Here is a 70162-nt window from a genome sequence, read left to right as displayed (position 1 = left end):
ATCCCTAGCTCTCTGCTAGCCCAGCCTGGCGGTTCTTTCCTTCCTGTTGCTCTGTGGGAACATCCTGGACTCCTCCCCTTCTCAAACCCACCAATAAGTGTTTAAGGACACCAGCATCTGGCCGCTACCACCACTTTTGACCAAGCCACTATTCTTTCCCCATCTGGACCATCTCAGAGGCTCTACTTTGGTTGGCTACTCCTGCTCCAGCTAGTCTCGGCTTGCTGCCAGTAAGATGCCATGGGGTTCCATCTCTGTCCTGCCTAAATGTCTCCCATGGCTTCCTATTTCTCTCAAGTTAGAAGCCAATGGTTTGACCGCAATGTTCCTGGTGACATCCCTTACTTTTCTTTTTGCCCAGCAACGTGTAAAGGCCTCTCCTTCGTACACAGGGAGGTAGGCATGGCTCTGCTTCAGGACACCCCAGACCAGGGCTTAAAGCAGATTTATTTCTCACTCATGCTCTCATTCACAGAGCCAACGTCATCCTGCCTCCAGGTCATCTGGAGCATCATCACCTGCTATCAAAGTAGAGATACAGACTCACTCATCTGCTCAAAGACGCTTCAGTCCGCAAGGGATACCCACGTTCTCCTCTCCTGTCTCACTGGCTAGAGTGTGCCTAGCCTCAGAGAGGGGTGTGGCCATTCTCTAGGCCGAGAAGTAGAGAAATGGACACTGCTGTTCAGGGAAACATCTACCACACTTCTGCTTCTCGCTCCCCTCCCCCGCCAGACCTCTGCCTTCCCCACCATCTGTAGGGCTCATTTCCTTCCCTTCTCAGCATCATCTTCATTGAAACATTTAGTGTCCCTGACTAGCCCACTTAGCACTTTAGAGTCTCCCTGGTCTAGGCTGTCAGTCATACTGATCTGTCTTTGTTTTCCCATGATTTTAACGGACTATCATTGAATGTAGAATTCTTCTTGAAAAACAGAACAAAACAAAACAACAAAACATTAATTCATTTATTTTTGTGTACATGAATGGGGCATTCCACACTGTATGTGCAGAGGACTACTTCAAGGAGCTGGTTCTTGCCTTCTACCATGTGGATCCCAGGGAATCATATATTCCTGATCATACTTTTTTTTTTTTGAAATTTCATATGTATGGGTGTTTTGCCTGTATGTGTCTGTGCATCGTGTGTACTGTGCCTATGGAGGCCAAACGAGGGTGTTCAGTATTATAGAACTGAAGTTGCAGAATGTTGTTAGCCATTCTATGGGTGCTGGGAGTTGAACCCAGGTCTTCTGAAAGAGCAGCCAGTGCTCCTAACCATTGGGCCATCTCTCCCGTCCCTCCCCACTGCTCCTCTTCAGTGTCTGTCTCTGCCCCTGGGATGGAATTCCTTGAGACAGGCCTACGTCTTTTGTTGTTGTTGTTTTTTGTTTTGTTTTGTTTCGTCTCGAGACAGGGTTTCTCTGTGTAGCCTTGGCTATCCTGGGCTCACTTTGTAGACCAGGCTGGCCTCAAATTCAGTGATTCCCCTGCCTCTGCCTCTTGAGTTCTGGGATTAAAAGGCATGTGCCACCACACCCGGCCGAGACAGGGCTACTTTTATGGTAGCTGAGACAAACTCAGCTCTAGGACCAGCTCCTGTTGCTTGGCCCAATGCTCTGGACCCTGAATAATTAATGAATGGATCCAAGGACCCTGAGCTCCTCCCCTCCCCACAGCATCCCCTCCAGCTCACCACCAAGTCTTGCTCCCATGACTTAAGATCTCTTAGTTCTACCGTAAAGTTTTTTTTTTTTAATTATGTGTAGGTGTGTGTGTACTTGCCTGCCTGTGGATATGTGCGCGTGTGAGTGCAAGTGCCGGAGGAGTCCGAAGACCTTGGATCCCTGGAGCTAGCTGAGTTACTGTGAGCAACTGACATGGATGCTAGGAGCTGAACCCTGGTCCTCTGGGAGAACAGCAAACCACAGATTCCTCTCTCCAGCCCCAAATTATCTCAGTCTACATCTGAATTCCTACCTGAGGCTTCATTGCTTTCCTCAAGACCTCATGGGCTTTTTTTTTTCCCCATGTTGAGTGAGGACCAAGCCCAGAGCTCTGTGCATGCTAGAAAAGCGCTCTAGCACTGGCTATATCACAGCCCTCAATTATTGTAATCTGAATCTCCAGCTTGTAACAGTCTCCTTCCTGGGTCTCTCATAATAGCATCCTCCATCCCTCTCCTCCAGCTCTGCCCCGCCCCCATTCCAGTGTGTAACCACTCTAAAAGGCTAAATAAATGTGATCAACTGGCTGGGTAGTAGCTGCATGGACCTTTAATCCCAGCACTTGGGAAGCAGAGACTGGTGGGTTTCAGGAAGTTCTGGGCCAGCCTGGTCTACACAGTGAGTTCCAAGCCAGCCAGAGCTACATAGTGAAAGCCTGTCTAAAAGGGGGAAGGGGGGGTTGATCAATGCGATTTTGGTGTGGGCTTGGTATCCCGTCCGGCAGGACTCTTTCTCCAGCCCTATTTCTGCTGTGTGACTTTGAGCAGGTTCCCTCACTATCTGTGTTCCACTCCCACATGTGTAAATGGGGCAGAGTGCAGTGCCAGGGTTTAGGTGGTTGAGAGGCTTGACCAAGACAGCGGGTGTGGGCCACAAAAGTTTCCCATGGTCCCTGGCAATTTTCAGTTTCTTCTCTGAGCCCAGGGCCTCCCCCAAGCCGCTCTCCTTCTCCCTTGGCTGCAGGCCCACTGGGCACACTGATCTGCACCCCGGCCAAGTGGCCCATCATTGTCCCTGTTCTAAAATGACTTGTACTTGCTTTTTCACTTAGCAAAAATCCCAGAGTGATTTGACACATTCGTACACAGGAAATGGTCCCATTCCCTTTGTACGGCTGCATCATATTGCAGCACAGGGACACGTCATAATTGCTGCCTGGCCCCCTTTGGTGGAGTATGGAGGGTGTTTCCAGTCTCTTCCCGTCATAGAAATCACCAGGTATTTATGTTGTGTTTGTGCGGGTCCCCTGTGGGACAAACTCCATAGCCCAGAAGTCACAAGAAAGATGTAATGTGCCGCTTTTCATCACCATATCAACTTACTCCACCCCAGCAGAGCTACGATCTGGACCCCAAGCCAAAGGGCTTGGAATCCATGTTCTCCCTCTATGCCACCCTGCCTCCTTCAGAAAGGGGGATCCAAGCCATGGTCCTCCACTTTCTGCCTCAGCCAAGGTCCCCCCTCTGTGAACAAACGTGTATTTGAGGTCAGCAGCTCATCTGCAAAGTTTCAAGCTTAGCTAAGGAAAGCCAACAGAGCCCAGGCCAGTCCAGAACACTGGCAAACTGCTCGAGTTTAGGGGAAAGGTGTGGACTTGTATGCAGTTTCTCGCCACCTGGCTCTCTTCTCCCCTGGCCACAGCCTCCGGTCCCATGCCAATGGCTCACTCAGAGGCTGCAAGATGGATAGAATTCCCCCCAGATGCCAGCACAAGCAGGCCATAGGACAGCCAGACCCTCACAGGAGATGCTCAGGTGCTGACAGAAGGCAGCTCAGATGAGGCAGCCCAGGCTGAGGCTCACAGGAAACACACACAGGCAAGGGCTGAGTCAGCTACCATCTGCTATGGGGGTGGGGGGGGGTTGTAGGAGTCCTGGAGGCCAGTTTTGTGTGAGAAGGGGCCCTGCACAAGAATCGGGGGGTGGGGGCCTTCAGGAAAGTTCCTGCTGTTTGACTGAGCCCTTGGGTCCCCTCCAAAGCTCTCAACTGCTCTCTGCCTCCCTGCCCCACCTACCTCTGCAGCAGTCAGATATGCTGAGCAAAGGTCTTTCCGCTCCCTGTTATGTTGCTGCAGTCCACTTCCCTTAGTGCCTTCCTTGACCAGCTAACAGAATCAAGAACCACCTTGACTAGCTTGGTAGCATCTTGCTACCAACATAGTACCTTTCCTTTATAAATCCGTCCCCTGTTCCTCCAGTGTGCCTGTCAGAGGTCTGAACTCCCAACCCTAACTAAAGAGCTTGACCCAAAGGCACAGAGCTCAGAGCTCACGGGTGCATCCTGATGTCATCATTCTGAGGTCAATCCTTTCCGTCATGAAGGCCTGGCTGGGGCAACATGAAGGTTTATCCTTGAGACCACTAAGTTGTCAGAGTTGAGGGGGTTTTGGCCATGACCTGGCAGTGTCAAAACCCAAACTCCATGGTGTTTAGCACCAGGGCAGGCCCCAGGAAAAGCCAGACCTCAGAGGCCCCTTACTAAGGACCCAGAAACTGTCCCTGAAGCCCCACTGGAGTACATGATGGGGAAGTGAGGCTTCCTGACAAGGGGGGGGGCCTTTCATGACAGCATCTTCAGGACTTTCCCCTACCACTTGCATTTCTGCATGGTGGCCTTCTGGGATCTGCCTGGGGACAGAGCAGGCCTGAGTCAAGGAGAAAAAAAAAAAAAGACAGCAGGTTGAGAAGATGGCCCAGCTAGGATCCAAGTTTGATCCCCAGAACCCACCTTAAAAACAAGGACGAACAGAAAAAAAGAAGACAGCAGTGAACACGAGAGTTAGTGTGGACTTGAGAGCCTCTGGGTCGCCTCTCAGCACCTAAAGTCACTCCTGAGGGTCCTGGGGGAGGGCTTCCCAACACATTACCCCACCCACAGAGAGATCTGTGTAGGCCAGACAGACACCTTCCCCACAAGGTCCTTGACAAGCCCAAAGCTGCCCAAGGCCTTAAAGTGGAGGCATCTTTAGTACAAGTGCCTCAGAGCGTAAAGGAAATGAGCCTCCATGTTTAAGCGAGGCCTGAGCACCCACCCCGTCAGGCTAGATCCACCTTTAATACCTTCTAGGCGCTACCTTTGCCTTCACTAGTACCAAGAGCGTGAAGGGAGAACAGGATGTCACCAAACAAACAAGCAAACAACAAACAAAACCCAACCTATCTACATAAACATTTGACTTCGGATATGGTCAAGTGACTCACCTGGGACACTCTGAGTGAAGACAGGTGTGCAAGGAGAGCCACTGGGCCTTGGCTTGGTTCTATAGATCACGAGTTCACCGATTAACTTTTCCAGCCCTAACCTTAACAGCCACCAGCTGCTCTATGCTAGGAGTTTATGAAAGCAAGAAGACAGACCACGGACATCTGGACATCGTGGGCCAGCCAGGCTTGGCCATGCTCACCGGGCCTCCCACCTCCAGATTAGCCTCCCGCACCCTTGGGAATCAAGATGAGTTGGCTGAGCCTCAGCCCTACCACCATCCCAAACCCAAGGGCCAAGAAAGGCAGAACAGAAAGAGGCAGAAGAGAAACCAGTTAGTGCAGACCCTGGGGGCCTCCGTCACTCAGCCCTCACCCACACACAAAACAAGAGCCTGGGAAAGTCTTCAGAGCTCGGATCTCTCCCAACAAGGAATATCAATCTCTAGCAAAAATGTGCATGTGCACACATACGTGCATACACACATGGGCGCACACATACATACATCTCACAAAAATATATAAATGAGTTTTTGAGATTGTGTAGTGATTGAAAGCCGCATGGGGGGAGTAGGAAAGCAAGTTGGCATCCCCACAAAAGTCAAGCATGGTTACCATCTGATGGTGCAACCCCACTCCAGTTAGAATTAAAAACATGATCACACACATACTTTACCCAGATCTCCAAGCAGTATTAGTCGTAATAGCCCTAAGTGGGAGTTGCTCAAGTGTCTGTTGGCTGATAAACCAAATGTGACAGAGTTGTGAATGGGTGTTATCAGCAGTAAAATGATAGGTCTGTCCTTCAACACAGATGACACTGGAAAGCATTAAGCTAAGTGAAAGACATCAGGCACAAAAGTCTCGTGGTATGTGACCCAGACAAATCCGGGGACAGGAAGTAGAGTAGGAGAGGAGGGGAAGGAAAGTGACTTGTAGGAGCGGGATTTCTTATACCTAAGGGAATGTTCTGGAACTAAATAATGGTAAGGATCACGTGGTACTGTGACTATACGAGAACTTGTGAGGATTTTTTGTTTGATTGGTTTCTTTGCTTTTGTTTTTGCCCTTCCTTCCTTCCTTCCTTCCTTCCTTCCTTCCTCCTTTCCTTCCTTTTTGAGACAGGGCTTCTCTGTGTAGCCTTGACTATCCTGTACTCACTTTGTAGACCAGGCTGGCCTCGATCTCACAGAGATCTGCCTACCTCTACCTCCCCAATTGCTAGGATTACAGGAGTGCACCACTGTGCCTGGCTACTTAGTAAGGCTTTTTATAATATGGATTTTCTCTCAATAAAGAACGTGTGAAGGCCAACAATTTCACCAGGGACAAGTATGGGTGGACAAACCTGGCTATTTGTGTCTGTCGGCAAAGTTGTCACACAGGTCATTTCTTTGTTCTGAGAAGCCGCCATGCCTCACTGATGTCCCTGTGAGAAGGTGGGGAAAGCCAGCCCCAGAGAGGCCTGAGGGCCATCCAGTGGAGTGCTCCCTTTTTGTCAGCTTGACAGCTTCAAGCAAATGTCACACAAGAAAAAGGACTCCAAAATCAGCTTCTGTCCTATCTGTCCAGGTCCTGTTGTGGCCTGCAGTTTCCCCATCAGTCATTATCCCATAAGGCCTTTCTGAGGCAGGATGTGGCCTGACAGAGCCCCAGGATGAGTGTCGCCTCCCAGCAGTGCTTTTTTGGCATGCATGCTGGCCATGTGTGAGCCAGCAGTTGGGTCTGGTCTAACCACAGTATCCCACTGGAGAAAGTAGTGGGCAGAGGGTTCCATTAAGTCAGTTCTGACTCAGCCCTACTCAGCCTCAGGCTCCCTTGTGGGGGCGGGGGTCCTAACCGGTGGATGTTTATGTGACAGTAATAAGACAGGATGTGGGTGCCCTCTGCCCCCTAGAACAGCTGCTCTGTGAAAGAAATCTACCACCTCTCTGCCTTCCTGTGCATATTAGGTAAGGAGTTCACCACTGAGCTACACCTCTGGCCTCCCTGAGGTGGTTCTGATGGGAACCAGCTAAGGACAATGCTGTCATCCCCACCCTGCCCCATGAGACTTCCCAGATAAGCAGAGGGGCCAGATCTCACCGAGTCGTCTCTGGTCCTGCAGAGGTCAGAATGACGTGTGTCTTGGGACAGGTGACCCCAGCCCTTTGCTCTGATGACGAAGCCTTAAGTCCTAACAGACTGTATCTGGGAATCACTGACTCTGGAGTTGGATCCACCTCTGGCCTGATCTTTGTGATCTTGTCAGTGAATGACCCTTCTCCATTCCTGCTGTACACCCTGTCTTAAGTAGGCGCCTAAGCAAAGAGAGGTGCTCAGTGGATAGCTATGCAGCGAGTGAGTAAGAGTGGCCAAGTCAGTCTAAAGCCCTCGGCACGTCCCAGCCATGAAACTCTGCTACACGACTTACCCTTCCTGGGCCTGAGTTCTTTTCACTGAGCATGGAGACAGTAGGCCTGGCTGCAGCCTGTAACCGCAGGAGGCTGAGACAAAGTGAACACAAGCTCCAGGCCAGTATGGGCAGCAGAGCAATATCAGCCTCAGCAATTTAGCAAGACCCTTTCGAAAATTTTAAAAGACGTTGGGTGTGGTGGCACATGCCTTTAATCTGGAGGCAGAGGCAGGTAGACTGCTGTGAGTTTGAGGCCAGCCTGACCTACAAAGTGAGTCCAGGACAGCCAAAGCTAACACAGAGAAACCCTGTCTCTAAAAATCAAAACAAAACAACAAAACAACAACAACAACAACAAAAATTAAAAAGAACAGGAAGAGGAGCCTTGAGGATGCAGTTCAGTAGTGGGGCATATAGCATGTATGAAGCCATAGGTTCGGTCTTTAGCAACACACACACACACACACACACACACACACCCACATGGGGGTGGGAGGGTCAGTGCCAATCTCCAGGAATTTACGAAAAATCTCTAAGATGTCATATTTTCTTTTAAAGTAAGTTTTATAGCCAGGTATGGTTTTAATCTCAGCACTCAGGAGGCAGAGGCAGGTGGATCTCTGTGAGTTCAAGGCCAGCCTACAAAGTTAGTCTAGGACAGCCAGGGATATTATACAATGAAAACTCTGTCTCAAAAAAGAAAAAAACACCTATCAAAAAATAAGTTTTACATATATTGATTGATTGTATGTTTACCTCAGCATGCCTGTGGAAGTCAGAGGGCAATGTTTGGTTTTGTTTTTTTGCTTTTTCGAGACAAGGTTTCTCTGTGTAGCCTTCACTATCCTACACTTGCTTTGTAGACCAGGCTGGCCTCAAATTCACAGTGATCCGCCTGCCTCTGCCTCCCGAGTGCTGAGATTAAAGGCGTGTGCCACCACGCCTGGCTTAGAGGGCAACTTTCGGCAGCCAAGTTCTTTCCTTTAACCATGTGGATCTAGAGGATCGAACTCAGGTCATCAGGTTGGCTGCAAGCACCTTTAACCACTGACTCACCCTTGCCGTGTTTACAGACAGTCCTAGGCAGATAGGTGTGTGCTATTTTTTTTCTTTTTTCTTTTTTCTTTTTTTGGTTTTTTGAGACAGGGTTTCTCTGTGTAGCCTTGGCTGTCCTGGACTCGCTTTGTAGACCAGGCTGGCCTTGAACTCACAGCGATCCACCTGCCTCTGCCTCCCGAGTGCTGGGATTAAAGGCATGCGCCACCAACGCCTGGCTTAGGTGTGTGCTACTTGATATGTGTCACCTCTACTATATTTAACAGCAGTTAACCTGAATACTTTAGAACCAGACTGGTTGACTCATTGGTGTTGCTCTTTGGCAGAGAAGAATGGGTAAGTGACATGTTTCACAATACTCTCTGGACTCTGCCGGACCAGCCCAGCCCCTGAAATAGGCCTGGAGGGTTTTAGCTCCTGTCTGGCAGGGAGAAGTGGCCCTTGCCTGGTGCCAGCCTTACTTAGCTCTACCTGAACCCTCAGGCCTCTTCCAGCAGAGCCCATAAAAACAGGTTCTCTGGGCAAGCAAAGGCTGTGTGCTAGAGAAGAAGGGGAGACAAGCTCTGTGTGCCTCCTGAGGCCAGACACCAGGACAGGACGCGTCTGTCCTTAGTGCCTCTAAGGACTTCCTGTCTGCACTTCCACCCCCACCCATCCCTGTTTCTTTGGAGTCCCTTCACTCCTGGGACATCAGGAAGGCTGGGTATTCCAGGAAAGTCCCAGCCCGCCCAGGAAACCTGAACACCTGGCCAGGCCTCATCCGGCCCATTGTCCTGCAGGGACAGAAACGGAGTCCTAGTCATCATGACCGTTCACCCCAGGGACATCAAGTCCCAAGCTTCCTATGGGTGGAACACTTAGTCAGGCTTCCTTCCTGCAGCCACTTTCATCCGGAGGCAGATTCTAGCCCAGTGATCCCCTGGCCCCAGCCTCAGGTGGGTCACAGCAGGTCTTAGCAAGGCCCGTACTTCTCTGCTTGCCTTCTGGGAGCCCCTGATTCTCTTCGCTGGCAGGTGACACCCCACCCCAGAGCACTAAGTGTTGGTGGTGTTCTCAGCCGGGGTCCTTCAGTTCCCAACGGTGAACACGTGAAGCTTCACACAGCCAGGCGTGGTGGTGCAGCTGTAATCCCAGCACTCTGGGAGGCAGAGGCAGGCGGATCGGATGGCTGTGAGTTCGTGGCCAGCCTAGTCTACAAAGTGAGTCCAGGATAGCCAAGGCTACACAGAGAAACCCTGTCTCGAAAAATGAAAAAAAAAAAGAAAAAAGAAAAAAGGAAAAAGGAAAAAAAAGAAAAAGAAAAGACAAAAAAGAAAGTTTCACACACACACCCTTTCACCAAACACCCTAGGAAGGAAGACCGAAGGGAGCATGTGCACAGATGTCTGCATGTTTACAAAAGTAAGCAGCCTGGGTTTTGTGTGCTCCGCCACCCCCCACCCCACCCCCCTCACCCCCAGCTCGTGTGTGTATGATTGTTTCATGTGAGTGAAACCAAGAAAACAGGCTCAGGACAGACTAGGAGGGACCTACAGAGAGAATGAGACTATAAGACAGAATAGCGCGACGAGCCCCTTACTGCTAGGACAGGAGTCCTCCTCTTCGCCTTTTCTTCACGCTCTGCCTGTGCTTAGGCCTGTGATGGGGAGTAGGTGTCTCCAGAGGAGGTAAAGAGTCAACAGTTGCCGTTCAAGAAGGACTGGATTAGGCATCAGGCCCTATTCCTCCTCACCCCTAGGCCCAGTCTAAAAACTCTCCTAGGGCAACAGTTGACAGCATCCAGACTCATCTGCGAGGCGGGCCTGTAGGCAAGCCTAATGGAGGATAGCGATGTGATTTACTAATGTAGAAAGACCGTGCTAATTATAGGTGGGACCATTCCCCGGGCGTGGGACCCTACATGGTAAGTGGAGAGCAGGAACCAGGACAGGTTCCTCCAGATTCTAGATTCTGCCCTCCTCTCTTTCTTGGGGGTGGGGGGCTGTGTATAAGTGGGAAGTGGCAGTCAGGAGCCCTGGCTTCTAAGCCTGGCTCTAATGGTCAGACCCTTCTGGGCATGAGGCCCGTTCTCCTGAGCATCATCTCCCTGTCTGTTTACTGAGGGACCATAGAATCTACTCTCCCATGTATTCAATGTGCCAAGATCCTGCTACCCTCTGACCTCCTGGTCATAATGGACTTGGCCCTTGAACTTTGAACCGGAATAACTTTTTCTCACTTAAGTTACTTTTGTCAGAATATTTCCCTCACAGCATCAGAAAAAGAACCTAAGATGGGTCTCTCTCCCTAGTCATGCAGAGCGATTCAGGGTTCTTGAGGTAGCTGGGAACACCCAGAGCCAGGGGCAAAGGTAGCTAAAACTCTCTGGCCCATCATGGGTGACCAACGTGTGCAATGAAAAGGTCTCACTTCTGCTCAGAAACAGAGGTGATGTGGAGGTGGGAAAACCTCAAGATTCTGAAACTTTCCCCCACACCTTCTCCTCAACTCCTCATGCTTTCATCTCTGTGAGAAGCCTCTAGATTCTGCCCACCCTGCTCTCTTGGGGGCGGGGGCTGTGTGTAGGTGAGAACCAGCAGTCAGGAGCCCTGGCTTCTCGGCCTGGCTCTAATGGTCAGATCCTTCTGCGCATGAGGCCGGTTTCTCCTGAGCATCACCCCCCTGTCTGTCTACACTTTCACAATGCCTCCAAGGGCTACTGGGAAATGACATGACAAGAAGGGGCTTTGTTAGTAGAATTCCAGCATCAGTCATGGGAAGAACCACGCCAGGAGCTCGGTGTCTTCCTCTTGGCTTCCCCTAAACTCACCCCTGGGGGAGGAAGGTGACTGTGGCTTCTGCTGATCCACTTCCTGCAGCAGAGACCCTACTCAGCTCTGAGCGTGGAAACTCACACTTCTGCTGTGTCACCTGTACACTCATTTCTGCCACAGGAAAGCTCTCTGAACAGTGAGCCTCTAAGCCCTATATGTCAAACGGATGTGCCCCTCACAGTGCCCAGCCTCCATGACCACAGCTGGAGGACTCCGTGCTGGGAATCAGGAGATGGAGAGTCCGGTCCCACATTTGCCACAAAGGGAAGAGTAGCCTTGAGGACTTGCCCTCAATGGGCCTGTGGGAACAGGCTTCCCCGGTCCCTGCAGTGCTCAGAAGGTGGGAAGCCCAGAATTGTCAGGCAGGAAGACATAGGACTTCTTGTAGATAAGTGTGGAAGCCTTTAACAGGGAGATGTTCCTGGTTCTGCCTGAGATATGGATGGCTGGACGGAGATGCCACTTTACCCTGGGGGAAGGTACATAGGATGGAGCCAACAGCCATCACTGGCCTGTCACCTGCCCCCATCCTATTTAACCCCAGTGACTCTCTGCCGCATGCTGCTGCAGTCTCTCAGTCTCTCTCTCTCTCTCTCTCTCTCTCTCTCTCTCTCTCTCTCTCTCTCTCTCTCTCATGCTCTCAGGTTCCGATGGCTGGGACCTGCTCACTGCATCCGAGACTGTCTAAGTCCACACAAGAACCAAATGGCTAGGTCGCCATCATCTGGAAGCCCAGGAACCAGTGGACTCAGTTTGCTTTGGTGTGAGAGCAGGAGGCCGACCTCAGGAGGCCTGAGAGGGGAGTGCTGCTGACTCAGGGTCCCCAGGGTTAGGACAACGGAGGAGCTGGCCAGTGACTTGGGCAGATTGTGCAGACAGTCTGGATTGCGGAGGAGCCGGCGGGCGCAGGGCCCGGCTTGGCGCGGGTGTCTGTGGGGGAGGCTGGAACTGCAGACTATTTTTAGGCTCCTGTTCGATTTGAGAGACAAGGATCCTCCAGGCTACAAGCCTTTGTTCACTGGGGAAACACAGAGGTGGCCCATTCCCCTCCGAGTCGCCATAACCTCATCCGCAGCTCAAGGCCTTCAGAGCTTCCTCTCTTGTCCCCAGAGACCAGGGTTGGAGGCAGAGAGTGGACGGAAAGCATCTTCATCAAGCCCCATATGCAAACATTGTGTGGAGTGATGATTTCCATACTATTTGCAAGCTGTCCTGCCTCCCCGAACAGAAGGAATTGAAAGTCCCTGCTTTGAAAACTCTCAAGGGAAGCAGGGCATTCACCCATCCATCCAAGATCCCCTTGAGCTGCCCTCCTGGGTGGCAGAAGATGACACAAGTCAAAAAAGCACAGATGGGCGTGGTAGCCCAGTGGTGGAAGTGCCGCATAGGCTCAGGGCAATGAATATGTTCCACCGGGTGAACTGGTCTCTCCCTGCAGACCGTGGGCTCACTCTGTGGCCATCTTATTGAACACTTACTATATGTCCCACACTGTAGGGGATGCTGGAGATTCTGTTGTGAACAAGACATCCAGTCACTGGCAGCGTCCAGTAGAAATGTCGTATGGAGCCACACCGATAATTACAACATTTCTAGTAAGCCACATTAAATAAAAGTTTTTTTTTAAATAGTGAAATTAGCTGGGTACAGTGGCACATGTGTGTCTGTAATCCCAGCAGCCTGCAGCAGCAGCAGCAGCAGCAGGAGCCTCCATGAGTTCAAGGCCTATATAGGGCCTTTCAGACCTACCAGAGTTACACAGTGTAACTCTGTCTCAAAAATAAGATAAAACAAATCGACGGGGGCAGAGGGTGGGGAGTGGAGAGGTGGTTCAGAAGTTAAGAGCACTCACTGCTCTTTCATAGGAGCTGGGTCCTCTCTCACTACCCACAGCAGGCAGTTCATTCCAGTTCCTGGGGACCTAACACCCTCTGGCTTCTGAGGGCACCTGCACTCACATGGTACTCATAAAGGCACAAAGGTGTAAACATGTACACATAAACAAAAATAATAAATGAATTTTTTTTAAATAGCCAGGTGCGGTGGCATATGCCTTTAATCTCAGCACTTGGGAGGCAGAGGCAAAGCAATCGCCATTTGAGGCCAGCCTGGTACATATAGTGAGTTCCAGGCCAGAGCTACAGTCAGGCACTACCTCAAATCAAACAAAACAACAACAACAAAACCCCTATCATTGCGATGTTATCCACATAGCAATTTAAGATAAATGCTTTTTCCATATTTAGATATTTTAAAGTCTAACGTTCCCTCCTCCCCGTGCCCCTCTAAGCCCAGTCACTGTGCTTAACCTGGAGCAACTGCCTGTCTAAGTGCAGAACCCTCATCGTGGTCAAGGCCAGCAATCCTGGCACCAAGTGCCTCCAGGATGTGGTCCTGTGTCATTCCCTTTGTGGGACTGGCTCACCGCCACTGGTGACCCTGACAATATGTTTGTTTTTTTTTTCCCCCAAAGTCTCTCCCTCCCCTAGCTAACCAATACCAACATGAAAGAACTTCCTGAGGCTGACTTAGCTGTTTCAATCCCTTTCCACAGCCCACACCCACAGACCTCCTGTCTGGCACTCTCACTGGGATCACCCACCCTAACTGGGATGGATCCATATTCTTCTTCAGCTAGATAATGTCAGACGGAAATGAGGCTTTGGAAGGAGCTCTGAACACCAACGGAGGAGTGTGGAGCTTCGGCTGAAGCAGGTAAGCATCAGGTATGAGAACAAACTAGACCTCAGGCCCCACCCACCTTTCTCATCACCATGTCCCCCCACCCCCACCCCCTGCTCGGTACCCTTCAATGTCTCCTGCAGGCTAAAGATCTGGGACCTTAGCCCCAGGATCTGGCACATGATGGAGTTGTCCAGTCTCACTTCCTGGCATTCCTTCCTTTCATCTTATTTGTTCATCAAAGTGTACGGTGTATGAAGCACCTGCTGGGAGCCAGGCACTTGCCCAGGTGTTGAGGATATAGCTGTGGGCAGCACTGGTAAGGCTTCCTGCCTTTGTAGAGTTCGCTGTACTCTAGCCACGCCCACAAGCCCATTTGCCCCTCCCTTGGCAAATGGTTTCTTCCTCTTCCTTTGCCTTTTTTTTTTTGTTTTGTTTTGTTTTCCTGGAGTAGGGGGTGGAGCTTATACATCCTCTAAGGCCCTAAGGCCCCACCCAAAGCCCTTTCTAAGCATACCAGGCAGACTGAGTGACCCCCCTCCCCCCAGGCTCCTACCTCTGATCTGGGGGTCATCTCACCAATGGTCACCGTCTACCCCTACTATCTCTGCACTACCAGTCTTTGAGGGTCTTCAGGGTCGGTGTCTTTTCTCCTGGGGGCCTTGGAGCCTGCATCTATGCGCATTCTCCCAAACGCTTTCTCTCGCCTTTGCTCACTCCAGAGCAAGCAAGCTGAGGAGAGATGAGCCCAGAACTCCTCTGGGGAATCTTGGGTCATTAGGAAACCTCCATCTGGAAGCATCCTTCTTCTTGCATCCCAAGGAAACAAATCACAGGGGTCAGACATGGAAGTTTCAGGAACCCGGGGTGGTGACTGAAAGGTGGGATCTTAGAGCATAAAGGTAGCTCGGGGCTCATGGGTCTGCAGATAAAGGGAGTGGTTAAAGGGATTTTGGAGACAAACAGGCCTCCATTTCCTGCCAGGGGACCAGGAATGGCAGGTCGTGTGGGCAAAGGACAGGTCTGTGTAAGCCTTCAGATTTATGAAAGGGATCAGGGGGAGCAAGGACATCTCCAGCTGAACTCCCCAATGGCTAGCATTTGGTCCTTCGCAGACTTTGCCCTTTCTTTGCTTCGGAGAGAGAATGCATAAGACAGAGGGAGGAGGAGGAGGCTCACGTCCATCCCCAACCAACCTTGGCACCCAACGTGGTGGCCGTCCTTGCAAGCAAATCTGCTTGCCACTGGGCCTAGCTTAACAGTCCTATTTACCCACCGCCAGACCGAGGCCCCTGATTTTAGGCAAACAGACAAGAGCCTCGTCCGGAGCTGCCGCTCCCTGATGGCTCGTTTACATGGGATCTACATGGGCTCATTTCATGCCCGGATGCCCAAGGCTTCCTGACTGGCTGGGCCTCTCCTCGTGCCTTTGTAGAGACAGAGGAGGGTGCTCAATCCACTCAAAGTCCCTTCTACAGGCCCATCGGAATATCCTGAGCATTTCCACAGGGATGAGGAAGGCTGCTGAGGTACGGAGAAGGAAGACGGTTCTAGTCAAAGATCTGGGTTCCTCAAATGCCTAAAAGCCCAGAGTCCCAACCATTTTCACTACCTTTCCCACCCTGGGAAGATTGAGTTGGACGAGAAGAAAAAAGTGAGATCATCATGAGTTCTAGGTTGGTCCAAGTGGACAGGAAATGCTGTAGGTGAAGGCCATCCCAGTCTTAAGGAGTCTTCCATAGCTTGGCTGACTCATAGAAACTGCCCCAAATTGGCCATGCACCCCTCTCTAGCCGTTACTACTCCAACAGAAACGCTCCTAAGAAACTCCGAAGGTCCCTGCAGAGAGGGCTGGAGAGATGGATCAGTGGTTAAAGCAACGGCTGTTCTTCCAGGACCCAGGTTCAATTCTCAGCACCCACACCGTGGCTCATTACTGTCTGTACCTCTACTTCCAGGGGACCCAATACCCACTTATAGTCTGCATGCACCAGGCATGCACATGGTACATAGACATACATGTAGGCAAAACACTCATGCACATTATATATTTATATATATTTGGTTTTACTTTTTTAAAGATTTATTATTTATACAGTACCCTGCCTGCATGTGCGCCTGCCTGCCACAAGAAGGCACCGGATCTCATTACAGATGGTCATAAGCCACCATGTGGTTGCTGGGAATTGAACTCAGGACCTTTGGAAGAGCATACGGTGCCCTTAACCTCTGATCTATCTCTCCAGCCCTATAATTTGGTTTTTCTTTTTCTTTCTTAAGATTTAATGTATACAATGCTCTGCTTGCATGTACACCTGCTGGCCAGAAGAGGGTATCAGATCATAGTATAGATGGTTATGAGCTACCATGTGGTTGCTGGGAATTGAACTCAGTACCTCTGGAAGAGCAGCCAGCGCTCTTAACCTCTGAGCCATCTCTCCAGCCCTATTATTTGGGTTTTCAAGACACAGTTTCTCCATGTAGCCCTGGCTGTCCTGAAACTTGCTCTGTTGACCAGGCCAGCCTGGAACCCTGTCCTCCGAGTGCTAGGATTAAAGGAGTACACCACCACTGCCCGACAAAATACTAAGTTGTTAACAGGGCAGAGAAAACCAGAAGGAAGGTCATTAGGGGAACATCTCAGCTTCTTTCTGAGCTGTCAGGTATTAGCCCCACATACACCACATAGCCACTGTCCCTTAGTCCTGGCCTCTGTCCACTGTGTAGCCTCCTCATGCCCTCCCATTTCTCACCGGCCTCTGCTCTAGCCCTTTCTCTCTCCAACAGGGGATGTTCAAGACAGAGACAGACTGGCATACAGCCTCCTCTCTCCCAGTCCCCTCTCCTTTCCTAGCAGCCTGGCCAAGAGCAAACAACCATTCCTTGGTCCTATCCAGGCACCACCAGCCTCCTGCACACACCCTCTTATTACCATACCCTAGTGGTCCTCATTGGTCAGTTTTGCCTCTCAGAATGACCCTGGCCAGGCCTCCCAGGGGAAGCAAAGACTCCGAGAAGGTAAGGGGTTCAAATAGGTGTGGGATGGGAGGGGCTGCAGGCTCAAGGTTTGCTGTTTAAAGCCCTTTTTCCTGCCCCTCTCTAGCTGAGGTCCTGCCTGCCAGCAGGATCACTAGGGAAAACTGAGACAGTGATGTTCACATAGGCAGGAGGTACCAAGTGCCAAACGGCAGTCCCGCTCAGCACTGCAGGCATGCAAGACAGGAAACAGGCACAGGTAAATAAATAGCTTGTTTATTAGTAATATGTTACATTATTAAAGTGCATTGAGAAGAGATAAGAGGCGGAAGCTGGAAGGGCCCCCGGCCCCAGGCCCTGCCCCAGACACAGCTGGAGAAGGGTCAGCTCTCAGCTGAAATCCATGGACTGGGGGCAGGGAGGCCCACTTGGAGGGCTCGGCCTGGGCCATCTCCACGGGAATTTTCACAGTTTAGCCTAAGTTAGGACATGTCCTGAGCTGAAGGTGGGAGGCTAGGAGCATGGAAGCACAGCCCCTGGGGAAGGGGGCTGAGGGGAAGGGAGGAGACTCCCCCTGCCCCCCAACCCCCAATGCCAAGGGCAGAGTCCTGGAACCTCCCCCCTGTGGACCCGGCTCCTCCTTCAAAATGACCGCGGCCAATCTACCCTAGGGCTCAGTTTTCTTCTTCGCTCTCCCCTGTCTCCCTCACCCGCCCCTCCCATAATCACCCCACAATGGAGGCTCATGCCCTCAGACTGGGTTCCCAGGGCAGAGCCAGCTCATGCCACTCTCTTCAAACCCATGCCTGCCCCTGGACTCTGATCCCATCCCAGGGAGCCCCAGCCTGGGATCAGTCCCGCCCACCCCTCTCCCAGCCCCTCCCTCGACCCGCCCCACCCCCCCCCAGCATGTAATTTTGGTATTTCATACAGATGCAGTCAGAAGTAGCTATACATGAAATGAGCCTAACATAAAAATAGAGCTTTTTCCGCCCTTCCGTCCGGGAAAGCAAACATCCTTCAATAAACATGCAAGGCGCTGTCCGGTGGGACCCGGGCTGTGAGGGAGGTGCAGAGGAGCAGCCGGGACCTGTAGGGACACCCAGCAGTGGGGCAGGAAAAGGAAGCTCAACCCCTAGGTCCAGAGATGGGGTCCCAGCTCCCCTTCCCAAAGCCCCACTGCCGGGCCGCGGGGCTCTCAGGCTAGGCGCATCACCGCACGAAGTCAAGTGTGAGGAGATTTCGGAAAAAAAAAAATGTTCTCGAGAAGATACAGTCTTGAGTCGCTAGTGGCATGGCCCAGCTTCACAGTCGGTGCCTTCATTTCGCAGTCCCTCACTGTCGCCACCCCACCTGGGCCCCAGCAGCCGCCTGCGGCTGGACATCTCCAGGCCCTTTGTCCCCCACTGGATTATTCAGTTCCCCTGGAAGAACCAGTGGACAGGAAGCTCCCGGGCCGGCCGGCTGGGTGTGACATCTTTCTAGTACTCCTGGGCTACAGAGACCTGGGGGTGCACCCAGCTCCTAGAAGCCCTAGTGAACCAGCAGGCCAAGTATGAGTGTGGGCAGGACCACCAGCCAGGAGGTGGCCAGGATGCGGGCACGGCCCATTAGCTGTTCCGCTAGGGCTCGGTCCTCAGGCAGTAGCTCCCAGTGCTGAGCCTCACGGAGGTAGGAGCCCTCTTGGGCCTCGCACCGGTAGTGGCCGTACTGACGGGCTGTGAGGTTCTCGATGAACAGGATACAGCTAGGGCTTTGGTGGCCTGGCTCACAGCTCTGTTCCACATTCTCCTCGTGGCGCCATAAATAGGTGGCATGGCGGGACTCCATGGGGCAGGTCAGGTAGTACCGAGAGTTCCGGGCCAGGGAAACCTTCTGCACTGGGGCCTCATCTGAGAAAGTAAGAGGCAGGCATGAGGAGGGAGCAAGGGCACCTTGGGAGCCTCTGAGGTGCCTGTACATGAGGCTTCTGGAGCAAAGCTTCTAAAGGAACATGGTAGAGAGGGGGTGTGGAGCCTGGCTCCCCCCCTCCCCCTTATATTCTCCCACATCCCTAGCTCTCTCAAAAGCACCCTACATCGTGAGAGTTCCCTCAGCAGGGTATGGTCCGGGGGCCTCAGGTCAAAGCCATGCCTTCTGCAGCTCAAGGGTAACTGAGGCATAGCTGTGCTTCCTTCATCTGTCTGGGGCCCCGGGGCCAGGGCTGAACGAGATACCTGGTTTTGGGTTGGGACACTCTTTGTGTGGCTCAGCTGGATTAATAGACTGCAGCACTGATCTGGAAGTAGGACGGGCAAACATCAGCAGGTGGGAGGCTGCAGCCCAGCACCCCACCGATCCCCACAGGACCCCCAGAAAGAGCCTCTGGCAGCCCCTTCAGGGCCTCCTCATTCTCAGGTCTGCCCTCCCTCGGGCCAAAGGGGTTTATCCGATGTACCGTTGAGCGCTGTAGATAGACACGCAGCGGTCCTGGTCCCAGCCGCAGTAAGGATCTCGGGACATGAGGCAGCCATGGCAGCCTCCGCTGTAGACCTCACACATGTCCAGGGGTACCTGGCTCACTTCCCACTGGGAGCTCACATAGAGCTTCCGCTGAATGGAAAGAGAGCAAGACTGGGTCAGACCAGAGCCCTCCACTGAGCTCTCAACTCTTGAGGAAGGGATCCTGCCGCCTTGTTAGTCCTCGAGGGGGCATGCAAACCTCAAACAAAGTCGCCCTCTCCTCTGGCAGCTGTCTGGGTGGTCCCAGGAGTGCAGAGTAGGGTGGGGAGAGCTCACCCGGTCAGCATCCAGGGATATGGCCTGGATGGCAGCTGCACGGTGGAAAGGCTGGATCTCCATGATGTTGAAGACAAAGCTGTGTTCCTGGTCCCCCGATTCCACCACTTTGTGAACAGTGCCCCTGTCTGTGGGGAGTGAGCAGAGGGGAGGGGGGGGGAGGGGAAGGCGAGTCAATAGACACAAGCCCACCTCAGACAGACAGCCTTCTTCAGGGCTACCAGGAAAAGACACTGGCTGGGGAGGGTTCAGGAGTCATGGCTCAGGCGAGTGTCACAGGACTGCGGTAGGGTAGGAGGACAGCTGACTGAGACAGAACAGAGAGCCCAAGGGCAGCCTGGAAGTTTCCAAGGCTGATCCCAAAAGGCCAACCCCTCAACGAGTGCCCCCAATATGCCAAAGGCTTATAGGCAGCTGCGAAATTAAAAAGCAAGCCTCACATTGCCTTGGTTACCCCCTTCCCTCCTCTGCCCTTTGAGGTAGGCGTTATCTCCCTTACTTTGCAGATAAGGCAGGGAGGTGCAGAAAAGCTACGCAGTTTGCTCAAGGTCACACAGATGGTGAACAGCAGGGAACAAATTGGAACCCAGACAGGTCAGAAACCCACCTCTGCTCTTTTTAAAAAACAAACAAACAAACAACTAGCCTGCATCCTAGGTACCTAGGGGATATATTGTTTTTAATTGTTTATTTTAGGAATCATTTTAGGTTTTCAGAATGGTGGCAGTGATAATAGTGTAGAGAGTCCTTGTCTAGCCTTCTCCCAATTTCCCCATCTGAAAAAAATCTTACATAACCAGAGTAAATTTGTCACAACTAAGCAACTGACACCAGTGTGTTCCTATTCACTCAACTAAGACTTCATTTGGGTTTCTCGGGTTTTTCCACTGATGTCCTTCTTTTGTTCCCAGAGCCAATCCAGGATTCCACGTGGCACGTAGTCTTAAGGGATATTTTAATTTCTGTAAAATCTTAGATCTGAAAAGAACCTTAGATTCCACATGAGGACTCCCAAGGTCAAATAACCAGACTGTCTGCTACAGCAGCTCTCTCTCTCCATTGGCACCCGTTGGGGACAAATGGGTATCCTAACCCTGGCCCTGCTAATCCCACCTCAACTGCTGTCCCAGTTTCTAGAATAGCCTTTCCCGTCTCTCCTTCTATCTCCATTTCCCAGGGCATCATCTGCCCCAAAAAAGCAGTCAGGTGACGCCTACCTAAGACAGTTCCTCTAGGCTCAGTATTCCGACCCATAGGCTTTGAGATGCGGTCAAAGACTACTTGGACCTTGGATCTCAACACAGCCCCTGCCCTGATCCCAGACACACAGACACAGACGATACAAACAAACAGACCCACAGCCGGCCCCCACTGTGAGAGCTTCCCCATTCTCTGTTGAGAGCCTAGAGAACTCTTTATCTTCATCTGGCCCCAATATTTCTAAATGCTGCAGGCTCTAAACTGGTGTTTCTCCCGTGGGCCACAGCAAAGCTAACAGACTTCCTCCGGAATCCCCAAGTGTGCTTGTAGCCCAGACGTGTGGGAAGGGAGTAGCAGGGCTCCCTGTCCTGCATTGTGAGACCTCCCTTCCCTTGTCCCCAGTGTCCTGTGGGAAATTCCTCTCCTTGAGTTTTCCAGGGTCCAAACAATGACCCTAGGACTCTAGCTTCCAACCAGGCCAACATGGCCAAGGAAGGCCCAAAGTGAAGCAGCAACAGGAAGCCGCGAGGGAGAACGAACAATTGAGGGGTAAGGCCTGGGCCCTGATGTATGGTCCCAGAGGATTAGGGTCCTTTCAAGTCTCCAGGAAGGCCTCTGGCCAGGCCCACAGTGGTCGCCAAGGCTATTTTCAGGACACCACCCCCTCTGTGACTGAGACTCGGGATGAGGAGGTAGACACAAACTGAGCTCAGAGGTACCAAGGCTTTCTAGAATGCATGGGGCATCTCTAGGGCATTCACTCTGCCTCCATCAGGGAAGCCCCTCCAGGAAAGAAAGGCGACAGGCTGTCTCAGGCCTCCAGGAGACTTTACCATCTGCAACTCCCTCTTTACACGGAATCAAATTCTTTGCACCCTACCAGCTTTTCAAGTGCTTTCTCTCACCTGCATAAGCCTAAGGTCTAATGGGAGGCCCACAGTTCTTATTCTGCATGGCAGAGGCTCCAGGAGGCCCACTGTCCCCCCCGTCCCCCCCCTCCGACACACACATACCACCCCAGCAGCTTTCCTATACCTTCTCCATTGAGTGAGACATCTGGACCAAAGCTCCACCTGGTTTTGCCTACTCACTGCACTTCTCTCAACTTAGGATGCTTTCCTTTTTCCGTCTGCCTCACCTCCTCCAGGAAGCCCCGCCTTCCCTACCTGATCGTCCACAGCTCCACATACTAACAGCTCTATCCACTCAATTCTCCATCTACACCCAAAAGCCCAAGAGAACATCACCTACGTGGTTCTTCTGTTTTGTTTTTTGTTTTTCAAGTCAGGTTTTCTCTGTGCCGCCTTGGCTGTTCTAGACTCGCTTTGTAGGCCAAGCTGGCCTCGAACTCACAGCGATCTGCCTGTCTCTGCCTCCCTGAGCGATAGGATTAAAGGTGTGCACCACCACACCCAGCTACCTACACGGTTCTTTATCTCTTCCATGTCTGTTGTTTTGCTTTGTTTTCTGAAACAGGGTCTCACTCACTAGCCTTGGTTGGTCTAGAACTTGCTACATAGACCAAGCTGGCCTTGAACTCACAGAGCTCTGCCTGCCCTTGCCTCTTGAGTCGTGAGATTAAAGGCATGAGCCAGGCTCATATCAATTTTTTTTTTTTACAAAGTCAAGTCAGGGAGTTCTGGAATAGCCCATTACCTGTGGTTAGATAAAGCACATGGAAGGTCTCTCCATTGCTGGCTTGCATGCGGTGGACGACCACTTTCTGGTAATGGTACTTAGAGTGGAACAATGGTGTCTTCAGCGGCCCCATGGGCTCCACCCTCTGTGCCACCTCTGGGTGACTATCAGCTACCTGGAAGGTTTCCGTGGGTATGGGTTGCTTTTTGGGGAGGCACTGGGAAAGAGAATAAGAGTAGGTCCAGTGATGACTGGAAGGCTCAAAGCAAAAGTACCGAAACAAAGACCCCAGGAAGGGCTGGGTCTGGGCATGGCTGGTCAACGGCTCACCATGCCAGGTCGAGGGTTGGGGAGGCCCATGTGGTAGCCCTTGAGTGAGGAGGTACGGAAGACTTTGTCAATGTCACCAAGCGAGTACACGCAGACAGCTGAGTAGTTCCTGCAGGGATATACAAAGCACCTCAGTCAGGGGCCAGGGATGCACGCACCTCCACTCACCCTGGCCAGCCCCATGCCAAACAGGGCACAAGCACAGCCCTCTGCCTGCAAGCTCGGCAGGCTAGCATATAGCTGGCACAGGAACCAGCGCCTAGCATATCAAACAAGGTTGAAACAGGGGAGGAACAGAGGGAGGGAGGTTAGATCAACTAAGTTCTCTCCACTAAAACCACAATCTTGGGTTCTGTTACAGCATCACTGAGTTAAGAGGCCACCTGTTCTACCCGACCAAAAGAAAGAGGAACCCTCTCACGGGCTGAGTCAGTCTCTGGCCCCTCCAGTCACAGGCTGCAGAGTGCGAAGCCTTGGGGGGCCCCCGACCTTCATGTGGCCCCACGCACACACTCACGCACACACCCATGCACACACGCAAGCACTGACGCTGTCGGAGCAGGGTCTTTCTCCACCCCCAACATTTGTCTGCTTTGTTTTCAATCAATGAAAGTGATTAAGAGTGTGAATTATCAGGCAGTGTTTGAGCAGGTGTGATCGCACCCAGCACCCCAGGAGAGGCTCCTCAGCCTTTCCCAGGCCTAAATATCAGCTTTGGGCACACCTATGGCAGGACACGTAGGCAGAAATGTGCACAAGGCCCAAGACACACATCACGTGTATAGAGGCAAAATCACAACAGTACACACACCACGTTGCCAGCCGCCGCCGTCGCCACCCCACACAACTAGTTAACAACTCAAGCGCTGTATCTGCAGTCTCTGCTAACGTCATTAACTAGTCCTCACCAGGGGTTGGAGAAAACACCATAGACCCTGGTGTCCCTCCACTGGCCACTGGGGTCAGGGAGCAGGAAGACATCCTGCAGCCGATTGAAGTTCCTGTTAGTGGCCGCGTCACTGCACACCAGCATGGCTTTCAGGAAGGTGTTCCACTTGGAGACAGACAACGAACTCTCACCACCCTGGTCTCCCTGGAAGGGCAGAAGGCAGAAGAAGCCCCTCAGCACCTGCCTGGGCTGCTTGACACACCAGAGGCACCTGCTGCCGGGCATGCCAGCACCCAGGCTACTGAGGAGCAGGGCAAGTAATGGTCGGGCCGGAAATCTGTGGAGACTCACACAAGCTTTCAGGTAGCCTAGTCTGGCCACACTGGGGCCCTGCAGATGAACATTCTGGGCCCACCATAGCAGACAGGATCAGACAGACATTCATGTGCTACTTTCACCTATGCACACTGTACACAAACACACAATATAGCAAATCCACACAAATGCAACCCAGGTAAATACACAGGTACTTATGCACTCACATGGTTGCACGTCTAATATGCACACAAGCAGAACTACATTTACTCACAGGCACATGATAGTCTGTGCGTACACATTCCCACAGTTTCGTGCACATACAAACACACACACACACACACACACACACACACACACACACACACACTCCTATTGCCACACTCTCACTCACCCAGCCACCCCTCACATATCTGGCTCACCCTGCACAACTGGGCCACTCGGGACACATTGAGCGGAGCCTCGGGGTTCTTGTCAGGATTGTCCTCCCGGAAGAAGTAGTAGATCTTATCATCATAGGCTTGGTCTTGGTGCACCATGGTGGCCTTGATGAACTGTGGGTCTGCCAGGAACAATGGTGACAGAGTTTGAGGCCAGAAACCTGTGTGAGGTACCCACTCAACCTTGCACACCTCTCCCAAATTCTACATATACATACATTCATACATACATACATACACACATACATACATACATACAAATGTACACACACACACACATACATACATACATACATACATACACACACACATACATACATACATACATACACTCAGAACAGCACTTAAGCCCCATGGGGCCCTCAGCTCTAAAGCAATACCCCACACCTGTTATGTCCTCCTCTACAAAGATGTCATGGGCCCAAGAGCAATGACTTCATGCCTGGGGATTGCAGGAAAGTCCCTGGAGTGCCCATGTCACTTCTCCCTAATCAACAGAGCCTTAATGAGGAAGATGGGGCCATCTGCCCCACATGGACTCATGAGGAAGATGAACTTCGGCTCTCTGGGCCTCATGCTTGGTCTCAGCTTCCTCCGTGTTTGTTCCCAAAGCAATTCAGACCCATCTGGCCTCCACACTTTTTCTCTGTGATCCATCCTCTCTCACAACTCAAAACGCCTCCATGCTGACTGTTCAGGTTTGTGCCTTTCAGGAAGTCTTCCCGGGATACGTCAGGAGACTATCTGCCACCCTGGGCACTCACACCCCTTGGTTCACCCTCAACCCAACCAGAATCGGACTCACTCTGCATGACAGTATCGCTTGTGTACAGTTCACTCTCGCCCCGGATGCGGCGGAACCGAGGGATCTTCCCATTGTACTCCTGCTTCCGGATTGTAGAGTACACTTCATCCCCTGGGATGGGAGGGGGAGCATGTGGGTAAGAACAGTAACTCCTATAAATCCTTCCCCAGGCTCAGGCGCCTCCGAACAAAGGGGCAACCCTCCTACCCCAAGCCTGGTGCAGCAACACCCCACCCCCAGGGCCCCTGCTGCAATGCTGTTCTACCTTCAAACAGAACCAGGGAGTTCTCATCCGGGCTAAAGGGGGCATAGCCTTTCATCTCACCAAGCGACACCACCACACTGTCATTCACCTGGAAGAGATCAGAGGTGCAGATGGCCATATGACCACCAGCCATGGTGGGGGGTGGGGGGTGGGGTTAGGGAGCAGTTTCTCGGCCAGGAAACTGTTCTCCAAGAGATTTTGCTCAAGGTGATGCTGGTCTCCTGGCCCTAAGGGGCTGACATCTACCCAGGAAATAAGGACATGCTCAGGCACATGGGAAGGATTCTCACCAATTTCCAGCAGCTGGGCTTCCGGGCATTGGTGCCACAGACCAGCAACCCGTTACCCTGCCTCTCTAGAAGAGTGATGTAATTCTCACAGTCCTGTGTGGGGAAGGAGAGAGTTAGGTGTGTGGAGAGTCCCTGACAGGCCCAGCAGACACTAAGACCCTCCCTCCGTCTTAGGACAGAAGACTTCCAAAAGGGCTGAGCACAGACAGAAGTCACCCAGGGCAGGGCAGCTGACTCTATCCCCCTGTGAACAAGGCCTATGTCTCCCCCTCTGACTAGGGGCCCTAAGGCTGGTCCGAACCTCCCCCAGTAAGTCTGGAGACCATAGGGCAAAGCCATGCCCCCTCTCTTCCTTGACTCTGGGATCTTCTTCCTCTTCCCCAAGGGGCCCCTCCGTTCTCTACGGTCCCTCCGTCCACTCACCTGTTTGTTCTGACAGGACCCCTTTGTGGAACCAATGTTCACCTGGAGGAGGGAGAGAAGCATTAATCCTTCTTCCAGAGGTGAAACGGCTCTGAAATGCTGCCCACACAGCCTCAGGGCAAACTCTGGACGAGACTATTATTCTCGTCTTCCAGAGAAGTAATTGGGCCTTGGAGAGGGTAAGCAGATTTCCCAAGGTCACATAGGCTCTCTGTCTGGTACCAGGAGCAGAGCCTAGCAATCGCAAAAGGCAGGTTGTGGGTTCTGGGATCCAGCGTCCTAACCTGGCTCCCCCACATCAGCACTACCTGCCTGGATGTGTGCGTTAGCTCCCAGTTTTTCTACTCATAGCCTGACTCCCTTACTCCAATGTGGACTACCCGAGGAAGCCTCCCCCAGGAAGCGTGTGTGAAGTTACAGAGGTAGAAGGACATGTGCAGAAAGATGGGTCAGCTCCCTCACACTCCCAAAGGCTCTTCACTAGGACCAGAGGACAGGGAAGAGGAAAGCAAAGGGGAGGGCAGAGGCCCAAGCTCACCGTGCGCACAGAGGCGTTCTTGCCCTCGGGGAAGTTGAAGCGGTAGACCTTGCCACGTCCGCCCACCCACACAGAGAAGCTGCCCGGCTCATGGAAGAGGACGGTGTGTGGCTCAGGCTGGCCAAAGTCCACATGGTCCTGCCCTGTGCAGCAGGAAGGAGAAAAACACTCTGAGCAAGAGGACCCTTCAGCTCCCACAGGCATACTAGACCATGCTGGCTAACTAATGCTCCAAGCTCGAGGCGGTAAAGGCTCAGACACAAAGGTCTGGTTTAGGTGGGCCTGAGAAGAAAAGAATGGTCCCTTCTCGGCAATGTGTGTGGTCTCAGAGTAAGGGGCATTTTAGGGACCCTAGAGAAAATAGTCCCCTTTCCTAAACATACACATCCTCCTGAGGGGCTGGACAGGGATGAGAAGACCATCAGCTCTGTACCGTGCAGGAATCTGCAGTTACCTCCATCTCACTCAGTCTCTCCAAAAGCAGACTGCAGGGCTTCTAAGCGCCCTGCTTAGAGTTCCTATCCCTGGGCAACCATTTTATTCACAACTCCAAATCTTCCTTTGAGAAGTTGTCTCCAACCCCCCTGTGGCTTACCCCAGGCCCTTGGTGGGCACCATTTCAGAGCCGAAACAAGTCCTAACATCCGCTCCTTCCTATTATACAGTTGGGGAAACAGGTCAAGGAACAGACAACCCAAGTACACATGAAATCAGGTGGGGGGGGGGGCAGGCCCCAAATCAGCACCCCGCTTCTGTCTCCAAAGCTAACCTCTACCCTGGTTTCACCCACCCAGAGGCCAGCTCCTTCCGGGACTCAGGATCAGTTCTCTGTCCCAGCAGCTATGGGACAAGGGGACAGTCACCAAGCACAACCTACGTTTCTGATTGAGTGGAACAGCTGACCAGGGCAGTTTTGCCCAAAAAAGAAACTGTCTGCAGCCACCGCCTCCAGGGAGAAACTGTCTCATCTCTAGTGACACTGTTGAGGTTGTCCTGGCTGCAGGACTAAATTACCAGGACGGGATGGCCTGTGGCTATGCCCTTAGCAATCAGCCACAGCCACTGTCCCCTCACCTCTCATTAGCCTGGGCCTCACCCCGGAACCTAGGCTGACCACTGTTTTTTGTTTTGTTTTGTTTTGTTTTTCATCTGCAGCAAACTTTGGGACAGCCAGTTTGGTAGTGACACCCAAACAGGACATGACCCAGTCCAGGCAAAAACAAACCTGCCAGTTCCTCAAGGGCTGCCCTAAATCCTTCTTGCTGTTACTTAAGCCAGTCCTACTGATCCTGCATCCATCAGAGGAAAGGAACAGCAAGAGCATACCGTGTCTGAATCACCCCCCCCCCCATCCTCTTTCCTAAACACACATTTCTCCACAGCCAAGTGACCCCAGGCAGACAGTGGGAGTAACTCAACTTCTGCATCTCTGCAGTGGTCTGGCTCACTATGTAGAGGAGGAGACCGAGGCCCTCTGGGGGACAAGCCTGGCCCAAGGTCACGCCAGCAAGCTGGACAGATTTGTTTCATCCAGACAGTATCAGTTCTCAAGAACATTCCTGGGGATGCGAGCCTGGCTGGCTAGAATGAAGTGCTGAGTGGGCTGCCCCTCTGACTGACCTGGCTCTCCTGGGGCACATCAAAAACAGCCTGACCCAGCAGAGGGGGTAGGAAGGGGAGGTCAGGCACCCTACCTACCTCTCACGCCTTCTACCCCAAAGCTGCCTCTCATTAGATGGGCAGGACAGGGGCTGAGAGCCCAGCTCTATGCTACTTTCTGGGTAGAGGGGTTTAATGGTGGCAGGTCGTGAGCACTGTCCTCTAGCTCTCTTCCAGCTGGGATAAAACTGTAAAGCAGGCAGGCGACGCTGGGTCTTTCTGACTCATGAGCTCTTCTCCTATTACCCATAGCCTAAGCAGCAACCTGAGCAGTGAGTCCATGTCCAGGTTCCAGGAAGTACAGCTTCCCTCTCACTTCCTTAACTATCCAGTCTCTCCAGTCACGGAGCCAGGGAAAGGATGCTGGACTATTGAGACCCACAGCCCCAAAGCCAAGGAAAAGAAGCACTCACAGGCAGTGCGGGCCACTTCCACCAGACTCCTTAGCTCCCAAGCACCTGTATCAAGGTCATATCCCCAGGCCTCAGAGGAGGGGCAGGCAAGGCTAAGGTACAAATCAACTTAAGGGGGGGGAAAGGCACCTGAAGGGACCATGGAGGGAGGTTTTTGTCTGGAGGTAGCCGGACTGTCAAAGAGCAGTCCTGAAAGAGTCAAGTCTGAGTGGGGAGGCACCAAGGACAAAGTCTGAGGGGGACACTTGGCTCTCCTCAGAAGTATAGGTATGAGGAACCCATACCACAGAAAGCTCACTAAGCAGATGGTCCCAGGAGGGAGCCCCGGGCTGCTCCCAGAAAACCCTCAGAAGCTATGAAGGGCAGGGGAGGGTGCCAGCAGCTGAACAGGCAATAGATACAACCAGGGCAGTGCTCCCTTGATCTGCAAGCCTGTTCCCCCCAAAAGCCTGGGCAAGGTCAGCATGGGGGGGGAAGGCATGGGCTGGTGGCCCCATTCTGCAGAACAAACAGGAGCTTAGGACCAGCCCTCCCATGACCCTTAGGTTCCTGCCCCTCCCAGATCTGTGCCTGGTGATGTGTTATGAACTAGGGGGAGGAAGGGGATGGCACCAGCTCAGCCCCAGGACAAGACCTTGGCCCATTCTCCACCCCGGCCCCAGCCCAGGCTCCCGCACTGCCCGAGGCCCTCAAAGGGCCTGATTGTGCCCAGGAAGTGTCAGAGCAGCAGTTCCATGAATACATGAAAGAAAGCTTTGTTCAGGTCAGCAGGAGCGGGGGCTGGGGGCGCTGGGCAGGAGGGCTGCCTGGAAGTGAAGGCAGAAGCAAGCTCTAATGGCCAGGATCACCTCAGAGAGAGTTGGAGCAGGAGAAGGGATGGATTTAAGGCCCTGCTTAGGCAGGGGCTGAGCAAACTGGAGTCTACCTTTAAAAGATCTAGGCTAAGTTTTTACTTCCCTAAACACTTTTGTTTTTGCTGTCTTGTGAATCCAAAGAGATGGGGAGGCAGATTTAAAAAAAAAAAAAAAAAAAGCTAGACTGGCCAGGAATGAGGAAAAGAATGTGTGAGCAGAGGAAACAGCATGAACAAAGAAGGGGGTGCTAACTCTATGGTGCTGAGGCCAAAGGCTGCAACCTGACAGAGAATTAATGAAAGAGGAATGCAGAAGGTTAAGTCTTAGTGGTGGGGCAAGGGAGGTACAGCTAGCCCAAGGACATACTGACCCACTGCCCATCAGTTTCTTCTGCTGCCTGCTACCGAGGAGCAGGACCGGGGCTAGGACTGTCTCCCATCCTCTGGCAGTCCCTCACCTCCCACCTCCCGGCAACCCCTGCTTCCCTTCCATCCTGTGTGTCTAAAAGGAGCACCGTCTGGCACGGCGGCGTCTCCCCCCTCACTCCCCGGCCTGACGCATTAGTGGCTGACTAAGTGGTAGCTAAAAGCTCCCAGAATAACCAGGGGTTCGGACAGGGGAGGGGGCTCGAGGCACACAGAGAGGACATGGCCTCAAGGCAAGCTAGGCACAAGAGAGGCCACCCCCATCCCATGTGATTCAGAGCCAACCATGGCTCTCCTGAGCAGAGCAAGAACATCCCTAGGCTGTCCCATACCTAGCTGATCCACGGTCCCTGAGACCCCATCTCCTCACAGTATAGGGTTTACAAGACCTAGCCACAGTCCTGGCCAGACTGGGAATACAGACTGGGGGCAGTGGCCCCACGAAGAAACGGCACCCCTGCCAGGTTGCAGGGGGGATTCTGTTGCAGGGGGGGGGTGGTAGCTGGGGGTGGGTGGGGGGAATCAGGCTTGATTCCTTTTGGGAGCCACTTTCCCATCACTGTCCCAACAGCCAGCTGTCTATAGGAAGTAGGGATGTTTTCTTTGGGAAACCAGTAGGTTTTCTCAAAGCAGGGCCTGCCTAACGAAGGACCTGGCCTCCCCTCATTCACTCTGGATCCTGTTGCCATCTGGTCCTGTCCTTCTCCGTAGCCTGGATGCTTGTGAAAGAAGAGAGCAGGCTGGGAAGGGTGGAGTGAGGGTTACTGTCTGCCAAAGGAACAACAAGGGCTGGTCCTTGACCCACTGAACCCATCCATCGGCCCCGAATGCCAACCTCCAAAAGCCCTTGGAAAGTGGGCAGAGAATGGCAAGAATGTGGGCATCCCAGTAGGAAATGCCCGAGTCAAGTCGCCAAGGAGCAGAGGCCTGGCCAGCAACAGACTGGGGACCCCGCCATATCCAGCAGGGGCCGCCTCCCACACTTGTATGCCATTTTGCATTCAAGGGCCCACTCACACCCCTGCCTGACCGTGCACTGGCCGCATGGAGCTATGTAGTTAGCCTGCAGTCTCTCTACCCTTTGGAATCTCGCTGGACACACATCAGGGTGGGTACGCAAACAGCCACCAACGTGGGAGAGGAGAGGGAGGCCACGGCTGTGCCTCCAGCCCAAGGGCAACACCCAAGGGAGGCTCACAGACTTGGGTACCCATCATGCCACTGAATCTCTCCAAAACTACCCTCAGGACTTCTTTGAGAGACTGATGTGGGGAAGAAAAAAAACAACAACAAAAAACTGTCTTCTCAAGTTCCCATTTCTCTGCATCCCCCTCTTCTTAACCCTCCCTCCCTTACTCCAGAGGTGCGGAGTCACTAACTTAAAAAATGAAGGGAATCTCCCATCTACCTCCCAGGTAGGGCCCTGATCTCCCAAGGGCCTTTAGTAACCCAGACGCATGACTAATGGAGCTATGGTTGCTGTACAGGGTGGTGAAGAGAAACCCCGCCCACCAGCGGCCGACACACACAGACAGCCATTTCATTGGCTCTGTCTCTGATACGGCCATTTGGAAATGGCCCCAACCTGGTACTAGGAGCAGATTCCGGCTACTATCGGGGTCCTGGTAACACCTGTGCAGGGCTGGGTTCTGACAGCCAACAGACAGGTGCGGCGTCAACACAGGTGGCAAGGCCCTACTGTGGTAGTCACCCTCGTGACGACGTCATCTACTCTCATTATCAGCAATCTACCTACGCCCACTGCCAAGTTCAGCCACGGGAGGGAGGGGACGATAGCTCAGGTGTTGTTGATTCAGCCCTGGCTCTAAGAAGCCTTCCACTTCCTTTGGCAGCATCCAGGCTGTTTGTGAGAGCTAGGGCAGGGTAGTTGCTTCCCCTTCTGATGCTGGTAGGGATGGGGGCTTGCAGGATGGGTTTTATGACCCATCATTATTCCAGGAACAAACACGAAGCAGCATTCGAGATTTAAGTTCAGGGGCTGTCCTGGGGGGTAGGGGGGGAGCCGAAATGTGAGTCTATGTATGCCGCAGAAGCCAGAGGCAGCTCCCTGAAAGCAGAGCGAGACAGTGAGAGCGGCATCCTCACTCGCCTGCACTGAGCTCGTCCAACAAATCCCCACTACCCCGCAAAGAAGACGAGGTGAAGGCCTGCATGCCCATTTTACAGAGAGGAAAACGAAGGCCCTTCCAACCCACCAAGGGCTGAGATCGCTCGCCTATGTCACTGTGACCAGAGGATCAGAGGGTTTGGCTGCTGGACAAAGTAGCTGGGACAAAGTTCTGATGAGAAGAAGTACATTTTGGGAGAGCTGAAATGAGCAGGATTCAAGGGCTCAGGTAAAGATGGAAGGCGGCCATGGAGCGCAGTTGGAGTCGGGAGGTGGATGTCAGCTCAATCCCAGGAAAGGCAGGAAGCCCAGCGTCTAAAGCCCTAAAGGTCAGCTAATAGCTACTTCAAAGCAGAGAACGCACAAAAGTAGCGTCTTCTCTTGGGTTCAGAGCCAGGGCAGGAGTAGCAAGAGGGCAGGGGATGACCAACTCAGCCCAGTAGGGAGGGGGACAGGTGGAACACTGTGGTGAAACAGAAGGTTCCCAGCCATGGCGTTAGCCTGGACCAGCAGGGGACACAGCGTGAGGGCAGCCAGCCAGCACAACCTGTGAAAGCAGGGTCTTGGGGTGCCAGAACTGTGTTCCATGAGAATCCAGAGATGCTACAGCAGGAGGAGGAAAAGAGAGGAAGAGGATGGCAACAGGGAGAGCAGCCCTAAGCCCAGCTCTTCAGAAACACTATCCATCTGCCAGTGGTTTTTTAGCACTATTAGCTCGACAAATCACTAAGCTCATAGGATGCCTGGTCTCTTATTATCTCTGGTTAACAGAGAATCTGTGTGAGGCACAGAGAGGCTAAGCAACTTATCCAGAGTCACACAGCTGGGTGTCCAGCAGAGCAGAGGCTGACACTTAGTTAGACTAACCCTGAAACCTGAGTGAATTCTACTGTACTCCGAGGATGGACTTTCAGGGACTTCCTGGGCAGCCCCTTCTATACAGCTGAGGAGACCAAAGCCAAGCTGAGGGAAGCTTGAAGCCCAGGCAAAGGCTACTTGCCATCAAATGCCTGACCTCTACTAGTGACACCTTGTCTAGTGTGTATGAGTGAGCATGAGTGTGCAGGTGCAGGTGGGGCAGGAATCTGCACTGTATCACCTGCATCTTAAATGCTAGCCAGTATGACTAATTGTAAAGATGAGTCTATGGGTTCTCTGTCCATAATAGGAAGCTGTGGGGCAGGGAATGCATGCCAGCCCTCCTTACTATGTACTCCCCCAGGTTCCCAGCCAGCCAGCACTCACCGTCACACCCATCCTCTCTGCCCTGGCTCTAAGCTCAGGAACTCACCACAGCTCCCAGCTGTCCATCCCAGCAAGGCCCAACTCCCCAAAGCAGGGCAGTCAGGGCTCACCTGACTCTGAGCATCCCCTTATGCCTAGCTCCAATCTGCACACACCCCAGTGCTCACTGCCCCATTCTTTCTCTGCTGCATGCTGCATGCTGCATGCTGCATGTGGAATCCCACCTGCCCTTGAACATCTGGCTTAAATCCCGACTCCAGGAAGTGTTCCAGGCTGCTCCAGGCCTCACTGCCCTGCCCCATCCTTTCCTGACTGTGTTCCATCCACTACCTGCCACACACACTCTCTCTTCTCTCAGATCACACAGTCTGGTGGGGTTTCGCCAGAGATGTGGGGTTGTGAAGGACGGCCCTTCCTCCATCGTTAGGGCTAGGCAAGATAGGGTGATTCAGCCAGTGGGAAGGGACAGCCTCCTCTTTAGAGGAAGGAGAGATCTTAGAAGAAGGCATCTATGGAGTGCAGTGCTTATCATGGTGACCTCACTTGCCATGCTAAGCCACGGCAGCGGCTATACCTCACCCTGTGTCCTTACCCGTAGCTCACTCTTTCTCCTCCCGGAGCCTGGGTTATCTCACACCATTCTTCTGTCACAGCCTTGGCTGTGCTGACTTCCCAGGGGCCCCTTTTCCATCACAGCCATGGGCCCTGCCTCTTAGTCACTAACGGCCCCCTTGGGACAAGCACGGGGCTTCTCCTGCTTTGCCTCTCCCAGGAGCTGGATCCAGGTGCAGGCAGGGGTCAAGGGCTGGCTGCCCTCTATGATGAGGGTCCCCAGGATGCTGGCCCAAAGCCCGGGGTCTTGATTAGAAGCAGGGGTACAGGAGGCTCCGCAGGATCAGCCTAATCCCCCAGGCTGTTGTGGTGGTTAAACCCAGATTAGCCTGAGCCATGACACAGAGCAACCTGCCCCCCTGAGACTCAAGCTCTGCGCCACAAAGGCCAGACGTGAGGTGTACAGAGCCGGGTCCAACCAGAGGGTCTAAAGAGAGTGTGGTCTTCGTGGGTGTGGACAGGAACTCTCTGGGCTCAGTTAAAAAGGGCCAAGGAAGTAACAGGCTTTAGAAGCCCTAGACCCAGAAAAGCGTGAAAGTAGACAGGACACTGGGAAGAGGCAGAGAGCGGGGCTACCAGAAAGCTCAGGGCAGAAAGACACAACACTGACTCCAGCTCTGCCTATTTTGCCAGTGATCTTGAGCCAGTTCTGCTATGCCTGGGCCTTTGTTTCCCCATCTGGGGCTGGTGTGGTTGGCCCCGCTTCTCTTCTCACACCAAGCTCTGTGCCATCAGGCTGGGTAAGCTGAGGCCATCTCAGAAGGTTCTTCAGTGGAACTGAGAAAGAACTGACATGGAGGAGGAGGGGGTTGAGGAGGAGGAGGGTGGGTAGGGTACAGAGAGAATGCCCTGGGGAGCAACGGGTGCCGGGAAGGAAGGAGAGAAGGGCCATGAGGTAACCACCAGGCTCTGGGGAGGCACCAGCTCTGGCTGTGTGTTCTGGGTAGAATACTCAGTAAAGTGTTCACAGAAGGACGGAGGGACTTTGAGGAGAGCAGAGTACCATTTACACATGAGACAGGGAGCCCTGCTGGACGTGGGCGAAAGGGCTTGGAGAACCTTCTCCCATGGTAGGGCAGCAACTTGGGACCAGGGCTGGCTGAGGAAGGTAGAAGCCTCTGGCCTCTATGAGCCAGGGCCATGGTCCTTTACTTTCCTCTTCCTCTCCGTTTCACTGATGGCTAGACAGTCATACACCTGGCAGCCACCAGTCTTTCTTGCAAGGCCTAGGCAGATCAAGAGGCCCTCTCTCTTATCCCAGAAGAGGAGAAAGGCTCCTTGGGTGGCCAAAAAAAGGAAACTACAAAAAGCAGAAGCCTTTTGGTTCCGAGCCAGCTGCTAGCAGGACGTGGGGAAGTGTGGTCAGGCTCTTATGACACAGCCACACTAAATGGGGTACACACGAGGGGTGCAGAATGACTGCTGAAGCCGGGATGTCAGCTAGGACTCTGGCAGCTGACTCTAGGGTCATCCGTTCTCATGACTGCCCCCTGCAGGCTGAGCCTCACAGCCCACCTGGCCTGGTACTCCTCAAAGAGTGCAGAGAACCTCACATTCGACCCAGAACGGAAGCTGGTCAGAGGAATCGTGCCTGCCCTGTCCGCAATACAGGGCTTGGATACAAGGGGTTTCTTCTGCCGTAGAGAGCATGCAGAGAAAGGGTATGGCAGGCCTCCTGCCGGAAGAATCCTCCTCGCTGCTCATGCAGTGACAAGTGGCCCAGCTCAGATGTCATCTCCTTCAAGAAACCTTGCTGACGCTAGGTGTGGGGATGCACATGCCTTTAGTCCCAGCACTAGAGGAAGAGACGGATAGATTTCTGTGAGTTCAAGGCCAGACTAGACTACATAGCCAAGTTCCAGGTCAGCCAGGGCTACACAGTGTGAGAGTAGGGGTGGGGGTGGGGGGTGGGGGAGACAGAGAGAGACAGAGAGACCCCCTTGCTGGACCCCTGGCCAAAACTTACTCAACACTGTCAAGCGGGTGCTTTGGGCTGTCCCTTCCTCAACCGGCCAATTCCTGCCTCTGTCATCTCGGCCTTGCCATCTGATCCCGGAAGCCCGCCAACTAGGCAGACTTCTTCAGCCCCGACGTTGCCCTCTGTGGCAGGTCTTGTCGCATACCTCCAGGGCACGCACAGGTTTATCTGCTCGGTCTCCTTAGCTCCGAGGACACTAAGTCACTTAGTTTCTCTGCTGGACCCTCAAGTCTAGAACCAGCACAAAACTGGACTCGGAAGGCCCCTGTTGAGTGTGTGTCCACAGCCACGAGGTCGTAAGCCAGCAGGCCATTCCCTCCAACTGATCCCTGACTTTCAGCCCATGGTAGGAAGGAGAAGAAGGACACAGCACTCAAGGATTCCCCCAACTGCCCGGGGTTTCGGTCACTTGACACCAAGATCTGAACTGGCCACCGCAGTGTCCGCTCTGCCCTCCTTGACCTAAGGAAAAGGGAAATCGGGAGCCATCGTGGTCCAGCAGTTAATGAGACACTACATCCCACCTATTTCTACCCAAGCTGTCAAGAGTCAACTTGGATCTGAGCCCCACCCCAACACCTGCTCTCAGAACTGCTCCGCACGGAGCCATCACAGAACTTAACAGAGAGCTTCTGGGGACCATCACCAGCAGCCCTTCCAGTCTAGGAAACCCCCTTTCCTCTTGAGGATTGCTCCCCCCCTTCCCCAGTTCTGCAGAAGGTTCACCTTGAAGGTGATGAATTCATCTAAATTCCCAAGGGGGCAGGGATTTCCACTGGAAATGCTGATGCTTGGGGAGCCCCAGCTGTGACCTCATCCCCTGGAGGAGGTGACAGCAACCCCCCTAACCCTGGGGAGCAGCCCCTTAATGGCTACCTAGTAGCTCCCAAGTCAACAATAACATCCTGTTTTTAATTGGGCCAGAGGGGGAAGAACCAGCTGGGCAGGTAGAGAATGGAGACCGGACTGTTTCCCTTCCGTGGACAGGCGGGCTAACTCGGACACCGGGGTCAGGTCAGCCACGGGCTTCTCCTTCTCCTCCGACTGTTGGTGGAGCTGGGGAGGAGTACACGGCACACACAAGCATGCCACCCTCTTGCCACACTATGCCCTCACCTGCCATCCACTGTCTCCCACCCCTGCTCGAAGGAAGATCAGAGACACACATTTCCAGGTGTTAGAGATGCTCTGTGGGGACCACATCCCGTGCTCTTCCTGCTCTGGCAACCTCTGAGAGTCAAGCTAGGTGCAGAGCTGAGGATAGCCAGCAGTCTGCGATGGAACGCCCTTCTCCCTGGCCCTCGATGTCCTGCACCAGACCCTCATCTGATAGCAATGGCAGCCACTCTCTTAACAAGTGCAGTCTGGGACCCTCTCAGGGTCCCTTCCTTTCATCTTTCCCTAAGGCTTGCGGCGAGGGGGGGGGGGTCCAAGCAAAGAAAACAAAGGCATTTCTATACCTATCCCAGTCCCTATCCTGTCTTAACCCAAAACTAAAATCTAAATCGATGGCTTGTAGAGAAACGTATGCAGGGCTACCGCCGTCTCTAGTCCAGTCAACCCTGAAGGTTGCTGTGCCCATCCATCCCTAGTAGACAGGGCTCTAGGTTTCTTGCAAAGCCTGAGAGGGTCTCTCTCTGTCTCTCTCTCTCTCTCTGCCTGGGTTGGCCCTATCCAAACTCCCTTCTACCCGACTGCCATGTGTTACCCCATAGGAGACAAGAGGCAGCTGTCAGCCGGGCACACCATCACCAGCTGGTGGCCCTGGAGGGTGGGGGGGGGGGGCAGGTGAATGGCAGGCCATGTCTGGTCAGTGGGGCACCTGGCACTTGTGAAGGAGACTGCAGACTGTCCTTGGACAAGATTGGTGAGTGTCTGGTGGATCCCAGCCAGAGGGGGTCAATAGTACATTACCAGTGTGGTCACAGCAGTGAAGTGCAGGCAAGGGAAGCGGGCACAGGGATGGCCTGGAAGCTTGAAAAGTGGGTAAGAGGGCTGAAAGCAGCTTTAAATAGCCTCAGGGTAAGTCAGGACTAAGTGCCAGGGATGGAAAGGTACGCATTAAGTGCTAACAAGTGGGTGTGCATTAAGAATGTGGTGGGAGGTCAAGGAAGGATTTGGGGGTGGGGGGTGGGGTCAAATGAAAGGAGTTTGAAATACATGGGAGATTCCAGAACACTCAGACATAACCATTTGTCTCCTCTGGAGTACTCATGCGCTATGCTGTCCAAGACACAAGGGGAGGGAGGCAAGGTAAAAAGCTGGCAGGGTAGGACAGAGAAAGGCTGAAGTGTATGCAACTGTGGGGTGTGCGGGTGTCCACCATAAATGGGAGGTCCTGAACCCCAGCTAAGCTGTTCCTTTTCCACCAGGTACACCGCTGGCTGGGTGGCAGAGTTGGAGACCAGAGCACTTGGTTTACTGTTGGAGAACCATCTAAATCCTCCTCCTCCTCCGCTCCCTCACCCTGGACCAGGAAAGATCCAGGGTCAGATCAGAGGCCCCTCCTGCACAGTGAGTGGCCCACACTGCTCAGTGACCTTGGGCAAGTCACATTCTCTCAGCTGCTGCAGCAGTTCGGGCCACTCATTGTATGTGGGCTCTTCTCCCCCCCTCTGCTAAGAATACCTGCCCCAGATAATGCTCAGACTTCCGCAATCCCTGAAAACTGCCAAAGCATCAAAGGGTTCCCAGTAGGGACAGATAGGACCAGTAGCCCCCGGCCCCTGGAGTGAGTCCCCCAACACTACTAGGGGAGGGGCTGCAGAGATGCCAAATTTGGGTACAGAGCTGAGTTTGCCTGGGGGCGGGGAGGCATTTGTGTGCAATGCAGGGGAGGGGAGCTCTGTCCCTAGCGGCAGAAAGCCTCCAACCCCAACCTAGCCAGCTTTCTGTCCCACCGTACATGGGTCTAAACTGAGATGCCCCAGGGAAAAGACTCGAGTCCCTCAGGTTCTCATATTCACCCCAGCCCTAAGGCTGCACACCTCTCCCCAGAAACGCCGCTTGGGGGTCCCAATGGCCTCGCCCCACCCAATGGGCACTGTCCCCCCCTCCCTGTGCTAGTGCCGATTTGTGGTGACAACTGCCACGTGCGGGTAAGGGGGGAGCGGCTGGTCCCAGTATTACGGAGACAGCGCCCAGGTGCCCGGGGCCCCTGCACCGCACCTCGTCCCGGATCGCCGCAGGGTGCCCACCCCCTTGCATGGCCCGCGCTCCGGGCCGGGGCGGGGGCGGGGGCAGGCGGCGGGGTCTTTGTTCCCGCAGCCCGAGCGCGGCGGCGGCGGCAATGGGTCCGCGCCCCCTTCACCAACCCAGACTGAGCCCCGCGTGCCAGCAGAGCCCGCAGCTTGCAAGGAGGCGGTCGGGGTGAGGAAGGTGGCCAGGGGAAAGAAGGGTCCTGCACAGTAGACCCCATGGCGGAGGGCCAAAGAGCCTCGGCGAGGCAGGGGCCCGCAGCCTCCCCCCTGCGCCCCGGTGCTGCGGCTCCGGCTGCGCCGTTGGACTTGGAGCGCCACTTAGCCGGGCCCGGGCCCCAGCCGCTCGCTCGCATGCTGCAGCGCTCCAACCCACTCCGGCGTGACAGTACGCACACTCACATACACTCACCCGGACCCACACGCTCCCTTCGGGGCCGGCCTGAGACCCGCAGAGCTGCGCACACGCACTCTCTCCGGGTGCCGCACACTCCGCACCCGCCCCGCACAGCGTCCGATCCCGCGCCCCGCCGGCCGCGCGGCGCCGCCTACCTTTCCAGACGGCGGAGATGCGGGGTCCGCTCCTCGAGTGGCCTTGGGCGGAGGCGGCGGCCACCCAGAACAGCAGCAGCAGCCGCAGCCGCAGCGGGAGCCCGAACCGAGCCGGCAGGCTGAGGACACGGGCGCGCGGTGCGCTGGGGGCGGCACGTCCGGGAGGAGGAGGCGTCATCCCGCAGCCCCGGAGCGACAGCGGCAAGCAGCCGAGACTGAGCCAGCGCCCGGCCGCAGGCAGAACCTAGCGCCAGGAGGCGGAGTCAAATGCCTGACCCCACCCACCCCTCCCCCTCGCCCCTCGCAGCCTTTTCTAGCTTTGCCGGTGGCCCCTAGCTTGTGTGGTGACCGCTGCTAGGAGAACCTTCGCCACCCGCTCGCCGGCAACTCCACCGGGAGAACCCAGCTGCAAAGAAGACAGACTTGTGATCTGTCGGGAGGGGCAGGCCCCATCCCTCCTCTGGGCTTCGGTTCCACTTCCCTCGCCCCAGTGGAGGGAAAGGCCTAGGTAAGCGGTAAGGACCTCTCAGCGCAAGGATGAGTCTTAACACCGGACAGCCCCGTTGCAGCCTGCTAAGTGGCTTCTAGTCAGAGAGCCTTTCTCAGAGAATGGGCTTGCCGGAGTGGGACCCAGCTCTCTGCTGGAACAAGATGCTCTCCTCTGTGGAGGAGAGAGAAGAGGTCGGTGGTGTGTGGGGTGCCCACGATGCCCCACTATTTGCTCTGCCTGAGGGAACACTGGGAATTTTTCATCTTGGCCTGGCTCCCTCCTCTCCCTCTCCTCTCTCCTTCCTTCCCCAGCCTTCTGGGCCGCCTCCCCCCAGCCAGCTGGTGTATGCTCAGAAAATCCAAACTCATTTCCATGTGAGCTGAGGGGGATATAATTAGGAAGGCCCCTTCCCCAAGAAGAAAGTGAGGGGGACATCCTGCATGCCCAAGATTCGCAGTCGCAGTCGGGAAGGCAAGGTCAGACCCATTGAAGGGATCTCTTTCTCTGCCTAAGGCTCAAGTCAGCTACCTAGTAAGGTCAACCTTCCGAGGGTCCAGGCCCCAGCCCCTCTGCAGTCACCTCAACAGCCCAGGGAACTCTGCCATTAGCTTATGGTCTCAGAATCACTTTGTCTGTTCTTTGTAAAAGTGTCTCCCATGTTCCTTGGGCCAGAGATGGTTCAGACTCCCCACCTCTGCTTGTACCCCAGGGAGCCATGACTGGGAAACCCAACCAGCTCAGCCGGTCCTTATCTAGTGCTAATTGTCTATGGAGTCTACGATGTACTGCACCAAGAGCAGACAGGGTGAGGAGCAAACGGAGGTAAACAAAGGCTCGACCTTCAGAACCCATAGACCCAGACATATTGAGCATACTGCAGACACCAGCAAAGACACTGGGCAGAGTGCCCTGACCTCAGAGCCAGCCTTCCTCACTGCTCCACGGGCATGAAGGTCTTGATACCAGGAATCCTAGCCCTGCCAATTTTACATCCTGCTTTCTAGCTAGTCTCTCCACTCCTAACGGCCGCTAAGGGGAATTCCTCCAGATCTCTAGCACCGATATGTGTGGAGGGGTCTAGAAACACTGCAGGGCTAGGTTCCTTACACTATACAAGGAGCCACTAGGTTCATGATGCCTAGAATCAAAAAACCCAGAGAGAAGGCTGTAGACAGCCCAAGAACTCCGTCCCAGGCCTGCACTCAAATCTTGTGGCCCTAAAGCTGGCAACGAGGCCAGGCCAAAGTAGCTTCTGAGAATGACGCTTTCTTTCCAGCCCAACAACTCATTTGCTGGGCAGGTATGGCCTCCAGCACCTTCATTTCTGTTCATGATTGAGGCAGGTTAAGAAATCATCCATCCCTTCCTTTAAGAATCAAGAATTCGAGTGCATCTGAAATGAAAACATTCCCCATGTGCACAGTAACTCAAAATGCAACACACTTCCGCCTACATCACTCCTGCCAGACCTGAATTTTTTTCCCTCTGAGTAAGAAAGCATAAGTCCATGTTAGGGAAGAAACTGAGGCATACAGGACAGCAGGAATCTGTCTGAGGTCAACTGGAAATGAGGGAATCCACACAGGAAGCCAAGTTTCGCTCTGTAGACCAGGCTGGCCTCGAACTCACAGCGGTACGCCTGCCTCTGCCTCCCGAGTGCTGTGCTTAAAGGTGTGCGCCACCACACCCAGCAAGTGTTCTGACTCTTAATAACGATTGCTAATAGCATGGTTACTATCACATGTATGTTTCACTGCCTCATTTTAACTTGTCTTCATGATCCTAGGAGCTAGGTGCTATTATTCATCTCTCTTTATAAGCAAGGAAATTAAGGCATAAGAGGCGATGTAATATACTTAGGCTCCCACAAGTGGATAGGGACGGAGCTGGAACTTTAACTCAGGTGGCCTCTCTAGGCCCAACACATTAGCTTTCACCAGTGTAATGTGCTCTTTGCACTGCTGCCTCTGGTATATGGCTGTAGTCTGGGTCCAAACAGTCTTCAGAAAGACCCAGACAGGGCTAGGTTACCCCGTGCTGGGCAGAAGGGCAGGCTAGGGGCCAGATTCAGCCTCCTAAGCAATAGGGAACAGATGGAAACTAGGGGTAGAAGCCAAAGACTTTTTTTTTCCCAGGCTGCACGCTGGAGTGAGAAGTGGTGTTGAAGGCCATCCTCTCCCCAAGACAGGCCCTGGGACAAAGAGCTAGGCCAGATGGCAGCCTGCTCCTGCGTCCTACAGAGGGGAAAGCAACAGAAGGGAACAGGTACCGACAATAGTTCTGGAGTTCCTGACTCAAGTAACACCGGGAAGTCAAAATAATATAGGTAGTGATGGGCCTGCTTGCCTCAATAGAATCCAAAGCTGGCTCTTGAGCCTGCAAGGCATAAGCCTTACTTGTGACCAGTTGATGGGAAAATAGCCAGAAGAGCAACAGATGCAGATGACAAGTCTGCAGCGGGAGTCGGGGGGGGGGGGGACACCCCTGTGCTTCCCCTCCCAGGACTCCAGAATTGGAGGCGTGGGACACAAGACTGCTGGAAATGATGCAGGGCTGCACCCTGTGGGCAGCGGAGGTACAGCCAGACCCAAGCGATGTCCTTAGGAAATCAAAGGATCTGGGTACATGTAGATCACAGCTTCACAGCCCAAAAAAAGCAGAGGTCCTGAGGTCCATCTCACTATTCCAACAAAGTCTCTTACCCTTTGGAGCAGTCTGTTTCTCCATTTTCAGGCTTTCCCCAGTCCTGGTTCCATGACCATACACAGCCTTGCAGGAATGACCTACCCCAACAAGAGGCCTAAGGGAAGTGTAAGGATTCAGTGAGGAAATCCGACATGCACACATGTTGACCATCATACCAATTTTCATATGCAGGATCCCATCCCTGCTATTAGGGCTCCGCCCAGGCCTGCTGCCATCAACAGGAACTATTTATTCACCTTCATGATCCCTTATTGTCAGAGGCAAACATACCAGCAGGTCATGAGCAAACTGAGTGGGCTGGGCCTCTGGAATGCTGTTTACAGGTTAGCTGGTACTCAGCCAAGGGGGCCAACAAAACACCTAGTAAATAGGTGGTCTGGTTTCTCAACTGAAGTTGAAACTTAAGTCTTTGCTCAAACTCTCTGGCTTAAAGATATCATCAAATTAAAGTATCACGAAATAATTCAAAAAAGTTAACAAGGGTAGCCAGATGTGGTGGCGCATGCCTGTAATCCCAGCACTCAGGGAGGCAGAGGCAGGCGGATCTCTGTGAGTTCAAAGCCAGCCTGGTTCACAAAGTGAATCCAGGACAGCCAAGACTACACCGAGAAACCGTGTCTCAGAAACAAAACAAAACAAAAAGTTGACAAGGGTGAATAATACCGGATTTTACTTTTTTTTTTTTTAAGATTGATTGATTGATTGATTATGTATACAGTGCTCTGCCTGCATGTACACCTGAAAGCCAGAAGAGGGCACCAGATGGGTGTGAGTCACCGTGTGGGTGCTGGGAATTGAACTCAGGACCTCTGGAAGAGCAGTCAGTGCTCTTAACCTCTGAGCCATCTCTCTCCAGCCCAATACCAGGTTTTAGGAGCTAAAGAGATTGCTCAGTTTAACCACTGGGTGCTCTTCCAGAGGACCCACATTCTATTCCCAACACCCACGTGGTGGCTCACAACTAGCTGTAACTCTGGTTCCGGGGGATCTGATGGCACTGCATGTATGTGGTGGACGGACATGTAAACAGGAAAAACATCAAAATACCCATATACACAGAATGAGAGAAAGAGAGAGAGAGAGACAGACAGACAGACAGAGAGACAGAGAGAAACAGGTTGTGGACCACACCCGAACCTCCAGCACACCATGTCAGTCCATCTCACAGACATGGCACAACAGCTTTAGTTGCTGTTGTCCATGGCCGCACGCTTAGAAGACCGAGAGCCTCGGTGTCCCTGGAATGGAGTGCGGAGCTCTTTAGGCTCTACAGATCCCAGTACCACATCTCACCCACCACACACCACACACACACACACACACACACACACACACCCTCCGGCCCCCCATCTCACCCACCACACACACACACATACACACACACACACACACACACATACACACACACACACACACACACACACACCCTCCGGCCCCCCATCTCACCCAACACACACACACACACACACACACACCCTCCGGCCCCCCATCTCACCCACCACACATACACACATACACATACACACACACACACACACACACACACACACACACACACACACACACCCTCCGGCCCCCCATCTCACCCACCACACACACACATACACACACACACACACACACACACACACACACACACACCCTCCGGCCCCCTATCTCACCCAACACACACACACACACACACACACACACACACACACACACACACACACCCTCCGGCCCCCCATCAGCTTATTCTCAAGCTCCTCTTGCTTCCTTAACCTAGGCCAGGTCAGAGCCTACCGTCTGCCAACTCTGAACGAAAGACTTCAAAATCAGCACACACTGCTTAGCCCCTCAGGTCCGCACTGCCCAGTGCCACCCTATACCTTTATCTGTCACCTTAGGTGCATTTTTATTTGACCTCTACCCTAAATTGTTAAGACCCAATGAGATCAAAATGTCAAAATCCGCAGGCGGGGTGGGGGGTGGGGTTAATTTAGGGAAGACTAGGAACTGGCAGGGAAGAGCTACACTCCTTCACCGTTAAGGCAGTCAGCTTAAGTGTGACTGGGTGAGACAGCCCAGACTCCTCAGTGGGCTTGTGGTGAGAGCGCCACCTGGTGTTCACTCTAAAACAGACATGTCTTTGGGACCGGACAGTAACTCCCAAAGCTTCCCAGAGAAAAGCTCCTCCCTCCGGGCCCTTTCCCATGCCACAAACCCATCTCTGAGCCTCCATTCTTAGTCTCCAGGACCTGGAACAGAGACAATCACATGAGGTCTCATGGGACCCATCGGCGGCTCTAACAACATCTCCTGACTAGATGGATCTGGGAGCTTCATGTCTCAGCTTGGCTGCTAAGTTATTAGGCCATGCCGTGCCCCAGGCCAAGCCTCTGTTTCTTGCTTTTTCTTTTCCTCCTACCCCTCTCCTCCTCCTTTCTTCCTTATCTTCCTTTTTCCTTCTTCTCTTTTTTGGTTTTGGGTTTTATTTGTTTGTTTTGTTTTTGAGACAGAGTTTCTCTGTGTAGCCTTGGCTGTCCTGGACTCACTTTGTAAACCAGGCTCTTCTTGAACTCACAGAAGATCCACCTGCCTCTGCCTCCCTGAGGGCTGGGATTACAGGTGTGTGCCACTGCACCTAGCCCTCTTTTCTTCTTCTTTCTCTTCCTCTTTCTTCCTTTGGTCCTCCTTTCCCACTTCCTCCTCTTCTTCCTCTTCCTTCTCCTTTTTCTTTCTTTCTTTTTTTTTTTTCCAAGACAGGGTTTCTCTGTGTAGCCTTCGCTGTCCTAGACTCCTTTTGTAGACCAGGCTGGCCTTGAACTCACAGTGACCAGCCTGCCTCTGCCTCCCAAGTGCTGGGACTAAAGGTGTGCGCCACCACACCCGGCTTCCTTTTTCTTCTTGACAGGGCCTTACTCTTTTGTGGTTCTGGTTGGCTTCCAACTTGTAGCCGTCCTCCTGCCCCTTGAGTACTGCGATTGCGGGTGTGGGCCACCATGCTTTCTTTGCTTACAAAATGAAAAAGAGGAAGTAAAGCAGCTGTCTTCTTTCTGGATGGGGACAAGGCATGCTCATCCCACCCCACCTTCTGCACCTCCTTGCATGGATATTGGAATGCATGTACTTTTACTATGCTCTCCACAGCATAGGGTCCCAGGACCCGCCCAGCTCTGATACGATCCTTGGGCGTGCTAGGGCCCTATAGAAGACCACATGTAGACCTGTGATCCCCAAAGCATCCACCCTTTCTCATGAATGCAGGAACCCACATTGTACATCTTAGGACCAAAAGCAGCATTCAAAAGACAACTTGGGAGCCCTCCCTTACCACAGCCCTTCTGGCCTCACACAGCCTCTAAGTGCATGCTTCTGGTGACAATGTACTCCATGATGGGACAACTCTGCCCATCTTCTTGAGCTCTGCACTAAGGCTGCTTCCTCTGGAAGTATGCCTCAAGTGGTCTAGAGTTTGCCCTCTCAAGCTACACAGGCATGTCTATTCACTCTTTATAAAATAGAATCCCTTCACAAATTTAGGTCGTTCTTTGAAATTTTTTAAAAAGATTTATTTTTAACGTGCGTGTTAGTGTGTGTGTGTATGTGTGTGTGTACATGTACAAGTGTCCTAAGAGGCCAGAGGTGTTGGATCCCCTGGAGCTAGAGTTACAGGCATTTTTAAACTGAATACTTAATAGGTAACCACTGAACCATCTCTTTTGTTTTTTAGTTGGGTTTTTTGATTTGGTTTGGTTTTGGTTTTTCTGGGACAGGGTTTCTCTGTATAACAGCTCTCTGGTTGACCTAGAACTCACTCTGTAGACCAGGCTGGCCTCGAACTCATGGAGATCCACCTGCTTCTGCTTCCCAAGTGCTAGGATTAAAGGCTTGCGCCACCACCGCCTAGCTTTGCTTTTATTTTTTTTATTTTTTTATTTTTTAAATGTATTTATTTATTAGGTATACAGTGTTTTGCCTGCATGTACACCTGAACACCAGAAGAGGGCACCAGATCTCACTATAGGTGATTGTGAGCCACCATGTGGTTGCTGGGAATTGAACTCAGGACCTTTGGAAGAGCAGCCAGTGCTCTTAACCGCTGAGCCATCTCTCCAGCCCAGCTTTTATTTTTTAAATCAGGGTAAATAACCGCAGTCCCCATAAGGTCTTTCATGGGGCTTCCCTTGGAGTCTAATTGGTGGATGCTGAGAGCATGGTCGGTCAGTTATTTAACTTCTGCTAGGCCTCCGGTAGGTGCTAAGCAGTCCAGTCTGTGTGCATCTCTTTTAAAGATCATGCTGTGTGTAGATCTCAGCAGCTGCAGCAGAGGCTGCAGACCGGCTCCCTTGCTTCCGTTTTAAGCTTCAGTAGAGGCTCTGTCTTCTGAGGTTGAAACGCCAGGTATCTGGATCCCATCGTTCTTCCTCGGAGGTCACTCAGAGGTCACCATGGCCCAAGAGGAGAAGAAATGAGAATACACAAAAGAAATTTGTTTTCTTTTGTAAGATTTTTTTAAAAATATTTTTATTTAATTTTAATTTATGTGCATTGGTGTAAGGGTGTCAGATCTTGGAGTTACAGTTATGAGCTGCCATGCAGGTGCTGGGAATTGAACCTGGGTCCTTTGGAAGAGCAGGCAGTGCTCTTAACTACCAAGCCATCTCTCCAGCCCCAAGATTTTTTTTTTTATGTATGAGTATGTTGCCTGTATATAAGTAGGTACAGTGTGTGTATGCCTGGTTCCTGCAGAGGCCAGAATAAGGCATCAGATCCTCTGTAACTGGAGTTTCAGACAGTTATAATCTGTCATGTGGGAGCTAGGAACCAAACCCAGGTCTTCTGTAAAAGCAGCCAGTGCTCATAACCACTGAACCATCCCTCCAGTTTGTTTGTTTGTTTGTTTGTTTATTTTTGTCCTCACTCAAAGGATTATTCTAGTCCTCCACCTTAGACTTGCCCTGTACTGCCTTACTTGGTATGATTTCGACTCCTTGAATATTTCCCAACCCAGCTCTGGAGTGCCTGGCATCTCTAATACACACATTGTCAGTATCTCCAGACATCTATGTTAAAATGTTAAACAGGCCAGGCAGTGGTGGCGCACGCCTTTAATCCCAGCACTTGGGAGGCAGAGGCGGGTGCATTTCTATGAGTTCAAGGCCAGCCTGGTCTACAAAGTGAGTCCAGGACAGCCAAGGCTACACAGAGAAACCCTATCTTGAAAAACCAAAAAACAAAACAAACCCCCCCCCCAAAAAAAAAGTTAAACAGGATACAATGTGGCTCCCAGAACACAGGCCATGCCTAGAGAAGTGACCTTACCCTTGGTGGGTCTGACCTAGAAACCTGTTCCCCTCCAACACCTCAGCTGCCGCTTTCAGGATGACTGTTTAAACTCTTCAGCCCAGGCAGCTTCCAGAAAGACTGTGGGATAGGGGACAAGGCCTAGGTGAGTACAATGACTGGATTATGTCGGAGACACTTTCACCCAAGCCCTGGAAAGGCTGGTTTCCCAGCACTTAGTCACATCTCCTAATGGACAGCACTCATGGGCACAGAGTAATAAAACCCTGCTCTTCAAGGTCGTTATGAGAATACACTGAGATAGTGCAGCGAGTCCCCAGTTCAATCCCCAGCAGAGAGCCTGATAAATGAGCACTTTTCCGTGGCATTGCTGGGCCCTAGCTTTGCCTAAGCAGAGCCAGCCAGTGCCTAGGCTGGTGTGAAAGGCACTTCTGGCCTGGAGAAGGCTGAATTCTATTACCAGCAACTGTAGAGTATATGGGACCAGACGTGGCTAAGCCCACAGGAACCAAGAGTGCAACTAAGCTGACATGAACATGGCTTAGAGCCTGAAAAGGCCGAAACTGTGGGAGTTGGGGAGCCAAACAGAGAGGCGTGTGAATAAACTCCCCCAGCATCCTCACCAAACAGTTGCTGCCAAGGCCTGTGGCAGAGGAAACAAGCAGTCACCTCAGAGTAGAGATCTGAGAGCTTGGTCTGGGGCCCAGGCCAGATGGGGCTGAGGCGAGGAGCAGAACCCAGGCCCATGTGCCCAGCAAGCTGTGCCAGCCCAGCCCGTGTCAGCCCAGCCAAATTTGAGTTATATCAGGAGAAAGATCTGTTCAGAAAGCTCACCCATCTCTGCATATTTGCATATTCTATTTTTGGGGTCTCTCTTCCTTTTTTTCCCCTTTAGCTTCCTAGAAAAGTTCTCGTCATCAGTTCCAACTTCACCTCTGCTGAACTGCAAATGCTCACTGAATCCCACCTCCTCTCCAAGTCTTCATTCACCTTCTCCTCACCAGCAAGGTTGTCCAGAGGAGATCCCTGATCTCGCTGCCTCCACTGCCTGCTACTTATTCAGGGCCAGTTCTTGCAACCCAGCTCTAACATTCTGTGACCCGGTTTGCCTGACGTCTGACCTCACTGACCATGCCCTCTGCCCACTTCCTTCTACTCCACTTTGGTGACCCCTGCTCTCTCCTTCCCACGTCTCCCAGTCATCATTTCCCATAAAGCCTAGTTCCTTTGAGGATATCTAGTTTACTCCACATTTTCCTGGAGAGGTGATTTATCTTCTCGTATGATGCCAGCACAATCTTGAACTTTAACTTTCCTGATGCCTATCTCAGCCCAAGGGCCACCGCCTGGGTGTCTTGGAGTGCCCCAAACTCACAAACCAGTTTTGCATTCCAAATTGTAACCCCAGTTCCTTATCCTTGACAGCAGCCACCTACCTACTCACATCCTGCCTCTCTCCCTTTTCCCTAACCCAGATCTGGTCGGCCCTTCACACCTCACACACCACACCCCCCTCCACTGAGCTCTCCTGCTGCAGCTTTGGTTGCAGGTCCCACAATGTCCCATCTGGAGATAACGAACCTTCTCACTGGTTGCCCATCTTCAGTCTCACTTCCCACTAATCCAGCCTCCACACAGATGTCAGATTATCTCACATACAAATCTGGCTCCGCCCCCCTCCCCCCTCCACTGTCCTGCATAAAGACACTCCACACGGCGGGACTCCAGGCAGCCCACTGAGGTACCCAGGGTTTTGAGTCTTGGTTGCTAATGCACATACTTCTCATTATCAATCCAAGATCATGAAGGAAATGTGGAATCGTAAAAAAAAAAAAAAAAACGTTGCAGAGTAGGTAAAGAGTAATGGGCTGCTGGGGGCATCTTTGGGACAACCAAAGCTGCTCAGCCTGCTGACAGCCCTCACCACCTACTCCTTCCATCTCAGAGGCCACAGCTGCAGAAAAAACACAGCCTTGGAGTCAGTTTCCAGTTTTCCACTTCCTAACCATGGAATGGACAGCATTTCCCCTCTGAGCCTTGTTGTCGCCATCTGTTTAATGGTAATTCTAATAGCTCACTCTCCTAAAGACTGGAGTCCGTTCTAGTCATGACCAACTATCCTCAACCTTTCCTTTCCTGCCAGGCCAGACCTCTGCCAAAGGGGCTCACTGCCTCAACCTTTTCACTCTTCTCCTTTTCCCAAACTTGTCTATCTCCAGTTTAATCAACAACCAGAAGCCAGAATGACCTTTCTGAAATGCAAATCTGCTTCCCCAGTTAAAATTCTGGCTTCCTATGGTCCCCACCTTGCCCCCCACACCTACAGATCCATGTAGACACCTCCTCGCCACTGAGAATCTGAATTTCTTCCCTGACCATTCTTCCTCATCCTTCCAATCTAGCCCCAATACCACTTTCTCCAGGCATTCTCTTTACACACACAAAGTGAGTTTCCTTCCTCAAGAGTTGCCCATCCAACTTTGGCCTTGTCTGGCCCATCTCTCATTAGGCTTTAGTGGTCAAGGTCTGCCTGACTTACCAATAGCGCAGTTCATCACGAACAAAGAGGCCGCCATGTTTACATGACATAGAAGCTCAGTGTTTGTTGAAAGAGTGAAAAGCACAATGGCAAGGAAGGAGTCCTCGGCCCATGGAAAGCCCCGGGCTCAGTGGGGACACTTATCAAGCCCAACATGTACTGTTTACATATGACCACAGGAAACAAAGCCAATGTGCCAAGCTCAAGGAGGAAAGACCTGACAAACAAGGGAAACTGTGTTCAACTCAATTCTGGGAAGCTGTGTAACAGGTACCAGTTCTTCCAGAAAGAGCAAAGACACCTAAATGTCCGATGGCAGAATGGGGTGAATGAGCTCAGGAGCCTCAGGCAGGGAAGGCTGCCACAGAATTGAGAGCAGCTCTAGGCAACCTTTCTTGAGTGCACAGGAGGGGCGGTGTCAGCTTGGCCTTTGTTTCTACCACAAAGCAAGAAGTGTTGGGTCAAATGGAACTTCCTGGGCTTCACTGCCAACCACAAGGCAGGACTCCAGCAGATCACTGAGGCACAGAAGGCCTGGCACCCAGAAGCCTGGAGAGGTCTGAGTCTCCGCTGCCAGTGCAAATAGTTTTCACCATCAACGCAGGACCATGAAAGAAATGTGGAAACTTCAAAACCTTTGCATAGTGGGCTGCTAAGGGCATACCTGCAATGTGTTCTTCTGAGTCCTCCCTTTAAGACCATCACTAATGGAAAGGCCATACAGGACAGGATGTGCTGGAGACCACAATCAGGAGGGGAGGTCAAAGGGACACATGGAATCACCAAGTAACTAAAACTCTATTGGTGGAGAAAACAGCATAAGCCAGTTCTATGTGGCTCCCTGAGGTAAAAAGATCATAGGCACATTCATGGAAAACTTTCTGTCCCAAGAGGAGACAAGCAGAGGCCACATGGCCATGGCAGGAGATGGTGTGATGGGAAGATCAGCCAAGGTTAGGCTGAGCCCTGAACTCCTGCCCATCCACGTCAGTTCCAAATGAGTCCAAGAACTACTGACAGTAAAGATATTTTTCCCCTAACAGATTCAAAGCATATGAAACCCACTCTGTCAGCTTGGACATGTCTATGATGCTTCAGGAAATGCCCCAGGAAACCAGAGCAGTCAGGTGAGCACAGCTTGGGGCTGGGTCCCTCTCTTCACTATTAGAGTTTGGCTCTGTTTGTACTGCCTTTGTTAGTATTGTTTTTTATCTGCTCTTGTCTTTGTGCCTTTAGGACAACAGGAAAGGGACACATTTCCTGGCACAGTTTGAGTCCTGAATTACAGAACATATATCAAAGGCTGTCTGGTGAGATAACAGCCAGTGTAGGGACATGGAATCATTTGACAAATATTCTTTCCCACCACAACCAGAACTCCACCTGGTCTTTCATCAGAAGGGACAGTCTCTTCTGGCTTTATCTGTAACTCAGCAGCTACCCTGCAGACTGGGCTGTAGCTGGCTCCAGCCTGGGGCTCTAAAGCACTAAAACAAATGGGAGTTATTATTAGGGACTTGTCTAAAGAACATTGGCATTACACAGCACCTCTGTGACACTAGCCCCAAACCTCCTACCCAGAACCTAAACCAAGTATGGGTTACCTGAACCCTGATGTCACAGCACCAAAACCAGACATCTCGCTTGCCCAGCTGCTCCCACCAGTTGACATCAATAAGAAGGCCAAGCACTGGACACAGCAGGCAAGTGGACCATCACATATATTGAGGGGTGGGTGGGTTGGGGAGCTGGAGGCAATTTCACAAGTGCCTCCTGGCAGAAATAGCCTCTGCAACTTGGTAGGTATTTGGGTACAAGCAGTTCATGGGGCTCCTCCAGCAAAGATGAGCTCCAGGGCTGCTTGGATATCACCTCCAGTGGCCTGAAGGGCTCGGAGGCTCAGCTCGTCATCCTGGATGCCCATGTCACGCAGCTGCTGCAGCTGAGGCTGCCACTGGCTCTGTGGAAAGACAGGGCAGGCAGAGGTGTTAGCTGGGCTCTTGATGAACAGTCACAGCCTTAGAGGGTATGTTTTCAGGACAGAAAGGAAAAGTGGACCCACAGCAAAGCTACTGATGTTCATGGCCATAGCACAGGGGCTCCAGGAAGCCTGAAGAAACACGAGGGTAAAGAGAACAAATGAAGGTTTATAGTAAAGAGAAAGCACCTTACCCACCCCCCAACAACACACACAGAGTAAACTTTGAAATTAGCTTGAGTTGAGTGTGATGGTTCTTTCCTCAGGTCATGGCAGAGCATCCTTAATTCAAGCCCAGTGAGCCTCAAAAAAAAGTAACTGTAGAAGTCAGGAAACTCTAGAGGTCATTGGGAGGAAGCTGCCTTAAGAGAGGAATAAAGAAAAATGTAGGTACTATGAAAACAGATGGCGGACACTGAAATGAAAAGGTTTAAGCAAGGAAGAGGTGTTGAAACAGAAGAAGCGAAGTGGGTAGTTACCTTAACATACCCAAAGGGGGGGCATCTGAAAGTCACATGGGAACTTACTAAGACACTACTGCTAAAGACCCAGTATGGTAGCATGATACAGAGACCAAGCTGAGCTGGAAGAGTCCTCCCTGGGGACAGCTTTCACAGTCGCAGACTGCTGAAGCCCCCGTGAGCCCTACAACTATGAGACCACCTGCCAGGTGGCCCCACTTGCACATTGGCATTGCTGTTACAGGGGCAAACAACCGCTCGCTGGCTCTGAGGCTGGCTCTACAGAAGAGAAGCTATATCTGGTATGGTAAAGCTGACCCAAAGCCCACACTTGGAAGATCATAAGCTCTAAGGGGAACTGGAACTGGATGCTATTGTCTAGAAAATTTGGCACTGCACTAAATTGCCTTCTAAATATTTATGTTTATACACAAAGACAAATATTTCTCTCAGCTTCAATTAGAGAAGCCTCTCTTTCCAGTGAATGGTGGTGAATGAAGAGATTCATGAACGTACAAGGTGCTTTAGTGCTCATCCCTAAAACAAGACACATGCCGCCCCCCTCTGAAGTTTAGAGAACATTTCAGAAGAAGAATGAAAACATTGGAAGAAGAGCTATAAAATGCCATCCTCTAGACAAGACACAACCATTGCAACAATGAATTCACAGCAGCTGGGGATGTCTGCATTGCCTGAGTCTGCATAGCGTGGCCCATCAGGACCGGTAAGATGGCTCGGTGTTTGCCTTGGGACCCAAATGATCTGAATCTGGAACCCATATACACACGCGCCCACACCCACACACACACCCCACACAAATAATAAGTTAAATAATATAAAAACAAAGCCAAACAATGAGCCTACCAATAGTCAGGCATAGGTGGAGGAGGGCCTAGGGGGCAACTCCTCACACTGCTGAACTATTTATACTTACTACTGATAGAGTCAAGGAGAAGGGGAGCTATTGCCTTTAGTTGTACGACCACTGGTGACCCAACTCTAGGCACCAGTGGATAGTTCCAATCCAATGCTTATACAGAAGGCCTGGCCAAACGATGCGACACAAAACCAAACCAAAAGTCAAGAGTCTGGGAAGGAGACTAGTAATGCCGATGGGCAGGATCTGATAGGGATGGCAGGAGGATATTAGGAGGGTGAGAGGAGAGTAATCAGAATAAATTACATAAAAGATATGCATGAAATTGTCAAAGAACAAACTCAACAAAAATAAATTAAGGTTTTTGTTTTGTCTTGTTTAAAATTTCTCTTTTCTTTTTGAATATTTGATAGAGGATCTCATGTAGCATAGGCTGGCCTCAAACTTACTATATAGTCAAGGAAAGCCTTGAACTCCTAATCTCCCTGCTTCTGAGTGCTGAGGTTATAGGTACATGTCATCACATCTAGCTCAAGTTTTGTTCACTATGATCGGTAGTGGAAAGAGATCTTTCTATGCTGGTACACTGTTAGTCAGGGTTTCCGTCCTGTGATAAAATATCATGGCCAAGAGTAACTTGGTGAGAAAAGAGTTTATTTCACCTCATAGCTTTTAAGTCTACCACTAAGGAAAACCAGGGCAGGAACTCAAGCAAGGCAGGAACCAGGAGGCAGGAGCTGATGCAGAGGCCATGGAGATATGCTGCTTACTGGCTTGTTCCTTATGGCTTGCTCAGCCTGCTTTCTTATAGAACATAGCCCAAGAGTGGAATGGCCCACAATGGGCTGGGTTCTCTCACATCAATCACTAATTAAGAAAAATGTTCTATAACCAGGCTTGGTGACGCACACCTATAATTCCAGCAGTCAGGAAGGGAGAGAGTGAGTTCAAGGCCAGCCAGGTCTACAAAGCGAGCCCAGGACAGTCAAGGTGACACAGAGAAACCCTGTCTTGGAAGAAAAAAGGAAAAAAAAAAGAAAGAAAGAAAGAAAAAAAGAAAAAGAAAAAAGAAAGAAAATGCCCTACAGGCTGGCCCTCAGCCTCATTTTATGGAAGGAGTTTTTCAACTGATGTCCTCTCCTCTCAGATGACTCTAATTTGTGTCAAGCTGACAAACACTAGCCAGCATATACATAAAGAATTTTTAAAAACTTTTGTTATATAGCGTAGGCTAGCTACCAACTCATAATATTCCTCCCTCAACCTTGTAAGTGCTGAGCATCACTATGCCTTATTACAAAAACTTTTTAGTAAGCATATAATATTTTAGCCCCTGGTTGACTGTTTACAATCTTCTGCCAACAAATAATGCTGTTGTGACTCTTTCAGTGCTATGAAACTTTCATTTTCTATATACACAAACATCTCTGTGACATTTCTGAGAAACGGGACTGAAAGGAATCTTGTGTGCACTATAGACATACTTCCTTTTCAGCGAACAGCTATTTATACCCTTTTCGATTCTTCTAGGAAGTGGTGAGTCTTACATTTCTCCACTTCAGGAAGATGTGCCACTTGTCTGATAGGGTTACAACTATCAGCCTAAGACTTTGCTTGGGTTTTGCTGGTGATTCATAGCTATGGGACCCAAAAAAGTCTCAAAATGATGCTTCCTCCACAATCTCACTCTGAATAGGGGTAAAAGGCATGAAAAGAACAGCTCATACTTTGAAGGTAGAAAAGACAATGCTAATGGGAGACAGAGGCCGGTGTATCTCTGTGAGTTTGAAGCCAGCCTGGTCTATAAAGCTAGTTCCAGGACAGCCAGGGCTGTTACACAGAGAAACCCTGCCTCAAAAACAAACAAAAAAGATACAATGCTGAGACTTGGACTCTCCACTTAGGTGCTAGTGTGACCTTTTTCTCCTTAAGGCTTCTCAGGAACTCCTAATAACAATCAGATCAAATCTAACCTCCTTGGACTGTCATTGGAGGCCCATTTCACCTAGGCTCTGCACTCTTTCTCTGATCCCACCTAAGGATGGTCTATGCATCGACACTGCATTCCAACCAGACAGTCTGTAGTGTATCACATCCATCTATCCACATCTCTTCCATCAGGCAGTTGCCGCTGCCTGAAAATTAACCCCTCCCTATCACAAAACCCTTCTCCTACCTGGCTTACCAGACTTACCTCTATCAATCAGCTTAAACGGCTCTCAGTTCTGCTTGCCTTAAGCTCTTACTCCAAGCAGTAAGCTTCTAACCAAGATGCTTCCCAAATGTGTGCCTGCGTGGTGCTCCTCCATGGCAGGGGCTAAGGGACCTACTCTCACCTTGAGCTCTAGCAGCTCAACCCAGGCCCTATATATGTGCTCACTGTTCAGTCAGGGCTCCCTGAAAGCATGGATGGATGGATGGATGGATGGATGGATGGATGGACGGACGGACGGACGGTTAACAAAAGCTTCCTCATGATCATAGGAATCAGGCTATAGTCACTCAGGCAAGAATAATAAGCACAAGAGCAACTTGCCCTTTCTGGGAATGCTCATCTGTCACACTGTCATTCATTTGCCCCTGGTGTCCCTAGAGGGAAGGGCCTCCAAGTGTGCAGAAAGAGGCTCAGCATGCCAAACTAGGAGACTACATGAAAACCTGAAAGTGGGGAGACTCACCTGAAGGTTGGGCTGCCCAGAGGCCTGCAGGGCATGCTGGAGGGCTTGGCTAAAAAGATCATTGGTGATGGGTGTCCCTGACTGGACACCAGAGGACATTGGTGAGGTGCCTGAAGAATGGCCCTGGATTCAAAAAAAAAATAGTCAGTGTTGCCCCAGAGCCATCTCAGTTTCATATCCGACGGCCAAGTGTCATAATGTGACCCCATGTGCCTAACTCCTGCCCCCCAATAGAGGCCTGCTATGAGACAACTACACTGTATTTTGGGGGTACCTAAAGCAATTTCTGTGAACAGAAAAAGTCCCGTTCTCCTTTACTCCAGGAAAAAGGACTCTGAGACCCCCTGGCCCAGTCTAGGGCCCCAGTAGTAACAGAGGTAGCTCTGGAGGCAGAGCAAAATCATCAAGAACCTTACTCTAGAGATATTTAGTCCCTGCTGGAGACGAGAGGAAACAACTAGGCCTGTGCTAAAGCTGGACTTCTGAGACCTAAAAGCAAGTGAAAAAGGGGGAGTCTCCTGAACCACAGTTGAGAACTCCCAGGGTTTAGCACAAAGAGATCCAGCAGCAGGGGCAGCAAAGGTAAACCACGTGTACTACAGGGGAGTTCTGCTCTTGGGGGTCTGGCCTTAATGTTCCCAACCCTCTTCTCCATACCTGGGTCCCAGGTGTTGGTGTGTGAGAACTGCTCTCTGGAGTACTGGCCAGGGCCAGGGCAGTGGCAAGCTCGCTCTGGGTGATGGGGCGGGGCCCTGCAGCTCCACTGTACCCCAGGGAGGCCGGGCGGGAGCTGGGTGTACTGCTAGAGGGCGTAGACCGGGTGCTCTGGAATAAAAGGGCATCCAGAATTAGGACAAAAGAACCACACCCTATACCCCCAATTCCCAGGAAGACTTCCTAAGGTCCCACCTTTCAAAAAGAGTAATATGACATGGCCTTGCCCCACCCTGCCTCCCCCTAGATCCCCCTGACCACTTCCCAGGCCTGGGAATAGCAAGTCCTAAGGAATAGCTGGTTCCCAGGACCATCCCCCAAGGGGCAGGCTGCCATGCCACTCACTGGGTGAAAGTCGTCCTCATCATCTGAGAGCCCGTCAAACAGGAAGCCACCTGGAGGAGAATGAACAGATTCCAGGAGGGAGAACAGAAAGGCACCGGCGCAGCTCCAGATCTCAGCTCAAGTTACGCTCCAAATTCATATTTCATTTCTCCCCTCGGAAAAGTACAGGACAGATGCACTTCCTGACTCACGCCCTATGCCAACACTATACATAGCTGCTGAGTAAAGCAAATCCCTGGGCCACAACCAGCTCCTGAGGGGCCTCACCTGGCATATCTCGGTACGAGCTGGAGGGCATGCTTCGGGAAGAGGAGTCAGCTCCAGGCATTGGGGTGCTGCCTGCTACTGAGTGCAGAACCAGGATGATGGCGTTGACTAGTGCGGGGTGAGCAGGCACCAATCTAGAAGAGGGGGAGAAAAGAGTGACCAGGGTAAGAGCATCCTTGTCCAGGACACTATGGGTGACCATTAAAACAGAGCTACCCAGGTCTGCCCTTAATCCCTCAGCCTTCAGCATGAGTTTGTTTTTTATTTAGTTTGGGTTTTGGCTTTGAAATAGGGCCTCGCTGTGTATCTCTGGCTGGCCTAGAACTTGCTCCCTAGGCCCAGCTAGCATCAGATTTACTGTCATTGCCTCTGTCTCCTGAGTTCTGGGATTACAAGCATGGGCCCCACATTTAGCCCATTCTTCAGTGTCTTTTGCCAAGAAGTTCTGTCATCCTGATAACCTTCCCTTACAAAGGTCAGAAAGGCTTGGTTTTAAGATCTACTAAAAACCCATCACACAGACAAAAAAGCAAAAGTATAGGCAAGGCATGACGGGATATGGAAACACATAGTTTGGTAGGCTCAGGGATCAGAACTGGGTCCAGACACCAGCTCTCATACAACAGGCAGCCTCTGACGAGTCCTTTCTCTTCCTAGAGCAATTAACTTCTTCATTTGCAAAATAAGGGGATACAGCCACTACTGGCCTGCCAGCTCTAACATTTTATGTCCTAAATACCTACGGCTCCTTCCCCTAGCTTACAGTCCCTGACATTTACTAAATGAAATCCACCTGGCACACAAAGCTCTCTCCATACTGCTTCATGGGACACACTTCACGTGCCCCTCCCCCTGAGGGCCCTCCCCCAAAAACAGCCTTGCTGCTCCCTTCCATCTTGACACATGAAGGTACAGCAGACCTGGTGATAGACTCAACTGGCCTCCATGAGGAGATCCCATAGCAAGGACATGTTTCTAGCCTCGCCACGTGAGAAAGGGACCTTTATAAACGATGGTTATACTTACGTATCCAGCATGTTGGGATCAGCAAAGACAGAGAAGAGGTCCTTATCCTGGAGAACCCCTGGAAGAGACCAAGATTTCTCTTAGACAGCTGAAATCTGGCAAGATCCAGGAAGCAACAGCAGCAGTAAAGTCTCAAGGCAAGCAACTCAGTGGGATCCCAATCCAGCCCTCCTAACAGGAGGAAACAGTCTCGGGCATCTTGTTCCAATGCAAATGTTCCCTGCTCCCCACATTTTCCTGCACTTACGGCACGGAGTTGCCACAGAGGAGGACTGAGAGTCCTTAGGGGCTAGGTTTGTGGAATGAACTTTCATTATGCCCCCTTACCCCTCAGAAGCAGTACTTCTTCAAAAAAAAGATGGTCAGAACCCTTTTCTGTTCCTAGTTTCTCCTTTTCCAAAACCTCACATTTCTTGAAATATTTTTCTTATACTTACCTAGAGCAATGGGGTCACTGCTGAGGCCTGGGGTGGCCACAATGATCTGATCCAGAGATTCTTTATTGCTGAGCATCTTAAAGACCTGCAGGAGAAACGAGGATGACTTAGCAGCACTCCAACTAGCACAACACACTCATCAAGTGCCCACACTCCTCTTGATTCTCTCTCCCTTTGAATGCGTGTAGACATACCACAATGGAATAGTCTCTGTGGTTGCCCCCGACACCATCCCTATTAGTAATACTTCTCAAACAAATGCTCTCATCACAAACTCAGCAACAGTTTCTCCGGGTCCCCAAAGCCCTTCCCAATCTTCATACGATGACTACTTCACACTTGTCTACATTAGGAAGTTCACAGCTATATGAACTCTGCCTGTCAACAGCCCATTTCTCCATTGGGAAAATCCACGCTTAAGAAGTGATAGGCAGTTCACCCAAAAGTCAAAGACTAAGTCCCATCAGAAAAGGTGTACAGATTCTGTAGCTGTAACCATATTCAGTCCATAAGGCCAGTATGAGGAGAGGTTGTGTAATCATCATCACAGGGAATCAACAAGCAATGGCTGACTGAGACGGGCTCTTTGGGGAGGGATAGGACTTCACTGAGGCCCACAGACACAGCAAAAGCTCCCAGAGGAACTCTTGGTTGCCATGGCAAAGTGTTGTCAGCTCCCACGCTAAACAGAGACCAGTGTTCATATCATCTCCTGCAATCTTGGCTCAAACTCACCGCCTCTCTGTAGGAGGAACTGCTGTGCAGGGCAGTGTGCAGGACCCGGAACTCTCTGAGGGCAGCCACTTTGTCCACAGGTTCTGGAGAACAAGACACTTAGTTATCCTACATGCCAGGCTCTGTCATGACACAAATGTGGCACCATCATTTCAGCATTTGTCCAGGTGCAACTTGGTCTAGCGTCCCTTCCCTCATCACCCTCTAAGAATGTGAGTACCATCTCAGAAATTATGCCATAAATGTGAGTTTGCATGCTCACTGAATTATCTTCAGTACATAAGACCAAGTTCCAACAGAGGGAGATTTTGTCAAATGAAAGAGGCTTTTCTGATCAATAGCCCACTGCAGGAATTCTAGACTTCTTACATTTGAAAAGAATGTATAATCAATTCAATGGACTCTTATTTAGTCTTATGTAAGTGCACTCCAAGCCATCTTAACGACATAACACTATGCTGACACAATATGTTAAGAGAAAGAAATAGAACACAAAATTGGATGTGCATTCTCTGGTAAAAGTATGCAAAATATGTCAGTCTGCATATGGTCCAAGGCTGGAAGAAGCAAGATAAAGAATAACATTTTCTTAGAGGGACAGGCCCATGGGTAATTCTTTCTTCTTTGTTATTTGCATTTGAATTTCTGTAATATTTGTAATAAACAGAATTCTGTAACATTCAGAATTTAAATTCCAAATAATTTAGGTTCCTTTATTATCTATCTTTTAACTACTATTTTATGTGTATGAATGTTCTGCCTGCATGTATGTCTGTGTACCATGTGAGTGCCTGGCCACTCAGATTCCCTAGAGCTGGAGCTACAGTTGATTGTGAGCTACATGTGGGTGATGAGAATTGAAACAGGGTCCTCTGGAAGAGGAGAAAAGTGCTATTAACCTCTGAGCCATCTCTCCAGCTCCCGTGATATTATTTCGATTCATAAAAAGATTCAGAAGTTGGGCTAGGTGAAGCATGTGCCTAACAACCTGTGCTAAGCCCTGTGTTTGGATCCTAAGTACCACAAATAGACAAATAAATAAAAAACAAACCCCAACAAAAAGAATCCCAGAAAGAACTAAGGAAGTAGCCCGGGGGAAGGGGTGGCGCACACCTATAATCCCAGCACTCAGGGAGGCAGAGGCAAACTGATCGCTGTGAGTTCGAGGCCAGCCTAGTCTACAAAGCAAGTCCAGGACAGCCAGGGCTACACAGAGAAACCCTGACTAGAAAAACAAAACAAATAAACAAAGGAAGTACACAAGACACCTGAAAGCTCTGAACAAACTTTTATCATGTGCCAAACAGCAGCTTCTCTTTTGATTTCTGGAGACTGTGACCTACATACAGGAACATCTACCTGACTAGCATCACCCATTTCATAGGTGAGAGATAGGAACAGGTAGGAAGTTCACCCTGGGCCACACTTTACTGTGGTACCCTTAGGATAATCTAGGCTACATCATCTGACTTTATAGACACTACACTCTAAGCAAAGTCAACTGTAGCCTGGAGTTCAGTGCAGCAATCATGTCATCATGATCATGAGGGCTGTCTTCTTTGAAAAAGAGATACCACAAGTAAATTGCCTAATTTACTTGTTCAAGAAACTGAACAAACCAAGCATTTATCTTGTATCTAGCTTTGGGCAAGTCACACAAAAAATAAGAGTCCCTTCCATTAAAAACTCTTGGGGCAATAGAAGAAATGAAACTAAATCCAACACACAAACATAGAATTATAAAATGCCACACTGAGGTCCTGGGCAGAGACAAAGATGCCAGTAAGGAGTGCTAGCCATCCATACGAGAAAGGCTAGGACCCAAGCTGCCTCCTGGGAGACCATCCAAGAGGGGAACTTAAGGCAGACTACATGTTTACTGGAAGATGGTCTTCAAAGCCTATGTGAATATATCCAGAAAGGCACGAGGGAATAAGGAGGAGCTGCTTTGAAGGAACATCAGATTGCTTTCTGTGGCTGGAACCCAGGGTACTAGCTCTGCTCAAACTGAAAGTTCAAATAAGACGCTTGGCTAAGAGTGTGACTCAGTGGTAGAAAGCCTGATCTCCAATATTGCTAAGAAATTAAAAAATAAATAAAATTAAGCCGAGTATGGTAGCAGATACTTCCTAATCCTGGTCTTTGGAAGGAGAAGAAAAACTACAAGTTGTAGGCTATAAAATCAAGGCCCTGCCTAAATATATATATAATTTATATATATAAAATACAATCTGCTAAGAGTAATGAGTGTCTCTCTAATATCCTTTGGGAAAGAAAGGCAGTCAGGCTAGAATAAAGCACAAAGGCTTCTAAGTAAGAATAATCTGGGTTTATATCCTAATTTGAATACTCATTTTAATTACATGACCTTGAATAAGTATCCTTCTGATTTTTTTTTCATCAAAAAAATGCTAGAGTGTGACCTACCATGTCCTGATGGAGTAAGATACTGAAGGGGTGGGGGGGAACCTAGTTTGCAGAAACCAGAAGCTTGCATTTTCTTTGGTCAATGCCCTCTAGCTCAAAGGCAGAAGGACAGACCTGTTTCTGAACAAGCTGGGTTCAATGCTCAGCACATAGAGGAGAGTCTAGACCACAGCAAGTGTGGGGCATCTCAATCAGGGGATATTAGAAACATCAGAGGAGTGGGGCTTCGATGGATGATTCTGGGAAAAACAGTTTTGCTATGCAGTCAATTTTATTAGGCTTTTTTTTTTTAAGATTTATTTATTATGTATACAGTGCTTTGCCTCCATGTGTGCCAGCAAGTCAGAAGAGGGCACCAGATCTCATTACGGATGGTTGTAAGCCACCATGTGGTTGCCAGGAACTGAACTCAGGACCTCTGGAAGAGCAGACAGTGCTCTTAACCACTGAGCCATCTCCCCAGCCCTACGATTAGGCTTTTAATAGCTTTATTCAAGAAAAAGAAAGGCAAACTAGAGCAAGGTGAAAGCTGTAAGTGGTAGAGGAAGCAGTCACTCTCATCAGCTAGAGAGGGTGAAGGGATATGTGAGTTTTTGTGCATTTGGACAATGAGGGGGCTTTGTCTCTGTTTAGAAATGGTAAAGAGCTTATTTTTTCACTTGACCCATGATGGTCTCCAAATGTCCTTGTCTGATGATGGTGAACCCTATAACAGTGGGACTTCAAAGCCTGGCTGTGAGTGTCAAACTAGTCCTTGGATGTCGGGCTGCTTCCCTCTCTCACTTCCTATATGGATACAAAAGATGTTTTTGTTCTATGTTTAGAACTGAAAAAAATAACTTTCAAAAAGCTGAAAACTACTCACAGCAGACACAAGCAAAATAAAAATATGTCAAACCGCTAGTTTAACAAAGCTGACCTCTTTTATACATAGCTGAGCTTTAAACATGGAAACGATTTTAAAACACAAAATCTAAATTGTAAATTCTAAGCAGAACTTTCTAATAATAAACTAAAAAGGCTTTGGGTTTTGTTTAGTTTCTTCAAGGGCTATTTAAAGGCTGTTGGAATATTTCCTGGAAATAAGTTACCACTCAGCAGGAGTAGTTAGTTAGCTTACTGAACAAATCACCACCTGAGGGAGTTTGTGGGAAGATCTGCTCACACAATAACACACTACAGCAATACAGTAAGGATAGCCTGGCATGGTGGCGCACACCTTTAATCCCAGCACTCAGGAGGCAGAGGCAGGCCGATCGCTGTGAGTTTGAGGCCAGCCTGGTCTACAAAGGGAGTCTAGAATAGCCAAGGCTACCCAGAGAAAGCCTGTCTTGAAAAACCAAAAAAAAAAAAAAAAATCAAAAACCAAAAACAGTAAGGTATGTTTCTGGCTTTTGTCTACTGAGCACAGCAACAGTACTAAAAGGGTGTAAAGTTTACTGAGAAATCAACTGTTAAAGAGTTTAAATAGACCCATAAGTTAATGAACTTACTAGGTAAAAAATATATCTACTCTTAGTGGTGTTGGCAGTAACAATGTCACAACTTAACTCTATTGGTGGGAGCTAATCCAGGAAGGATGAACATAGCTCCCATTGCCATCTCAGTAACTCAGCCCTTTGTGCACCCAGGGCTGTATCTCAAGACACACAGGCTCTTCCCTTGGAGACCTTAGGAAGCTCTGCCCATCTAACTAAGGACAAACTCTCACTTACCAGGTTTCTGATCAGGCTCAGGCCAAGATTTTCGGAGAACATGGACTGTGGACCCAGGCTGAATACCATAGAAGTCAAGAGTCTGGTCATCTTTTAGCTTCCGGCCACAGTAAATCAAATCTAAAAAACAAAAACAATCAAACAAACAAACAAAAAACCCTGCCCATTCACATTTTGCTTTCAAAGCAACTTGGTTTCTGTTCCCTGAGAATATTATTTTAATGAGACAGCTCTCAGGGAAATAGTTCACTGGGTAGGAGCACTTGCTCTGCAAGCATGAGGACCTGAGTTCAAATCCCAAGTAGCCACATAAAAACCCAGGCATGACTGCACATGCCTGTAACACCAGTGGCTAAAGGCATAGGCAAGCTGACGCCAAGAACTTGCTGGCCACCCAGCCTAACCCAAACTGGTAGCTTCAGGTTCAGTGCAAGACAATAAAGTGGTGTGAGAGAGAACACCTGATGTCCTGTTCTGGTCTGTTCGTACACACGCATGAGTATATACTCCTGCACACTCACATGCATGCACTGCATACATGCAAAAAATGATACTCTTCCCAGGTGCAGTGGCACATATCTGTAATCCCAGATACTTAAGAGACTGAAGCAAATTTGGGGGCACCTGGGCAATTTATTAAGATCTTGCTTTAAAATTCAAAAAGAAAAAAAACCCAAACATATAAACAGGCTTTGGGTATAGCTCAATGGCAGACTGGCTCCCTAGCATATACAAGGCCCTGGATCCAACAGCCAGCACCTGTGTGTGCTGGGGGTTTACTAAGAAGCGCATTTTGGCCAGGTATGGGCGCACACACACCTTTTATGCCAGCACGCAGAGATCAGAGGTAAGTGGTGACTCTGGACCGGCCTAGTCTATATAGTAAGTTCCAGGCCAGCCAGGACTACAAAGTAAGACCCTGTCTCAAAATTAAACCAAAAAACCCCAACACTTTAAGCAACTTTATCAGGTACAAATACTTATATGTCCACAGAAGAACTCTAGAGCTCAAGGCTGTAGAGTGCTTGATATAAATAAATGGAGGAGGAAAAAGTAACAACCAAATAGGATGAACCTAATCCACCTGCGGCAGGAAATATCTTCACCAGGTGGAACTGGGGTCTATCATATTATAATCTAGACTATGATCACTTTATAATCTAACTTGACTGTACTATACCTAAATCCCTCCTTCCTACACTCGAAGGCCTGGCCAATCTCATTCCTATTTTGCTGCCTTCCCTTTAATCAGCCATCAAGACAAACAAAAACCCTAATTATCCCTTAAGTCTTACGTGATAGATTGAGGTCTAGTCTCATCAATGACTCTTTGCTGATTTTGTTCTCTCAGAGAAAAGACCTCAGCCAGTGTCTTGGTGAAGACTCACGATGATGAGGTAGTTGAGTCTAAGTGTGTGACTAAAGTGGCAAGCAACTGTGCTGCCACGTTTTCTGTTTCTACTCGTGTAAAATTTCCTCTGGAGACAACAAACCACTCTTTTACCTCTTCTCCCAGAGGCCAGAGCAGCAAGCAGCCCAGCTCCAGCCCACAAAGACTCACCAATCAGCTCCGGGTCTGGAACAGATTCCTGGAGCTTGCCAGCAATGAGCTGCTTTAGGAATGAAATGCTGTAGCCCCCGAGGGAATACTCTCCCACTTCTGTCTCCGGCAACTGAAGAATAGATTTGGGGGCGAGTGGCTGGTCAGCCAGCTTCACTGCCAGATGCCAGTCTGAGAGAGACATCCTCTCTCCTTCGCGCGCTCTCTTTCTCCCTGTAAAGCAATAAGGAATTAGTGGTTAAAAAAAAAAAAAAACAACAAACCACCATCCTACTCATCTCTCCTTCCTGCAACCAGAAAGAGAATTTCAGTGCAGTCCCGCTACCGAAGTGTAACATTAGGAGGCCAGCGCTAGAACCCTACTGTCTTCCCTTTATTCTTTCTATGGCGGACAGCAAGGAATTGCGCGATGCCCTAGTTTCTTCACCTTCAGACATGGAAGACAAACCAATTGGATAGGAACGGTGTGAGGTTCAAACAAGATCACTCAACCCTCTCTCTTTTACACAGGTTTCTGCTTTTCTTCTTAAACTTCTAATTCGGCTATTACAGCTGCTTTAACAAGCCCTTGCCTTTCTTGCCTCTCCATGTCAAAGACCTGTAGCGCCACCCAATGCCTTACTGTTAAACATAGGTCTGCCAAGCGGTTACTGCTTAGACGGCCTTCACTGACCCCAAAGCACCTCTATGAACAGGTGTTAGCGCCACAGCCTGGATCGCCAGCTTTCCTCAACAGACCCCAAACCTGCTCCTTATATAACCCCAGCTAAGCACACTTCATAACAAAGTTGTCTCCTACATACGCCTCTGCTCACCTCCTGTCTTGGCATGTAATTTCTCTGCTCCCGCCCCCTCCCCTTTGGCCTCTTAGCAAACTCCTATCAAGAACCCCCACAAATACATCGTGTCCATTCCCTCTTTTTTTTCTCCTGGTCATACATTCCCTTGTTCCCTCAAGGCAAAAGAGTAACACAAATCAATCGATTTTGAGGACAAGTAATGATGCCAGCCTAAAAAAGCTCTCTTCTCTTTGCTGCTTTTTCCCTGTAAAACTTATTTCTCAGTTTCTCACTCCTTCCTCCATACCTGTACCCCCTTCAAAGTCAAGCCTAGAGATGTTCTATTTTACTGTCCCCAAGCCTGGAATACACGAATGCCAACAAAATAAATCTAAAAACCCTAAGGGAAAGAGAGCCTTGCACCGCCAGACAAGCCATTGTTATAGACACTAATTCTCTCATAGAAGCCTCTTGTGGTAGAGATAAGGCTAAGAAAAAGCTGTGCCACAACCCAGTCGACTTAAAGGTACTGTCCACCTTCAGGTTTAAAGCAAGGAAGGAGTTGGTCTTTTTGTATATCGATCTCAATCCTCACAACCGTCGTCTTGGGCAGGCATCATCGTCCATATTTTACAGATCAGGAATCAAAGATTCAGAAAGCTGAAGTCACTTGGCCCAAGGTTACAGATACGTAGTCGTGAGTAGGGACACTGTTGACAACCCCAGCCCTCCCGTGGGACCAGTTAGCTACTCCAGACCCACGAGAGCCCCGCGTGCCCAAGGGGCCCAGCGCCCTCACCCGTCCCGCGGAAGGAACCCGGCTGCAGCAAGCCGCCGGTGTAAACACTCACTCTGGCCGTTTTGCCGGAAACCGGAAGCTTCGCGCTGCATTCTGGGGGCTATAGTTCTCAATGAGGCCCCACCCCTTATAAATAGCCGTCCGGCAGCGTGCAGCTAGCGGCAGTGCTTCCGGTTCCTTGGAGGCGAGACTTTGAGCGGATTGGGATCCTAGGTGCGCAAAGGTTGTAATTTTCTGTCAGACAAAGTTGTATCAGCTGAGGTAGGGAGACTCCGTGTGGAGTTTTCAAAAGCAGTCAACAGCCGGGAGATTCCCGCGCTCTTCTGGGATATTTATGAAGCCTGTTGATTGGTCCGGGCTTTGATGGCAGGATAGCGAACCTTCCCCCAGGGGGACCCGTCCCTACGTGGACTAGCAACCGGCAGCCCTTCGGAAGAAGACGCTGTCTTCTCGCGTTGTCAGCCTGCTGCGCTTCTTGCTCCCTTCTCCCAGAGAAGCTAGCGTGTGGCGGCGCACCAGGGCTCCAAAAGTTGAGTCCTTACGAGGAGTGATTAAGTCGGGTTTCTGGCACACCGTGAATGGGGTTTATAACACACTCATTCATAGAATCAGTTTGGGGAGGGGAATTTCCATTGAACTTTCGAAGAGAAACTTCTGCACGATCAAATTGAATTGTGTTTCCACAGAAGTTAGAATTAACTAAACTTAAGACAAAAGGGCGCTGACTGCTCGTCCAAAGGTCCTGAGTTCAATTCCCAGCACCCACATGGTGACTCACAACCATCTACGCTGAGATCTGATGCCTTCCTCTGGCCTGCAGGCATACATGCAGGCAGAACACTGTATAAATAATAAATAAATCTTTGGGGGGCAAAAAAAAAAGACAAAAGGACTGACTGATTGGACTCAGGAAATTAATTCCAAAACTAAGAAAAACTATAAACAAAAACAAAGGAAAGAAACCCTGCTTTAAAACTACGAAGTTGAGAGACCCGTAAGGTGGCTCAGCAGGTAAAGACATTTGCCTCCAAACCTAAGTACCTAAGTGTGACCCCGCCCCAGGGAACCACGTGGTGGAAGGATAGAACTGACACCCCAAAACTGTCCTCTGACCACACATTCACACTGGCATATGTGCATGCAAACACACACACACACACACTCTAAATAAATGTAACCTTAAAAATGAAGTTTTCACAATAGCTAAATACTGATTCTGTGTTCACAAGGTTGAAAGCTATATTATTGTACATTCACTCTAGGACAAAACTAGGGCAGTAACTGACTAGGAGAGCTTGACAGAGAAAAGCCTACTACACATATGTAATTACCCCCTTCTATGCCTATAAAATATGTGAGCAGGGGGACGGTTTCACAGTTCCTGAAGTCTCTCTCCCCTATCCTAGCCCTTCTTGATAGAGCCCCACTTTGAGGCATTCTTAACTGGCCAGCCAGCCTCTTAGGCAGTTTTCTGTCTACTACACTTAAACTCCATACTTTATTTTATTACATTTTGTTTAGTACTGTGCCTTAACTGTTCACCAGAGATGTCAGGAATCCTGTCTCTTTTTGTGTTCTCAAAATGGAGCTGAATGCTCACGAAATTCTTTTGTTTGTTGTCATCATAATCTTCACTGAAAAAAAAAAAAACCAACAAAAACCAAAAACTGACTGTCATGTTTGTCTTCCGTAGTTGATTGGGACCTGAAACATAGGTTAGCGATAAATATGTATTAAATGAATGATCCAGGCCAAAGCTATTAATCAAATAGGACTGCGTTATTGTATGTAGCCTTTTGTTCTCAAGAGAGGAGATCTCGACTGAAGCATGATGCTGTTGCAAATGAGCATATTAATGAAAGAATAAGCTGGGATCAACTAAACAGGTTCTGTGTAAATCCAGTTAGCAAGTAAGCGCTGTGTAAAAAGAAAAGAGTCCAAGACCAGGACTTTAGCCAGTTCGTGTCTGGAAACATTGATATCCTTGACAGCTCTAAGGAAATGCTGGATGATCGATCATTCATTAAATGTTCGCTAGAGGGGGCGAATAAAAAAATGTTCAATAGATTATTTTGCCTAGTCAATAATTCTATTGAAAAACAAATTGTGAGAGAACCTGTTTCAAATTAGATGGAAAGGTGAGGACCAACACCTGGAGGTTGTCACCTGACTGCTACACTTTTATCATGGCACACACCCCCTACGCCTATCCCTATGAACATACATCTACTCTCCCCCAGAATAATACTGAGAAAAATTCAAATGTCCATTCTTTTTTCTTTCTTTCTTTCTTTTTGGTTTTTCTGAGACAGGGTCTCTCTGTGTAGCCTTGGCTGTCCTGGACTCGCTTTATAGACCAGGCTGGCCTCGAACTCACAGCGATCCTCCTGCCTCTGTCTCCCAGGTGCTGGGATTAAAGGTGTGAGCCACCACTCCCAGCTTCAGGTTGACTTCTTATGTCACATTTTTTAGTGTTAACTTTTGTTTTCCTGGTGACTTTTTTTTTTTGCGGGGGGTGG

The 70162-nt window shown here is 50.7% G+C and overlaps 2 protein-coding genes across 5 annotated transcripts; both read right to left on the bottom strand.

Moving 5' to 3' along the window:
• Positions 1–17754: 17754 nt before the first annotated feature.
• SEMA7A (semaphorin 7A (JohnMiltonHagen blood group)) lies at positions 17755–40060 on the bottom strand. 2 transcript variants are annotated; one of them, XM_084781671.1, is made up of 14 exons: positions 39824–40060; positions 26761–26903; positions 26223–26264; positions 25800–25892; positions 25510–25597; positions 25245–25355; positions 24422–24561; positions 23704–23888; positions 22796–22904; positions 22484–22682; positions 19628–19755; positions 19287–19441; positions 19066–19127; positions 17755–18741 (listed from the first exon to the last, which is right to left on the bottom strand). In XM_084781671.1, the coding sequence occupies exons 1-14, from the start codon at positions 39999–40001 to the stop codon at positions 18383–18385; spliced, it is 1992 nt and encodes a 663-aa protein (XP_084637797.1). In that variant the 5' UTR covers positions 40002–40060; the 3' UTR covers positions 17755–18382. The 2 variants fall into 2 exon arrangements, with proteins under 2 accessions (XP_084637797.1, XP_084637798.1); XM_084781672.1 differs by lacking the exon at positions 39824–40060 and adding an exon at positions 39684–39701.
• Positions 40061–52547: 12487 nt separating this feature from the next.
• Positions 52548–67833, bottom strand: UBL7 (ubiquitin like 7). 3 transcript variants are annotated; one of them, XM_084782679.1, is made up of 11 exons: positions 67696–67833; positions 66066–66278; positions 64505–64624; positions 60363–60445; positions 59628–59712; positions 59191–59248; positions 58165–58298; positions 57898–57947; positions 57496–57663; positions 56839–56961; positions 52548–52804 (listed from the first exon to the last, which is right to left on the bottom strand). In XM_084782679.1, the coding sequence occupies exons 1-11, from the start codon at positions 67733–67735 to the stop codon at positions 52667–52669; spliced, it is 1212 nt and encodes a 403-aa protein (XP_084638805.1). In that variant the 5' UTR covers positions 67736–67833; the 3' UTR covers positions 52548–52666. The 3 variants fall into 3 exon arrangements, with proteins under 3 accessions (XP_084638805.1, XP_084638806.1, XP_084638807.1); XM_084782680.1 differs by having other exon boundaries at positions 67644–67715; XM_084782681.1 differs by lacking the exon at positions 67696–67833 and adding an exon at positions 67382–67612.
• Between the last annotated feature and the right edge of the window lie 2329 nt (positions 67834–70162).

Source organism: Acomys minous (assembly GCF_964271855.1).
Source record: "Acomys minous genome assembly, chromosome: 5".
In the NCBI taxonomy this organism is placed as follows: Eukaryota; Metazoa; Chordata; class Mammalia; order Rodentia; family Muridae; genus Acomys; species Acomys minous.
The sequence above is the reverse complement of the archived record's forward strand: the minus strand, read 5'-3'. Positions and strand labels throughout refer to the sequence as shown.

What these genes read in the sequence shown, in the direction of transcription:
- UBL7 (XM_084782679.1), bottom strand. Translation starts at nt 67,735, where the DNA reads ATGCAGCGCGAAGCTTCCGGTTTCCGGCAAAACGGCCAGA. An exon ending in TTTCCGGCAAAACGGCCAGA is followed by an intron (nt 66,279 to 67,695) that starts GTGAGTGTTTAC and finishes ATTGCTTTACAG; the next exon opens with GGAGAAAGAGAGCGCGCGAA. An exon ending in GATCCCAACATGCTGGATAC is followed by an intron (nt 58,299 to 59,190) that starts GTAAGTATAACC and finishes CCCCTCTTCTAG; the next exon opens with ATTGGTGCCTGCTCACCCCG.
- SEMA7A (XM_084781671.1), bottom strand. Translation starts at nt 40,001, where the DNA reads ATGACGCCTCCTCCTCCCGGACGTGCCGCCCCCAGCGCACCGCGCGCC. An exon ending in GAGTGGCCCAGTTGTGCAGG is followed by an intron (nt 23,889 to 24,421) that starts GTGAGCCAGATA and finishes CTGCCCTTCCAG; the next exon opens with GGAGACCAGGGTGGTGAGAG. An exon ending in TGTGCTTTATCTAACCACAG is followed by an intron (nt 19,756 to 22,483) that starts GTAATGGGCTAT and finishes CACTCCCCACAG; the next exon opens with ACAGGGGCACTGTTCACAAA.